The sequence below is a fragment of the Erpetoichthys calabaricus genome, chromosome 5 (assembly GCF_900747795.2).
Source record: "Erpetoichthys calabaricus chromosome 5, fErpCal1.3, whole genome shotgun sequence".
Taxonomy (NCBI): Eukaryota; Metazoa; Chordata; class Cladistia; order Polypteriformes; family Polypteridae; genus Erpetoichthys; species Erpetoichthys calabaricus.
The window spans coordinates 118,468,904-118,540,992 of NC_041398.2; positions in this window are offsets into that span (position 1 = coordinate 118,468,904).

Sequence of the window (72,089 nt, forward strand, 5' to 3'; positions counted from 1 at the left end):
CCTTATCAGAAGAATCAAGAAAATTATAGCTGCAAATATGTGGGGACACTCTCAATATTAATGCCCATGGTTTTGGAATGCAATGTCTAAACACATAGGTTGGAAGGCCATATAGTTGTGATTGGCAAGGATCCACACACTATAATGTATTATTTAGTTTATTTGTTTTTTTCAGTCCTGCTATTTCTCTTTATTTCTTTCATTTTACTTTTCATTTTGTTCTATTTTTTTTTGTTTTCTCCCCCTTATTTGTATTGTTTTTATTTTGTTCTTTCATAATTTCAGTTAATAAGATATTTACTTTAGCTTTTTGTTTGTATGTTTGTGAATTGTGCTCTTGACCTTTTCTGGAAAAATCACTACATAAATAAAATGATGCTGGATTAGGATAGGTTGCTTGATGGACTAAACTGACTCATCTAGTATACTCAGATATACCATGAGTTTTTCTTGTCACTCTGCTCCTACACATAGGATGAACAGAAAAGCCAGTCTCTCATCAGTCTAATAAGGCCAAAAGGAGCGATGCATTCTTATGGGACCTAGAATGTATATGCTGGATATTTTGGCTGCACCCTGATATCCTATCCTAAAAAAAAGAATACACTATCTTTGATCATTATATGAAACAAATATACATATATATATTATATATTTACTGTATATTTGCCAAAAACAATTCTGAAAAAATGATACTTAAAGTAATATATTAAGAATTCAGAAGAAAAACACACAATTTATCTTTTATCACAGCAACTACATAATTCTTATTTACGTATTACTGGTGAATCAAAAACTTAAGTTATAATTATAATAAATACAGTATTAATAATTATTATGTAATGCTATACTTTTAAGAAAAATCAGGTCTTAATAAACAGCTTTCTTGTCAGGGATGATATCCTACCACTTCAATATACAGTATATTTAAAATATTTGGCAGAATAACCACTAATATTACAGGAAATCGCTGGAGCTATATAAAATCTTCTAAGGTTAAAAAATTACTGACCCCAAATTTAATAAAATGCAAATTACATCAAAGTTATATGATATGACTAGAAAATGTGGTTAGCTTCTCTGTTAGTGTTAAAAAGAAGTATATTTGTGTTTGTATACTAATCTTTCAAACTTACTTTACTTTCAAAGCTTTTGACATCCATGGGGAAAGTATTGATATGTATTATTTCAAAGGACGATCCCAGGTTCATTAAGGGCAAAGTTTGCTTGTTTAGTCTTCAGTATCTATTTAAGCTAATATATCTCTGGAGGCTAAAAAGGCTTTTAATAGAATGAAATAGAATGTTATCCACTTCACTGCACATGTGTGGGCTGAGTCCTAATTTCATTGCTTGAGTTAGACAATTTAACTTATATCCTGAAGCCTTTGTTTGTACAATTATACACATTCAATAGGTTTTCGCTCTAAATATGATATATAAAAAGAATATCAATTTTTCTTCTTTTCTTTTTGACATCAATATTAACCACTCACCGTTTATTTGAAACATACAACAGATGTTTTAGGTACAGCAGCATGGTGGTGCCACTGTAATCCAACTGCTTTGCAATAAGGAGCTCCCTGAGTTGACTTTGCATATTCTCTCCGTGTCCGTATGGGTTTTGTCTGGGTGCTCCAGTTTCCTTCCACAGACAAAAGACATGTGGTTTAAGTGAAATGACATTGCTGACTTGGCCCTAGTAAGTGTGTGGGTGTGTGCATGTGTTCATCCTTTAACTGGATAGCACCCTATCCAGGAATTATTCCTGCTTTGCACCTGCTGCTTCCCAGGATAGGCTCTAGACTTCCCAGTGACCCAATCCTGAATAAGCAGATTGAAATGGATGTTTGGAGTATTTAGTGGGGAAAGTCAGAACTAGAGGTTTCCCTGTATTCAGATTATATAATAGCATAATGTTGAATGTGTGTATGCAAATATAGACTATTGAGCCTATCTGCAGATTATACACAGATTGACATTTTTACAGGGGAACACATTAGGATATGTTTTGTTCTGGACCACATGGTTCTACAACAGATTATCAGTGAATTTCAAAAGATGTCAGGTTCTATAATAAATATCATGTCATTTAACATGGCTAATCCGGGAAAGGGTTGTGAAGAAGCCTATCCCAGCCAGCATAGAATGCAAGGCAGAAACAAGCCCAGGACAGGGCGCCAGTCCATTGTAGGGTGAAAAGACACACACACACACTAAACAAATACTAGGGCAAATTTAGTGTCGCCAGTTCACTTAACCTGTATGTCTTGGGACAGTAGGAAGAAACCAGTGCACCCAGAGAAAACCCATGCAGACACAGAGAGAACATGTAAACTCCATGCAAGGAGGACCCAGGAGGCAGACCCTGGTCTTCTTACTGCAAGACAGCAGTGCTACCACTATGCCACTTTATAATAAATGTGAGTAAAGTGAATTCTTTCCTGTGAATGCTAATGTTTCTCTGTCAAAATATGAACAGGTTCCCTTTACTGTGCAACAAAAAAAATCACACATTCAAGAACTATCATTATCAGTCAGTCATCTTCTAACCCACTTAGTCCTGAACAGTCCTGAATGCCAGTCCATTGCAGGGCAAACACATATACGCACAAACCCCAACCATAGACTAGGGCCAATTTAGTACCACCAATCCCCCTAATCTGCTTTTTGGGCTGTGGGAGGAAACTGGAACACCTGGAGGAAACCCACGCAGACACGGTGAGAAAATACAAACTCCATGTAAGGAGGACCCTGGAGGTGTACCCTGGGTGCTACCACTACGCCATTGTGCTGCTTCTTGATAATAAACGTGAGTAAAGCAAGTTATTTCCTGTCAAAATATGAACAGTTTTCCTTTGCTCTGCAATAAAAAAATCACACATTCAAGAACAATAATTATATAAAGCTAAAAAGACATTTCCAAGTAAAATTTCATATTCCTTCTGTAGAGCATTAAGCAAGACCTTTCTGATTGGTTTTATATATATCTCACTTGTGTTGCCAAAATAATAGAGTTAAAATATTTTTTTTTCCCCCAAGAGCTTCAACTTTTTTCATTATATTCCATTGTATTTGACTGAGACATTTTTTAGGAATTTAGAATTAATTTTTTATTAAATGGTGTTAAAAATGTCTACTTCAGAGAAAAAAAGGTGGCGAAGTTTGGCATTTCTGTACTCTCAGCTATTTTACTGGCTAACTTATGTGCAAGCAATGTAATTTTGCAATAAACTGTAGACCTCTTAGTCTTAACTGATATCTATATGGTGTACTATGGAAAGGGAATGAATTTCTTTCAATTTTTAAGGCAAAGGTTCATGCAAATGTTTATAATTACAGGAGAAATACTAAGGATCAAAACAGGGAAGAGCATTTTATTAATAAGTTGGGGAATTTTGAAAATATATAAAATAAAATTTTACCTTATCAGAACAGTGAAAGTGAATTATTTCATCATTATCATCTACAGGAAAAAAACTATTTAAGCAGTGCATAATTTCTAATTCTTTTCATTTTTATTGAAAAAAAAGTCAAAATATAAGCAAACTCAGAAAACAGTGATCAAATAAAAAAGACTAAGTCAGTGGTAGTCAAAGTGTTTCAGATCAAAACCAATTTGCAGTTTATCAACGGCCAACAGTCTCAGTATTTAAATGCAAAAATTCTAATCCAGTGTTGCTGGATTTGCCTTTTCAGGAATGCAGAGCCATAACAACCCCTCAACCATGAAGATAGCAGAACAGCATGCAGACTGGCAGTGGTGATGCAGCAGAAGTGGAGCATATCACCAGCCTCCTGGAAATAAAGAACTAGATGTGGGCTTTTGGATCCGAAATCATTGTGAATTTAAAAGAGACTGATATTTGTTGAACCGATTGACTTGTGCTTGTGGACAGAGCACACTTTGAGAAACATTGACATAAGTTTCCATCCTGGTTTGCTAAGTTAATATTTTAGTTAACATCAGTTAGCCTGTTAGCTACCTAAATTAACCCAAGAGGGATGAGCTATTAATCACCACGTGCAGGATATGTGATACTTGGTCAATTGGTGCCGGAAGGTTACATGCAGTGCCATAAAAACATATTCAGTCACTTCACTTTTTTCACATTTTTTATGTTGATCAATCATCCTAAAATCATTTACATTAATTTTGTCCCCTCAACTTTCATTCTTTCCTGTTCTTGCTCCCTCACTGTGAACTTTAAATCACTCTGGTACAAAAGTGGATATGAACTGAATTGGCTTGTGGCTCACTGCTGTTTCTGATTGATTTTTAGCAATATGGCCTCACTGCAACTTGAGACAAAGGGAATAAAGTAAAAAAGAAATTTGCATGGTTGTCTGGGTTGAACTTTATTAAAGATAAGACTTATTTTTGCAGTGCACTAATCTCCCATCGCAGAAAATGCTGAGAAGTAAATAACAAGTAAGGAAAAGTTACACTTACAAATAATTCATCATTCCAATGCTAATCCACAGGAGAAAAGAATACACAGTCCCCAAATGCAAAGTTTACTTATTTAATATAAAAAAAAAACACAAAAGTAATACACAAAACCTGGGGAACCATAAGTAAGGGGAACCATTGTTCCAAAAGCAGTATGCTGAATCAGACTTGTGAAACAAAATGACATGCGCAATATGGTTTTCTTAAATCACTGAGCTCCTACACCCAACATTTTCTTTCTTTCTTTTCTTTTTTTCTCACTGATTTTGTTTTAAAGTACAATTTGAAGAGAACACTATCACAGATTCAAGCACTCCCAAAATCTGTGAAAGGACAGAAATGACTCCTTCAGCAACAGCTCCTGACACTCTTCTCTGATGAGGGATTTTGTGTACTCTAAAAAAAAATTTGTTGTGATTGGCTGCTGGGGCATAGCTGCTGTTATTTTCATTTTCTAAATGGTTTTCATTGTCAAATTGGCTAATTTTTTTTAAAATTTGCATTCCTAATGTGGCAATTTGTGATGTTTAAGGAATTATATCAGTTTTGGAACTGTGGGTAAACTGCAAAAAGGCTGCTGTTATGCCAGTCTTAAAAGAGCAAAGTCTTGATCAAGGCAATTTTTCTAATTATACAGCAATTTCCACACATCCATTTTTGGCTATATGAAGATTTGTAATACTTGATCTGTGATCTATTACCTCACAATTAATTTCTTATATGGAAAGACATCAGCTGTCTAAAGCATATCACTCTGGCTTTAAGGCTAAGCACAGTACTGATACTGCCTTGTTGAAGGTTGTGAATGATTTATAAACTCCTCGATCTTTCAGCAACATTTGACATTGTGCCATTCTGTACTAATTCAACATCTATACACTTAGTAGGGTCTCATAGATGTAGCATTGGAATGGTTTCAGTTTTATATACTGGCAGGCTGCAGTTTGTGTCTATTGGGAGGCACAAATCCTCTCCCCTCCATATGATGCAAGGTGTTCCTTAGGGCCCTAATTTCTGGTCCCATTTCTTTTTAATTATTTATCTTATCGTACTGATTTGAAATTGAGATATACTGCCATCATCCTTGCAAACAAAAGAGAAACGGCTGAGAGTTTTGTTGTTTTCTGTCGTGTGAGTATTATTTAAAAAAAATACATTTTGCTCCTAAAAACTTTGTGTTTTGGTTGCTACTAAGGAGCCATCCAGGAATTCCTAAAGCTCTTTTTCCACATTAGAAGGGTTTATTGATTTTTTTCACGCAAATAAGAGCAAAAGCGTTTGTGTTTGAGGGAGCATTTGGAAAAGTTTCTTGTACTTGTTCTTGTTATTTGCATTCAAACTAGTGTTAGTAAGAATGGCACTAAGCAGCAGTAGCTGACATTGGCATCTCTGTAAGTAAATAGCTGCCGTCATAGTGACAAATGGTTATAAGTAACAGAAACAACAATTCCTTACTGGGGAACAAAAGGAAGTGACTGACCTTAAGAAGTAAAGAGAAGGGCTCTGCATTACATAGACAGGCAGCTAGCAGTAAGGTGGAGATAAGACACAAGTGACTGTAGGACCAGACGAGATAGAAAGAAATAACAGCAAATATCCAGTAAGCTTTTTTTCTAGCTTTTCTAGATTGAACAGTTCTTAGTGGTCAGGAATGTGGAGCAGTTAAAATGGTGACAGCTTAAAGGTTCATTAATATGAAAGAATACAAACAATGTGAGTGAAGAGCTTTTAAGTAAGGAATGAGAGGAGCACAAAGTTTGGAGAACAAACAGAGAAAAGTAAAGTTAACCTCATAAAAGGTCAAAGAGCAGGCAGTCAAAGGGAAAATATTACAGGAGCTTAAGGGGTCAGAAGGTGTAATATAAGAATAGCAGTTCTTTAATTTTTTGGCATTTAAGTTAAATCATTCATTTTTAATAAAAAAAAAAGTTGAGAAGTTTTAGTAATCCAAAGTCAAAATGAGGCCAGTGCAATGTACAGTAAGTCCTGATGGATATTGTACTTTTTAAAGGATGGTTCAGAGGAGCCAGTCTTCTATGAAGACTGCATCTGCAAGAGATGCCAGCTGATCCAGCACCCTGAGCTCAGGGTCACTGAACTGGAGCAGTTGGCTGGACTGCGTTGAGTAGAGAATTGGCGGACCTGGCCCTGGTGTCATTTAGAGAGATACTGTGAACCCCTAAGGTGGCACAGGAGAAAATTCCAGACCAGAGAAGTCGAAAAAAGGTGAGTCATGGTCGCAAGGCACAAGGTAGTAAAGGGTGCACACTGTCTGGGGCCATCAACCCCAGCTTTAGAAGTGTCAAACTGTTTTCAGGTCGTTGCAGATCTGGATGATATCTCTGATTCTCAGGTGGTAGGCAGACATGCGGAGCCCCAATGAACCAACTCAAAACCAGTTCCCAGAAGACAGGTAGTGATTGTTGGGGACTCAATCACTATGGGGATTGAAGCTCTGGTTTGCTTCAGAGACAGAGGGTCTTTCACATTGTGTTGCCTTTTGGGTGCACAGGTGGGAGACTTCCCTAGAACGATTGATAGGGTCTTGGCCAGAACAGGGTTGGATCCAGTTGTCATTGTCCATGTTAGAACAAACGACATACATAAGGGTAGTCTGTCAGTTCTACAATTCCAAATTTAAAGGGTTATATGCTAGGCTGAGGTGTAGATCTGACAAGGTAGTCTGAAGTTCTGCCTGTGCCACACACCAGTTTAGGTAAGACTGAGGAGATTGGAAGGCTTAACACCTGGCTGAAATATTGGTATCGGGTAGAAAGGTGAAGGTTTATTTAGGGTAGAAGTGTAAAGATTAAAGGGACATTGTAACTTCTTTTGGAACACATGGGAAATGTTCCATTGCGACAAGTTACCAGAGTTTTGCCAGAATTTTTACACATGCTAAACCCTGGGAACATATAACCACTTCACTAATTTTCTGGCATTAGCTGCCTGATAAATATCAGATATCTTATAAGACTCTTCTGTTAGCACATATGGCTCATCATGGCAATGGTCCTGAACAGTAAATGCTAATTTATGTGTGATTGAGATTTTAGTTCTGCAGCACCCAGATTATGGAAATCCCTGCGTTTATATGTTAGACAGTCTTCCTCAATTGCTCCTTTTAAAACCAATCTAGAGTATCTACTGTAGCTTTTGTGTGCTCAGTGTATTTTGTGATGTCATTGTCTTATTTTTATTTTTATGTTTTTGTGTTATGTTATTATCTTGCCTTGAGTGTCATGAAAGGCACGTATTAATAATATTTATTATTATTATTAGAACAACAGTTTAAAAAGTGTAAAATAAGACCATGATCCTTTGGTTTTACAGCATTAAAGAATACAAAAAAACTAAACAGATAGTTTTAACAAATTTCTAGTGTCCAGATTTTGACTGAGTATATCAAAGCTGGTATTAAATATAATAGATTCAAATTAGGGCATTATTTGGTCTATGGGTTTGCTACAGCTGTTGCCAGTTCCTGATAGAACCTAAAATCACTTGTTCATTGATTTTGTAACAGATGTGCTTCAATCATTAGTACTTTTGTAGTGCTGGATGTTATAGATATTCTTTCTTAAAAATGCCTATTTTTGTACCTATAGATATTTCTTACTGTTTCTCATCTTAATGAAATCTTTATTTCTGAAGTTGTCTACTCCCATATCGGGTCATTTAAGTTTGTCTTGTCAACAGTAAAGTAGCTTTTCTTCTTCATGTTAATGATCACACACATTTAATGTGTTTTATTTAAAGGCTGTCTCTTCACTTGTTATGACTTTATGTCAATTTTGTATATTTATATTGATGGTTGCCTGGAATATGGGGTGAAGAAAATTTGGAGTCAAGAATTCAACCTTTGGTTTATTGCAATGGTAATGATCCTGAGAATATTTCTTGGATTTGTATGAAGGATTTATATTCTTCGGCTTCATTCCTTTGCTTTCATTTGAAATTTCTTACTGAGTCCGATGCACACAATTGAAAATCTATGTTCAATGGGAGAGTTAAGTTAGACACACTCTGTGTTTAATATTTTAAAATTATTTCTGATCCTTTTCTATGTTTTCCTATTGATGTTGCTCGGAAGATGTGAAATGTGTATTAACTGTTACACTGGTTGTCAAACATGGATCTGATTTCTGGGCATGCATGCACCTGTATGTGAAGTCAGCTGTATAAAAAACTGGGGAACTTTGTTATTTGTTTGAACTTTAACTAGTAAAAGCAAAAACACAATAACATCTTTTCAAATTTTAGGAACTTGACCTCTAATTTTCCCCTGAACTTTTTATATTTTTATTTTTTTGGAGATATCACACATGACAAAACTAAACTGAATTATTTATAGATACACCAGGAAAATGTTCCAGTCCAAACATCTAAACTGGAAAGAAAACAGAAAGTCATTAATTAAGAAACAAAAAATGCAAACTAGAATATCCGCACTACTTTTTCAAGTAGTAAACTGTTATTTTTAGTACTACAAACGATGTACTGGTTTTACTTTCTCTCACACTAGATTCTTCCTTTGTTAAATGCTAATTTTCATCTTTTCTTTGTAAACACTAGATTTTGTCTTATAACTTATAAATCTTCATTAGTCTTGATTGGCAAAATTTGCTAAAGTATTTTACACAACAAATATGCTGTATTTGCTGGTGACCTTGTTTGATGCATATTTCCCGGACATTTGCCCTGAAGCTGACTTAGGTAAACATTTGTTTCGCGCACTGCCACTTAATGCTTTGCAAAGCCAGTGTGACTTTATGGAGCTGTAGCAGCCATGCACAGATCTTTGTGCATGTGTACTGTAGGATCATTGTGGAGCTACTTCAGACATGTATTAGATCATCACCCAATCAGTAATCAGCCTTCCATCTTGCATGCATTAAAAAAAAATTTTCATTTTATGGATACACTAGCAAAATACCCGCGCTTCGCAGCGGAGAAGTAGTGTGTTAAAGAGGTTATGTAAACATATATACATATATATACATATCTACATATACACATATATCTACATATATATAAATATATATATATACACATATCAACATATATATACACATACATATACACACATACATACACACACACATACACATATACACATACATACATACACATACATATATATATATACACACATACATACATACACACATATATATATACATATCTACATATATATATATATATATATATATATATTTATATATATATATATATATATATAGATAGCCAAATCCGCGGTGAAGTACTGCTTTTAAATTTTTATTAAGAAGAAAAGAAAACCTTTTTAAATAGAGGGAAAATATACCAATAACAATTTGTTAAGGATCTGTTTTTTTGTGAAGCTGCCTTTACACAGACTCTCCGCTGTTTTTTAAACGAACGTCCTTTCTCCTTGCTTAGCAGTTCTGTATTGTTTTATTGTTCGTTTATTACGATTGTTATAGTTATTGTGTAGCTATTTGAGACTCACTTTTCTGTTCAGGTACCCATTTCCTTTATGTAATCCGCGGATTCTCAGCTATTTTTTGTTCGTTTATTACGATTATAGTTATTTATTGATTCCCTTCTTTAGCTGACTGCCTGCTCATATAAGGCGCTCTGCTGTTTTTGTGAAGCAGCCTTTACACAGGTTCTCCACTGTTTTATAAACGAACGCCATATAAGGTCATCCTTTTTCCTTGCTTCGCCAAGGAAGCAGCCTTTTTATTTAATCCACAGGTTCTCCGCTGTTTTATTGTTCGTTTATTACGATTGTTATAGTTCTCTTTGTATACCACGTTGTCAGTTCAGCACTCCGGTTGTAATATGACCAAGCTGTGCAAGCTTACTGTTGAGAATGCAACGTATAGTTGTACAGGAGAAAAGCAATCTTGCCTCAAATCAATGGCAACCTTTTGTAGGTCTATGAACTTAATTTAAATTTTAGGTGTACACGGTGCTTTGTTTCCGAAGTACCTGCACTCATGAAGATGTCTGTATGCGTCAGTCGCTTCATATTCTTTTCCTACATTATCAATTGTGTAATGTGTTTTTTGAACAGGTTTGATTCATCGAAGTGATCACTCGTGCTGCGTTCAGTCAGTTCACGTGAGCCGCTCTCTTGTGTGATGTTGCGATGTCCACGGCTTTATTTAATGTTAGCTAAGACCCGGCACTTAAAAGTTTCTCGCTACAGCAATTTTAACTCCGTTACAAAGTGATCCAAAGTCTCATTTATACCTCGTGTCTTCTCATTAAACTTGTATGTCGCGAATATGGTATTGCAAATGGCAGCGGGAGCGTTTCTATAAACTTAATTTAAACTTACGGTTTACACCGTGCTTTGTTTCCGCAGTAGCTGCACTTATGAATATGCTTGTATGCGTCACTCGCTCGCTTCTTATTGTTTTGCTGCCTTCTCAATTGTGTAATGAATGTTTTCTTCAGCGCTCTTTGGGGCTCTTCCTTGTTTTCTACGTACTGCGTTCACAGTCAGTTCACGTAATTACGTGGGAGGCGTGATGACGCGATACGCAACTCCGCCTCCCACGGCCATCGAGCTGCAGTCTATTACAGTATATGGACAAAAAAGAGGTTCCAGTTATGACCGTTACGCGTAGAATTTCGAAATGAAACCTGCCTAACTTTTGTAAGTAAGCTGTAAGGAATGAGCCTGCCAAATTTCAGCCTTCCACCTACACGGGAAGTTGGACAATGAGTGAGTGAGTGAGTGAGTGAGTGAGTGAGTGAGTGAGTGAGTGAGTGAGTGAGTGAGTGAGTGAGCCAGTGAGGGCTTTGCCTTTTATTAGTATAGATTAGCTGACCATAATGAGAATATTATGAGTACTGCCACTGGACATATAACACTGATCCCAGTGCATTGGCCACTCACTGCTACCTGGCTAACATGCATACATAATTAGCCATGTGCCCAGCTATGATCTCAACACAAGCCTTAAAGGAGCCCCTCCCCCTGCCCAAGAAAGATAACACACGCAACCCTATGAAATAATAATGAAAGATTTATTAGTGCATACTGGCATTTCTGTCTTCTTATTAGAAGATAAAAGTGCTAAGCATTTGCATAGAAATTGGAAACCAAAATGACATGGAAAGAGACCCAAATTATTGCATAGCCAATGTATTCCTCCAGATCGGAACACTGTGAGCACAATGATATATATATATATATACACAGTGGTACCTCGGTATACGTCTGCTTTGGAATAAGTCCAACTTGGTATACGTCCTGTTTGGATGCAAAAAATTTTGCTTGGTATACGACTTTTGTTTGTAATACGATTTGCATGCTAGAACACCGCGTGTGGTATAGTGGGTCAGCGGCTTCAAAAAACCCGTATAGCTGTGTCGTTCTCCATGGGTGATTGCACGACTGCGGGGGAGTTAATGATGTAGTTGGAGCGAGTCGCACCTGCACAGGTGGGCTGTGATCGGGAAGAGTGAGACTGCATTTTTAACCTTGGATTTTATCGGATTTATTTATTGTTGTTTTTACCCCCACAGAACACTTGTTTTTATAGATATTTATTAAATAATTATTTATTGAAACCAGATGCACTGCACTTTTTGTTTGGACACTGATTTTTGTTTTAAATAAAAGCACTTGGCATTCTTGCACTATCCCCTGGCTTCATTTGAGAATTGTCCTCATTTGTCAGCTCATCTCGGTGACACTACTGACGCTGTCGGGTTCAGGGCTCCCCGTAAGGACGTATGGGAGCATGGAGCGTACCTGCATTGTCACACCGCGTGCTACCCTACACTGCCCACGAGCGTCAGTACGCCAGTTGCTAGCATTCAGTGAACAACCCACGCTATAACTATGTGCATTTTCATGTGATTTTGTGTTTTTTCACGTAAATTTGAATTGATTGTTGAAAAGTATGAAGGTGGCACGCATATTTGGGACATAGCTGCTGCATACCGTATGCCAAGAACGATGGTATCTTCGATTGTGAAAAACAAAGACAATATTAAAAAGTAAAGTGAGGTTAAATTTTAATTTATTTCATCTAATTGCTTTTGTATTTATGTATTTTAGTATTAAGCAGTGTTTAAATTATTTTATACAACCCCATCAATGTATAATATGCAAATAACAATAGGATTTTTTTTCATGGGAATGGATTAATAATTTTTCCCTTTATTTCTTATGGAAAAAATTTGTTTGGTATACGTCCTGTTTGGTATAAGTCAAAGGATCTGGAACGGATTAAGGATGTATACCAAGGTACCACTGTACCATATATATTGTCACGCAAGAGCGCATGGGGAACAGTTTAAGGACCCAATGCGCACCGCGACAAGTCGTGCCAGGGGACAACGGCGGGGTACTAACCTCTCTCTCTTTATTTCCTCAGAAAAAAATGAAGCACCGCCGCTGTAACTTTACCCGGACGCCTAAGGAAATGAACTGGGTCCCTTTCTACCCTCTGATCCCTTCTTGATTACTCATTTCCCCATCCACCACCACAATTTTTCCCAGCATCTCATTGATTCACTTCTGGTCCCACCCTATAAATTGTCCATCTGCCAACCCTCATGTGTCTAATGTGTTTTGAAAAAAGCACTCTGACCTTTTTTGATTTACAGTATACGGGGCTAAAAACCCCAAACCTTTATGATTGTCTTTTGATTTATTACAATATATATATATATATATATATATATATATATATATATAAATATTGTCACACATGCATGTTTAGGGGACCACCAAAGGGCCTGAATAAATGCAGTTCCACGCCGGACCAGAGGGTGGAGAAGTGCGCTAATTCTCTCCCTTAATTCCTTCCCGACCATTCTCGGGAAATCCTACCCTGTTTGGGATAGCCAAAGATGTCACTTCTGGATCCGGTACTGATGACATCACTTTCCCTCCGTGAGGGTTTAAAAGCTGCCATCTTAAAGAAGATACTCAGTTCTGTTTTGGACACAGTTGTGTGAACATGTCTGTTCGTAATAAGCATTTTTGCAGCCAGGAAGTATTATACGGGTGGCTGCCCCAAACCTTCGCAATGTCTTTGTGTCGTTCTTGTGACAGTAGCGTAGCCGGCAGAATGAAGGAAACCCTGAAGAGAACAGGACCGGACCTGAATCGTGACCAGGAGGGAGAGTACCGGGGCTGAGTTTCCGGGTGGGGGGTTTGTCCCGGATTTCGGAAAGAACCAGTGCAGACTTTGCTCCCTTTGTCTAGTTCTGGGCCACCTAATACAAGTAGGGAGAGTGTCGATGGGACACACAGAAGTGGGCTGGTCTCTGTGGGGGAAGTGACAAGGACTTATTATGCTCTCTCGGAGGAGAGAGCTGTCCTCCCCGCAGGGGCCAAAGCCCCAGAACAAAATGGGGCTTCCCCAGGACAGCAGGTGAGGATCCTGCAGGTGTAGAAGCTGGATCCTGAGAGATCCACCCAAGAGCAGGCTGATGCACTGGGAAATAGTGGCGGGATGGTTAAGGCCCACCGAGTGCTCCACCTTCCAGTTAGTAAAAAAGGTAGCATGCTTCCTATTAATGAACAACCTTCCCGCCCACTTCAACAAGCCGGTCTGGGGAGAATTTACCTCTATGGACGAACTCATCAAGCTCATGGAAACAGCTAGGATGGCCTCGCAATTTGGGAGAGCAAAACGGTCCTTTAGCGGACGCTATGAAGATTACGTTCCTCTTAATCTGCCCCCTCGGCATAAACCGGAGTTTGCACCGGAGTCCCCAATTCCGCAGGCGTGGCCCTTACCTGGGAGCGAGGTGGCATGCAACTGGAGAGGGGGGCTGTATTGTGTGCACTTTCAAACCCCCTGTCTTTGGCTCATACGGGAGTGGTTCGGATTTAAGGTGGAAGCCCTCTTCGATTCCGGCAGCAACATCTCCATTGTTGATCGCTGGTATGTACTGCTGCGACAGTGGTTGAAAGTAAAGACCAGTTTAACCTGTGTACATGGAGACGTCCAGTTTTATAAATCTGCCCGATGTTTCATCAGCCAGGGAGGATTGGCTAAAAAACTCATGTTACGGTCCTCCCAAATTCACCTTTCACTGTGATTCTCGGGCAGGACTGATCTAACATTAAAAGTGGTGAAGTGGTACTACTCACTCCTGATGCTAAGTTAGGCCTAGTAACAGACGGGAACAATACATTGCAGGTTGTCTCCACACCGTGTACTCAGCCAGCGGAGAGCGGTGTGGGAAGCCAAGAAGTGGATGGGGAGCTCCCGGTCTGTTGCAACCCGTGATGTCAACAGAGTGCTCCTCGCCGGATCGGGCTGATTCCTTGCCCCTTGAGGTCAGACCAGACTCGCTCTCTGATCTAGGTTTTTAGTTTAGACAAACACCGGCCTCGTTTAAAAGGGAGCAATGGAATGATGACTCCCTGAAGTTTGCAAAGAATGCAGTGGTAATAGTCAACGGCCAATGCACCAATCAACCCATGCCACAGGGCCCCCACTTTGTCATTGAAAATGATTTATTATTTCGGGTTAGTGAACATGAGGGGGAGGCACAGAAGTTTTTGTTGATTCCATGAACCTTCTGGCGGCAGGTTTGTGAGTTAGCATACGCCCACTTCCAGTGGCGTAGCTAGGGGGGGCAAGGGGGGACATCTGTCCCCAGGCGCAGCATCCAGGGGGGTGCCAAATTTCCCTTCCCCATTGCATTTTGGCAAACAGGAGGAGGTGCGAAATCTTCATTTGTCCCCGGGCGTTGAAAACCCTAGCTACGCCTCTGCCCACCTCCTAGGAGGCCACCTGGGCACCAAAAAAACATTGGAGTGAATTAAGCTCTCGCCTCTGTCGGTTATTCAAATTAGACCTGAAGTTAAGTGTGTTACTTTGAGCAAAGCAGGAGCGGGGCTGGCCGGAGGAGGGATCAGGATCCCTTTCCTTCAATGGTTTCAGCATATTCACATGATATACCCGCTTGCTCGGCCAACGATTGGGCTGTTTCACCAAATAATCGATGAGCCCTTTCCTCTCTTTAACTTCGTATGGCCCTTGCCGGTGGGCAAGTAGTTTAGAGTGGGAGGTGGGAACCAACACCATGACCCGATCCCCCGGTTGGAACTCCCGAAGCATCATGCCACAGTTGTAATAGCGGGCCTTTGCTGCTTGTGCCTCCTCCGTGTGACTTTTTAGGATAGGTCGAATCTTTCCGAATCTATTGTGTAACTGTGTAATATATTCTAAAATATTAGTTGAGGGAAGAGCCTTTCCTTCCCAGCCTTCTCTCAAAATGTCTAATATGCCCCAGGGTTGTCGTCCGTACAATAATTAAAATGGAGAGAACCCCATCAAGGTTTGAGGGACTTCCCGACAGGCAAAGATCACAAGGGGGAGGAGGAGATCCCAGTTCTTCCCGTCCCCGCTGACCACCTTGCGGAGCATCTGTTTGAGAGTCTGATTGAATCTCTCAACTAGACCGTCGGTTTGAGAATGATACACCACAGTCTTTAAGCACTTTATTTTAAGTAACTTGGCCGTCTCCTTGAACATGTCTGAGGTAAACGGCGTCCATTGGTTCCCATTGTAGCGGTCAGGGGCCGCTAAGATTCAAACTGTCAACAATGACGGTGATTTATTTATTTTAATAGAAGAGATCCCAGGAACGTCCCCAGCCTTGGATTGACCCACACACACTCACAACTGAGACAATAAAGTACACTGGGAAAGGCAAACAATTACAAATATAATGACCCAAAATAATTAATGAAAACAGTAATACCACCCCTGACCCCTTCGGCGATATTACATATAAACACAAACACCACACAGCAAAGTCCATATAGACCAAACCGGATGAAGATGAAAAGTGACCAAGTTAAGTCCAGTGATCTGTATGTTGAAAGGGAGAAGGAAAAATACAGTCCTACCGGTAGTTACTGATGATGAGGATGAAATCAGATGATTGATTCAGGAGCACTCCACTCTTCCGGAAAACCAAAGAATCCAACACAGTTCTCAGTGCACAGGTAGACAGACGATCCAGACCCCAACAAACGAATACAGTCCAGGACACAAAGATTAGAGTTCCAATAACAACAGGCAGAAACGACAGATAACCGCAACACACACCGCACCAAACAAAACAAACTTTTTCCTCCCTTCCTTTTGCCCTCTGCCCTCCTTTTAACTACCTGGGGCCACCTTTGACCCCAGCAGCCCCAGCAAGGACTGCTGGGAGATGCAGTCCTTATAAAGTAGCACTGCTACACCGTGCGATGGTTTTGGAATTAGCTGAGCGGAGTGGAACAGCTTCTGGATATTGGGTTGCATAATCCACAAGGACTAATATATATTTATGTCCTCGGGCTGAGGGCTTCAAGGATCCTACGATATCGACCCCTATTCTCTCAAACGGGACATCAATTAAGGGAAGGGGAACGAGAGGAGCATGGTCTCTCCTAGGAATTTACTGCAGCTGACATTCCAGGCGTGAAATACAGAAGTGGCGAACCTCCTCGTTAATTCCCGGCCAATAGAAACGGAGCTTAATACGCTCTAATGTTTTTTTGGTGTCCAAGTGGCCTCCTAGGAGATGGGCGTGTGCTAACTCACAAACTTGCCGCCGGAAAGTTCGTGGGATCAGCAACAACTTCCGCACCCCCCCTCGTGCTCACTGACCGATAAAATAAATCATTTTCTATTACAAAGTGGGGTCCTTGTGGCATGGTGCGTTGGCCGTTGACGAGGACTACTACTACATTCTTAGCAAACTTAAAGGAATCGTCATTCCATTGTTCCCTTTTAAATGATGCCGGTGTTTGTCTGAATTGGAAGCTCAGATCTGAGAGAGGGTCTGGACTGACCTCAAGGGGCGGAGTTGTTCTCGGGTAGACCGTTCTGGGTCAAACCTCCAGTTTTGCACTTTCCTCACCTGCTGGTCTGGGGAATGTCCACTTTCCTCTGTGACCTTAGCCCCAGTGGGAAGGACAGCTCTCTCCTCCGAGAGAGCATAATAAGTCCCCATCGTTTCCCCCATAGAGACCAGCCCACGTCTGTGTGTCCCATCGACACACTCCCTATTTAATTTAGGTGACCCGGAGATAAACAAAGGGAGCGGAGTCTGCACCGGTTCTTTCTGAAATCTGAGACGCACTCCCCACCCAAAAGCTTGGCCCAGGTACTCTCCCACCTGGACATGATTCAGGTCCAGTCCCGTTCTCTTCAGGGTTTTCTCCATCCTGCTGACCTACGCCACTGTCAGAAAAACGACCATAAGACATCGAGAAGGTTTGGGGCAGCCACCCACATAATTGTTCTCGGCTGCAAAACTGATTAAATAATAGAGACATGCTCATTCAACAGAGTCCAAAACAGAACTGACTTCCATGAAGCAAGATGGCAGCTTTAAAGGCCAGTAGTGGAAGTGATGTCATCAATACCGGAACCAGAAGTGACGTCAGTGGCTGCCTCAGAGCCGGGCGGGATTTCCCTAGAATGGTCTGCAAAAGATCGAGAGGGAAAATTAGTGCACTTCGCCACCCCCTGGTCTGGCATGGAATCACATGTATTTAAGCCCTTTAGCTGTCTCCTAAACACATGTGTGTGACAATATATATATATATATTTATATACACGCTACCATGGCTGTTCGTTTGTCTGTCCAGGATTTTAAATCACCTGTAGCTCGCAAACCATTTCACCTATTGACTTGAAATTTGGTACACATATACTATGTGACGTCTACTATCCGCTTTCGGGGTGATTTTATTACTCTTTTTATTTTAATTTTATTTTATTGTAGAATCAACTCTCGGCAGCGCGCAACAGAGCATCCGTTCAGCACATGTGTACGAGCGTCATTCTCATTCCCTACCATCTTCGCTAATCATTCTTGATGCAGATTGAAGACTTAAGTGCCAGATTAAGTGAAAAATTAAAGAAAACGTACTAAGTAATTGCAATACAAAAACTAACTTAATCAGTTTTAAAGCGGAAAAATGCCGACGAAAGAAGAGAAGCAGCGGGCCGCTAGGGTGGAGTAAAGAAGAGCTGCTTAGGAAGCAGCATTCACATCAACCTCTGAGCAAACGAATGCTAAATGTACAGAGAAAGAGGATGAACACTATGAATGCTCAAATCAAGTGTATTCACTGCCCGTTATCGTGCAGTGCGCCGTTACTGGTATATATATAGTAAAAGAATCAGTCTCAACAAACGAAAAAAGGTTTGGAGCAGCCACCTGTATATTGTCCCTGGCTGCAAAAGAGTTTGAAAATAAGCACTGATGTGCATATTTTGGAGTTCCAGACTGAACTGACTGAGTGGTGAAAAGATGATGACTTTAAAATCCAAAACCGGAAGTGGTGTCATCTTATGACCGGAACCAGAAGTGACATTGTTTCTGGGTGCTGGGATCGTAAGTGACATCAGTCTTGGTGCCGGAACTGGAAGAGAAGTTGTTCTAGGTGCCAGAACAGGAAGTGATGTCAGTCTTGGTGCTGGACACTGAAGTGATGTTGTCGATGTTGAATCAGATAGGTTTTCCTGTATTTGGCCTGCAGAGACAACAGAAGTAGGTTTAGTTCACCCTGCCACCCCCTGGCCTGGTGGGTAATTACCTTCACTTGGTCCACTTGGCCCTCCCGGAAGTGCTCCAGGTGGTAATTGGCCTTATTAGGCTGCACTTCCGGGTGTGGCTGCACTCCAGCCCACAGAGGCTCATTAAGCCGTGCAGCTCCTCTGGGTGGTGGCTACGGAGCCGAACAAGTCTAAGTCCTGAAGTCCCACGCCTGTGGCCCCAATGTAACCCAGAAGGGCTACCACCGTACGTTCCAGGGGACATAGTGTGCATCCCATGGCTGCTCCCCTGGTCCCAGTGTCAAAGGGGAGTCCGGCCGTCCACCACAATATATTATATATACGAGTGGGGACCCAAAAATAACCGGAAATATTTTTAAAACGTGTTTAATTTAATTTTCTGTACAAACTACAATTAGTCTCCTTCAAAGTACTCTCCATTGGCGGAAATACACTTATCTAACCGTTTGTTCCATTGTTTGAAACATTTTTTAAAATCGTCTGAAGTAATGCCCATTAATGCTCTGGTCGTTTCTTGTTTTACCTCTTCGACGTCAGCAAAACGCCTTCCTTTCAAGTCTTTTTTCATCCGAGGGAACAAAAAGAAATCACACTGAGCTAAATCCGGTGAGTAGGGTGGGTGGTTCAGGGTTGTTATACCGTTTCTTGCCAAAAATTGGCAAATGCTGAGAGCAGTGTGAGATGGAGCGTTGTCATGATGAAAGAACCAATCGCCCGACTCCCACAAATCAGGGCGTTTACTTTTCACACTGTTGCGCAACCTACTTTTACAAAAAAATTCACTGAACACAAGCACAACCTTCCAGACTGATGGCACTTGGTAGACTGACTTGTGAGGAGTGTAACTAGATCACCCTAGCGGCCCAACCACGTACTACAAGTACCAACCTAACAACAACAAAATTCCGGTTATTTTTGGGTCCCCCCTCGTATATAGTTTTACTGCATTGCTAGTTTGTGGCTTTTTGTTGTATTTTGTTTGTGGTTATCATTCCATTTGCATTTTTTGTTGTTGGAGGCATTGTGGTGGAGTGGTTAGCACTGCTGTCTCACAGCTCAGATGACATTTTTGGCTACAATTATCAGTCCAGCATAGTTGGCATATGCTTCCCTAGCCCTCAGAGACACTTAAAACACCTTCTTCTTCTTCTTCTTCTATCGGTTGCTCCCATTAGGGGTCGCCACTGCGGAAAATCTTCTTCCATATCTTTCTGTCCTCTGCATCTTGTTCTGTTACACCCATCACCTGCATGTCCTTCCTCACCACATCCATAAACCTTCTCTTAGGCCTTCCTCTTTTCCTCTTCCCTGGCAGCTCTATCCTTAGCATCCTTCTCTCAATGTACCCAGCATCTCTCCTCTGCACATGTCCAAACCAACGCCAATCTCGCCTCTCTGACTTTGTCACCCAACCGTCCAACTTGAGCTGACCCTCCAATGTACTCATTTCTAATCCTGTCCATCCTTGTCACACCCAATGCAAATCTTAGCATCTTCGGGAACACTTAAAACACCAAAGAACCATAATAAGCCAATCAAAACTGGTTCAGTTTCTCCTTCCTCATTGACCTCAATGAATTTTGCACAGTTTAGTAAAGTTCGCTAATATTTCCTTGATTTTGCCAGACTAACACCGATGTGAACTCCGTTGGGTTTGCTCATCTCTAATCTTCTTATCTGCACACATGTGCAAAGTCTTACATTTTCTTTATTGATCATATTTCTGAAAGGCAAGTTCTACTCTGCATGCACATTATATACAAAGCATTCATAATTTAACAGGTCAGCATATAAAGTACAGTAACAGCACTTTCCATGGCACTTCTGGATGGTGTCACAAAGACACATGTCCAAAGAAATAGAGTAAAGAAAACTAAATAATATTAGAATTGGTTAATACAAAAATATTACAAACTGTACAGAAATGCTCTTAATTGACAATTGATTCGGACACAATGTTTATTTGATATTTTAAATTACAGCAAACTGCAGTACTCATTAAATTACAGGTAAGAAGTACCTGTTACAATTTAGGCATACTAGTCAGATTAATTAAAAAATAATGCCTGTCTATGTAACAGAAGCTGTGACAAAAAGCTTATAGGTGATGGATTTTTTAAGTTTCAAATCACAGAGATTATTTGTGTGATTTCAACAACAGACATACTGGTGCTTGAAAAATTTAGCTCATAAATTCAATATCTCCTGTAATTAGTAACAACACACTGTACCTACTGTATGTTAAAGAACAGAAATGGGCAGCCATCCGAAAAAGGGTTTGTCCATCTTGACCAATGCTGTGGTAACAGGCTTGGGCATTTGTTCTGTTGCAGTGGAACAAATATTAAGTATTGGAAGTTTAAGTAAAAACTTAATGTTTTTTTTAAATAATATTTCATATCTCACATAAACCTTTAAAATAAGTATTTAAAAAACAGATGCACAGACTAAAACTTATATTTTCCAAGGCAATAAAGCAAAAGAGTTTTGCTAAATTTAAAAATGTTTTAAAGTTTGTGCTGAATGTGCATATTGCTCTCACAGTTTATAATGTTTTGAATGCACACAGTGGAAACTTGAGCCTGTCAAAGCATAGCTAAAATTGGTGCAAAGCAGTAAATATATTTTGTAAAGTCAAGATTTTTTGTATTAAATAAATGTTTATTTCAATGGCCAAATAAAAGTGGTTTCTGTTTAATTTTGGGATTGAGGTGTTTTTATTTTATTTATTAATTTTGTATTCAAAGTTCAGTTTGAATTAAATTATTTATACAGTGCATTTTTCAAGCATATGAAGCAATTATTTCTATTCTGTCTCATTTATGTGGAACAGGGTTGTTTCAAGAACAATTTTATTATTATTAATGTACTGGTTTTTACACCTAATTTAATTAGTGTGGCTGACTTGCACTGCCCATCAGCTGCCTTTCTTCAGTTTACATGATCCCACATCTGAATTTCAATAATATGCAAATAGTCCTGTTTGTGATTTCAGGTGTATGATATTTAATGTCTAATTGTTTGCTGACAATTAACAGTGTCACGCTGTGTTCTCATCGGATTGAAAGGGGCAAGACTCAGGAACAGCAGTGATAAAAATTTGAAGATATATATTCTTGGAAATACCAAACACTAAAGGGGTCAGATTCTATCTAAACTCATTATGCTGCTTTGTATATTACCTCTTGTAACTGAAAAATAATTTTTAAAAATATTAAAGGACATTGGTTCATGAGTGAAAAAGCCACTTTTATGAGAACTTCCACTGAGCAGTCAATCAGATTGTGTGTTTATGTCATATGATGTAGGCAGTGGAGCTGTCATTGGAAACTCTAATCAGAATGGATTTAGGTTTTTACATTACTTGATTTGGAAGTATCTTATATGGGAGGAGAGGAAAAAAAGTTGAATTATACAGTTGTGTCATTTCAAAGTTGTGCAAACCTCAAGATTTAGCACACAACTTTCCTTCCAGAAACCTATTTTTCTAGGAGTAATTGTAATGCTAGGGCCCATAAATATTATTGTAAAGTTAGTTTATATAGTTAGAGTTTTGCACTTTAACATTATACGTTGTACCTTTAAACATCTATAAAATTATTTTTTCTTCTTTTAATGATATAATTAAAGCTTCAGCAACATTAATAAATCTCTGTAATACAATTTAATTTCTGCTTTATTAATTAATTATTTAATTATCCCTAATAACAGTTTTGATTTTATATGGACTTATTTTTTTTAAATGATTTAGTGCAATCTGGTAACTAAACAGTTATTTGGGTTTTTTTTTTGGTATTTGGTACACTGTATTAATTTCTGTGCATGAGTACTAGTAGCAGTTCTGTCAAATATCAATATGATCTTTATCCTTTGTTTTACTTAAGTATTTTATTTTCAGATGCATCATTCTGTCATCAAGATCAGACAAACACCAAAAGTGACCCAGTGCTCAAAATGCTGCATTCTTTACCACTGTTTATTACATCCAGTGGGCAAATACACTCCATAAAAGTTTTCATGAACACAACTGGCATTTTGAGGGGCACAAACAAGTAATTAGAACTTTTGTACATCAATTTAGAAAATATATATGTCAAAATATAAGAATAGTAATAAAAACGGGCGTACGCAACATTTTTGTGTCTATGCCCTTTTTATACATGAGGCCCCTGGTCCTGAAGGAGATAGAGCTCCTTAATAAAAAGCATGCTTTCTGCTCTCTAAGGGCTTACGACGACAGTCCACTTCCAACCTTTTTCAAATCTCTGAACATTAAACAGGGTTTCTTCCCAGACCCCAATTATTTATTTATTATTTAGAGTTAAACTTTCAAAGGTGAACTCCTCAGCTTTGAAAGAACTTAGTTGTGTCAGTGAAGATAAACTGGTCAATGAGTTGCTTAACCAAAAGGTGACTTAGAATCATTTTGAAAGTAGATTCACAGTATCTTTTATGTGTTGCTGGTTTTAATGACAATTTCTGTCTTTTAGAATTCTGTTGTTCACAAACTCTGGAAGGATTGCAATGTCAAACATAAGGGTATCTTATATGATATGGTTGGTTGACTCCAAAACGAGATATGAGAACACATGTATACAATAAAATATTTTTTAAAATCTGTGGTGCATCTGGTAAATGCTTTATTTTTATTAAATCATGTTTATATTTTGCAGTATATTCCCAGAATTGATGTATTTTTAGATGTATTTTCAGTTATCCTTTGTCCACAGAGTTGTTTATAGTTTAAAGTTCAGTCTATGCTTTCAGAGCTCGAGAAATTTTGCAGACATGCTCCTATCTGGGAAGCATTTAACTAATGTCACAGTTTGACTTTTAAAGAGGTCTTGCAACACATGCATATCTGACATGGCCAGAGGTGATTCCTTCTCAACCCCATGAAGTAAAAGTAGCTGCCCCGATCTTGAAAATATTCATGCTATAGCAACAGAAGGACTGCAGGTCTCCCATCCATGAGGGTAAAGAAATTAAAAAAGAAGTTTGTTCATCCAGTTATGGATTCAGAAGATCACTGTCTTCTCTACAATAATCTTCCTGAAATCAACATGAAAGACCATAGGGATTTATTCAGGAGAATGCAACTTATTCTTCAGCTTTGAGGCACTTGAACAGTTAGGTGGTAGATCAGCTATTTGCAAAAATAAGGTAAACAACTTTTCAATAATATGGCAGCCTTGACCCATGTGTTTGTGATGAGGAGTGTCATTCAAAAACATAATAACAGCAATAACAAAATTCACCTTGAACTGCAGCCAAAAAGGGGTCGCAAAATGTCAGAGTTGAAAAACATATCATACACAGTTTCAATAACATATCAGATATTATGAAGCTTTATAGTCATTTATTTCAGCTAGTTTCTGATTTGAAAAACCTCACAAAAATAGCTAAGTTTACAAATATTACTTCTGTTATAATTAATATTTATAAAAGTAGGCTTGAGAAATAAACATTGAGATAATTTATTGTAGATCAGTTGTACTAACTTTACATAGTTTATATTATATCAGTAAAATATAAGACAACCACTTGGAAAAAAAGAAAACAACATAGAGAGAACGTTTTTTTTTTAATTTTAATAATGGGTCATACTTCAAAATGGTGCAACTGATGCACAAATTTAGAAGGAATCATGTAAACAGCATGCTTAGTAGGCAGGCTGATGTGGCAGGTTGTAATAAACTAAATTTACAATAGTATGGAGTTATCACTGCTACCCTATGGATCCATGATTTCAAATCTTTCACCCGGTCGCTGTCTTTGTGGAGTGTGTACTTCCACCTATGGCTTTGCAAGTGTTTTCCAGGTTCTCTGGTTTTCCACCCACAAAAACACGTGGGACAGGCTAAATACCAATTATAAATTAGCAATGTGTGTGTAAGCGTGTGTGTGTGTGTGTGTGTGTGTGTGTGCATGAATAAATGTGCAATGTGGAATGGAAGGGTTATTCCAGGCATACTTCCTGCCTTGTGTCAGATGCTGCCAAGATAGACTCTGGTCCTCTATGACCTTGAACTGGATAAAGTGGGTCTGAGAATAGGAAAGTATAGAGTGTACTGTTTTATTTGTAGAATTTTTGAACATCAATGTCTTTTCACTAGATATTGTTAGACATGAGTTTAACACCTCATTTTAAGTGGTATTAAAGTTCCTAAAATAGCCTGGTATTTAAAGATTTCTGTAATGTCCAGAACAATTAATGAAAGATATGAACCCTGCTATCAAAAATGCAATGAATAATTTTAACCATTACTGTTTATGATTAGGGGTCAAAACATCTGGTACATATGGTGACCTGTGTTTACTCTTGAAAGATGTATATTTTACAGAACTACAGATATTTTCCAGATCTGTAAATTTGGGTTTTGTGCTGGTGTGGTTACTTGTATTTCTGACTAGATGAGCAGTAATTTCCCGAAGGTAAATAAGGAAAAACAGAAAGTATAGTTGTTGGCAAAAATGGAAATACTGAGTGTCTTAGAAATAATCTCCATCTACTGTGCCACCCAACTTCTATATCTTTTGGCATGCTCACAACTAAAACACCAGCAGTAACACCCAACTTCTCTTGCAGTTGGGTATGGATACCACTTCAGCTCTACCTTTAATGATCATCACCAAGATCAAGGAAAAAAACAAACTTTCCTATACAATGCCATTCCAGTCTTAATAAAGTCCCATCAGTTACCCAATTCTAAGACTGTAAGCATGGATAACCGACTGAGATGCAAAATCTCTACCCCATTCATGAAACTCACAACAGAAATAGACAGAACATTGCCATGTATAAACTAAAACTTCTAATCAAAACTAATGTCACAGAAATAAATTCAAACTTCCAACCAATGAAAGCTTGCTCTTGTGCTTACAAAACAGTACAGAATTGAAAATATGCTGGATGCACTTACACATGCATACAACCCTCCCCAAATGAAGAACACCCAGAAACAGAGCCTCTGCAAATACAGATCCACTGGTAAGCTTTTGATTTGCACTTATTCACACCCTATAAATACAACTACACATGCTAATGCTGTAGATGCCATTTTCTTCTATTTTTCCTGCACGGCCTATAATGTTATTACTCAGATGAGGCCCACGGCATCACACTTGGACATTGACCTAAACTTTAAATCGCACATTAACCTCATTACGAGGACTGTATTGTTTAATTTAAACAACCTCTTATAACAATGTAAAATGCTGAGAAATTAATTCACGCTTTTGTTTTTAGTAGAGTGGAATACTGTAGTACACTCCTAACATAACTGCTTAAAAAGACATTATACAGTTAAAGTTAAAGCTTAAACAGAGAAAGAAAATGTAAGCATATCTCACCAGTCTTAGCATTGTTACATTGGTTACCAGTGTCCTTTAGAGCTGATTTTAAAATACTATTAATGGTATATAAGGCTGTAAGTAAACTTGCCTCTTCCTATATGTTAGAGTGCCTGTCCCTTTAAAATTTCCAGCCGTAACCTTAAATTTCCCAATAGTGGTTTGCTTATTACTCCAGCACCTAAATAAAAAAAGAAATGGTGAGGTGGCCTTATGCTTTTATAATCCAAAAAATCTGGAATACTTTACCAATACATACACTATATGCCATGAAACAATTTAAAAAACTTTTTAAAAACCCACTTTTTTAGTTTGACATTTTTATAGCTGCATTTTAGTTCTAATTCTAATAGATTATATATGGAGTATCACATACATTCGTGAATTTGAAATCATTATTAACTTCAACTCTTCTCTTTTTCTTTTCTGATTTTTCTGCCACCACCTGATGAAAATATTGTGCAGTTGCCTGTGATATTGAAGCAAAAGTGATTACATTAACTGTCAATGAGGCCTACTGCATCAAATCTCTCTATTATAATAAAAAAGATCCTGGGATGAGACGTGACTTTTTCAGAGAGATACTTTCACGTCCCGCTAGACGAGACTTTGTGCCATGCCCAGAGCCGGAAATAAAAGATAAAGAGTAGATGACAAAGTAGAATGTCGTAAAGAATTCAAAAATGTTGTTGCGATACACATGCACAGCAGGTTAGAGATAATGAAGTACTGAAATTCGAAAGTCTTAAAAAAATGATAGTAAAGATCGCATTAGCGTAAAGTAATGGAAATTATTACTCAACAGCAAAAAAGAGATCGAATATATTGTTTGGATTTAAACTTTAAGTCAGAGACTTGTAGATCGTCTAATTCATGTTGCCTCAGGGAAAAGTAGTGTTTCTTCCAAATGAAGAGGCGTATCTGCGAGAGTTACAATATTTTTTTGTTTGGCGGCAGAGACGCAAAGTGGCAGGCGCTTAGAGCAGGCTGGGGGGTTGGCAAGCAAAGCGAGCAGGAGTTGGAACCCCCTAGTCTTCTAAGAAAAAAACTGAAAAAAACACTTCAAACTACTTAAGTATATTTATGTTAGGTTGAATGCCCAGGATGAGCCGGGTGATCTTTTGGCCTAGAAACTCCTGCAGATTTTGTTTTGTTCTCCAGCATCTTGTCCCAAGGATATTGCTTTTTTTGTTTCTGTTGTCCGATCCAACATTCTGATCATAGCATTGGACTTAATAGTATGGACTTAAAAACTAATCTATAAATAAGGATTCCACTGTATCTGTTATTAGTATGTCAGTGTTATGTAGGTACATATTGGTTTATTCTCATTTCCTATTTTGGTGTATCATTTATTCATTCATATTATCTATAACTTTGTCACTTTGCAAAGTACTCTGAGTTACATTCTTTGTACAAACTTGTGCTATGAAAATAAATTTTGACATTGTTGTTTTTGGTTTCACCTTTCACCTGACACATTCTGTCTGTTTTTTGCTATTTGTTCATTGAGTATCGTGCGTCATTAGTTACACGCATTTGCTGTGCTACAGTATGTTTGCTGTTGCTAGGCATGCCATTTATTCACAGGCAGTGACTACGCAGGCACACTTTTATAAAAAGTTAAATTATCACAACTTTAGAGCAAGCAAGACTTTGAATCTTCCTGCCTTTGTACTGAATTAAGAAATAGCCTCAAAATATAAACAAAAAGAAGATTAGGGAATTATTTCTAAAACTGATTACAGGTTTCTGAAAAAGCATTCATGGCTTTGGCTTCTTTTATCAGTTTAGAGTCTTTTCCCTCTACATTGTTTTTGATCTGCTTTTGCCTTTGACTTTTTTGTGTCAATAGACTGAAATATTTGATTCCTTGGTCAAAATTCTGGCCATTTTTAGTTCTCAGGGTTTTTGATTCCCACATTTTTAAGGGTAAGACTTACATTTTGATGCATTTTTTCCCTCAAGTTCAAGTCAGTAAATGTAATAAAAAATATTGTGTCTTCATTGTGTTTTTTATTTTTCAGTTTGAATTATGATAATTATATTTTAAAAACATTAAATTTTAACGATGATCCCCTATGATAAGTTATGAAATCTTTGTGATTTTTAAATAAATTATCAATATAATTAATGTGCTTTTTATTATTATTGATTGATACACCAGAAGATGACAGCAAGTGATTACATGTTCATGACTTTTTCCTTCAGTCATAACAAAATGTGGTATTTTATATTACCTCTGGAATTTTTATTTTTAAATATTAAAACTTTTTCTTTACTTTGTGTTAAGTATTACCTTGTCTTCAGTATGAAATGTATGTTCTGCTCTCTTCTGGTTTAATAACTCTCAAAAATGTTTCAATCAGTAATCCTTTAATAAATTAGTATTATCAGCTGTGTCGAGGGGACCAGTAGTTGCTGTCATTTTAAAATGTCTTTGATGTATGAGCGTACGGTAAACCTCTGTACACAGTGGTACTTAAACCCATTTAAATTATTTTAAATTTTTAAGCCAGTTTATTTAAGAGGAACTTATTTTAATGTTTTATTAATTGGCACCATGAATAATTGCATATATCTCTATGAGAATTTTATATGAGTTCACTGACAGCCATTGGAGTGTTGGAGTCCTACATACCAAGAGCCCTTAGGGTTTTAAATGGGATTGATATAGTAATTGTGAAAGTAATGGTCCACATTTCTTTATTTGTGTTACATACTTCTTAAAAAAAGTCTACAATCGGTTTAAAACAAAGATTTTTTTATGATACATTTAAAAATTGTATTGAATGCATGAAAAAAATTCACTATATTGTACTTTTTTATATTTGTATAGGTATATATCGATTTATCCAATGATATGTTGCTATCATCCAAAGGAGGAATGTTTTACTAAAGTTTATGATAACCATGCATTATGCTTGAAGTCTTTAAATGAGTCATATGGTAAATTGAAAGATAACATTACAAATTTAGTCTCAAAAGTCTAAAAAAGATAAGGTGCAGTTTGGGGAAAGGCCTATTAAAGATTTTCTGGAACACTGTAACACACTCACACATCAACAAGATTACCCAGTCACTAATAAAACTAATTCTGCCTCATGGATGTATAAAATGCATATAATCCTTTTGTGCTATAAGAAACAATGAAAAATGCTAAGTGATATAGTTGTTTTTGTATGCTGTAGCAATCCTAAGCAAAATAAATTAACTTTGCTTTGTGCAACACAATTTCTGTTCTCAACATAGGGCAAAAACGCCATATACACCATTAGCTAATGGCTAGAATGTGTCTAGTATTTCTTGTCTACAATCTATACCTGCATTTTATCTAACAAGACACAACTCCAAACTTAATTCATAATTTGTATGAATGTGCTGAAAAACAACATATTGTGTTTCATGCTCATTGCAGAAGGAAATTATATTTCCTCTACCTCTTTAGTCTCATCATATGTTTCGAAGTAAATTTTAGAACAAATTCCTAACTGTTTAAGCTCACAATGTGTAGTGTCAATTTTAAGATATATTCTCTAAGTCTTTCAATATGTCTATCTTACCCTTGTTAGGTTTTACACTATATCTGATTATTTGGTAAAGTGCTTATTATCCAAAATATAATGTCCTTTTTATCCACAAATTTTTAGATTGATTATCATCCATAATAATGAGTTATGACAATTTTTCTAATATTAGGTGATATCATTTTTATTATTGATTATCAGTCATGCTCAAAGAGAAGGTTATTTATGAACCTTGAATATTCCTTGTATCTTTGTGTACTACCCTCCCAACACACAAAGGATGTCATAGTCTAGATTTAGAAATTCTGAAGGGACTTAACATTGATGTGACACAGATCCTTGATATTAGAATTTCAGACAACCAGAATTCAGAACTATTTTTAATACAGCCAACAATATAAATAGTTGTAAAAACTGTAATGGGAGTGCCACAAAGGTGAGAACTATAATTAAATACAATCTAGCAGACTGATCGGAGAGATGGTCTTAATTCTCCAAAGTTAAACAATATAGAAAAATGCCAGACAGTTGTTTTAACTTACTGCCTATCTATTTAATTTTGTTCCACTTATGGAGTGAATAATGCGTTGGCAGATAAGTGTAAGGTGTTTGCAGCATTTCTTACAGGAGAGAAATATATTATGTAGCCCTCAAGATCAAAGTTAGTTGAATCTCCTTTAAGAGCATAAATGTGCTTGGACTTTGTAGAATAATTGGATGGATGGATAAACTGATCCACCTGCAGGTATCCTATAGGCCAGAGGTCCTCAGCACTAGTCCTGAAGTACACAGTAGCTGTAGGTTTTTGTTTCAACCAATTATTTACTAAGAACCCATTTAATTTACTACTAAAGCAACATTTTTTGTTTGTTACGATTCAGAACCCTTAATTTCCTATTTTAATTGTTGCAGGTTTACTTAACTGGCAGTCATTTAATAATGGAGATTCAAATGACAGAGGAACCACCAGCTTTCCAGGTAATGTGCTTCCATTTAAACCTGTGTATATGCATCATCAAGTATCTGTGTTTTGAAATAAATGAGAGAGAAGGGAAGGACCAAGAGGTACAGTTCAGTTCTGGCCCACAAAATACATAGATAATGTTCCCAGAAAATGAAAAGTGCACAATGTGATAAAGATTTATAGTGGAAGTATGAAAACACTAACAAGCCATATAATTAAATACCAAGTTTCATTGTTTGCTAGGCCTAGCTTCTAATTAGCAAAACTGGTTGAAATGGAAAGATGCACCCACTGTTGACCTCCAAAACCTCTTTTATAGACTTTTTTTAAAGAAATCTCAGACTACTTAATTGGCATAGAACTAAATATAGCAGGCACTTATTTGGCCGGATTTATACTTCACGCGACGCGACGCATGCTGCAGCGGACGCGCCTGCTACGCAAGCGTTGTAGTATTTATACTTGCTCGCATACTTTATGTAAATCTGGAGGAATCCGCCAGGTGGCAGTGCGAGATATTATCACGGTGAGAACATGTTCGGCTTCTCTGTGTTTTGAATTACCTAGAACACCCATTAAATTTCCGATGACACCTTACCGCAATATCTCTGAAAAGGATGTTTATTGATTAAATCCAGGGATGTGTCCATTCCAGCAAGCATTGGGCACGAGTGAGAAACAATCCCTGGATGAGGCCTCAGCTTATCACAAGGTGAATGCAAGCACACACATACACTAGCGTCATTTTAGCGGCACCAAATCTCCAAATCTGAATACCTTGGAATATCAGCAACGTGACTCCCTGCAAGACAGCAGCGCTAATGCTCCGCCACTTTTTCACCTCCATGTGTGTAATTATTAACAGTATTCATTATTTAAACGAAATTACTGATTTATTTGTAAAATATAATATACATACTTTAATGCTTTTCATCATAAAAGTGATATCAAGTATAGATCTAAGGATTCTAAATGTGCAGAGAGTTGGAATATCATACATTTAATGTGCTCAGTGTGGCAATCTATTGCTGGCGATCCGCTGCTGTCAGGACCAGAGGAAGCCCTAGAAAAAGACGGCACAGAAGACGGTATGTGAGACTTTTAAAATGTATTGTGTCATTACGATCGAAGCATTTATTAAACATCGAAGCGTGTACACCAATCTCATAGGATCTGCAAAGCGGCTTTTGTCACATGTAGATAGTAACCAGAGACTCTGACATCACATTCCAACTTTTAGCACACTGCACCCCCCCACCCGACTTTTTGCATGCGTCGCGTTAATTTCTGAGGACCTGCTCAGAGGACGCATCAAATGAACGCTGAGAACACGTGTCAGCCATGATGCGGGCACATACGTGTTCAGAGCGTGAAGTATAAACGAGCCCTTAGAGCCTGGTGTTTTCTCAGATTCTTGAAAAACAGCAATATTCATACCTCTACTTAAGAAAAAACTTTGTTCTGGATAATTTTAAAACTTTTTCCTACCTTTAAGCAAACTCACTGAAAACAGGTCTTTCAGAAGTTGTATGATTTCTTGAGGAAAACGTTTTATTTTTTTAAATGGGTAGTTTACATCTAACTGTAACACAAAAATTCCTTTGGTCAATGGTGTTAATGAATTGTGGCTGAATGCTCTGGTAAATAACATGTTAAGAAATTGTTTTGCATGGGGAGAAAGAAAGCTCAAAACTCTAGGTACAACAAAATTATTGTTCAATGCATTAATTAAAAAAAAACAAATAACGGAATTTAAAACAAGAAAAATGCAGAATTCCAAAGTGCAAATAAAAAGTAAAAATAAGAAGGGAAACAAAGAATTAAAATGTAAAAAACAAACATAAAGAACCTATAATCCAAAAACATGCAAAGATTATTTAAAAAAATTAAAAAATACAAAAAGAAAGCAGAGTACTAAGCTTCATCAATTAAACAAAGCCAAAGCCAGAATTAAAGAATATAGCAGTCATTACGGATTCAATGCTAAGTTTTAAATCTCTGGCCTTCAGGCTGTAGCATATTTTAGGAAATTCAGTCATTAACGTTGACGTTTACCATTATGGCCACTAAAGACTTCTTCCTTTTTACAACTATTACAGATTTTTTTTTTTTTTTTTTATTTTACTACTTGTAAAACACTTAGATTTACACTTAAGTATGATAATATGCAATATAAATACATGTTGTCCTACATTATTTTTATCATGCACTACTCAAATTGTTTTTTTGGACTCAGATTATTCTTTTTATTGGGGACTAGTAGAATTTTTCATGAAATATTAAACTTAACATTGGATATTACTCAAATTCCTTCACAAGTCTGAAACTTTTTCTTGCTCATGCATTTCCAGAACTACAAAGTATTTTTTATACAGCATTACTCATTCATATCATTGTCACTCCTCGCTTCTCATTCCAAACTGATTTTCTGTCATGTCTCAGAACAAAGCAAATCAAAGTTGGTTCTTGAGAAAAAAAATTATAATAGAGGCCTACTTGTTTACTTAAATATCCAACAAAGGAATGTCTTTAAGAGTGATCGATTTCTGTCTATTTTAGGTACAAGAGTTTTTACTAAACTTTTCACAGCTAATGTGAGTGATACCTTGTTTGACTCAGCCTTTAAAACCAGACGGAAACTTTAAGTTTGCACATTCAACAGTGTTTGCATGAGCTTCCTTTCACCCCTTAACAGGTTGAGTGGTGTTGCTAAATTGAGCAAGGAACCTTAAGTGAACATGTGTGTCTTATATACTTTCTATATTAATTGACATATACACTAGATCAGGGATTCCCAAACTCAGTCCTGGGGCCCCCTTGTGACTGCAGGTTTTATTTTCTAACCAGAATTATAATCAGTGACAACAACTGATAACACTGATCAAATTTAATTAGCTGTTATTTTTTTCCTCTTCTTTTACATTCAGAAAAGCATGATTTTTACATTTATAAGACATTTAGAAATATTTCTGTTTTTGCTATAGATTTAAATGCTTAACTGTCTTTTTTGATTTCCTAATATTTTGCCCTTTCTCTGTGCAGTTTGCTCCCTTCATTTTGTCTAAATAATGACAATTAAAAAGTAGCAGAGCAGACACCCAGGCAAACAACACTGAATCATGAAAGGCTGCAGCTACTTTAGTGTTAGCTCCACTAATTAGTAAATAATGAATCAATTAAACAATTAGAACACATGGACAAGTAGAATGAAAATCAAGATGAAAAGTGTTATGTTATGTTATGTTAACATTATGTTATGTTAACATTTTTCCGATATAATTGCTTAGTACATTTTAATTTTTTTTTTTTTTTTACCAAACTTAGTTTTTTATTTGTGTATTGTTCCCAAAACACAGAACCTGGGAAATAACAGTCCAATTAAAAACAGGAGCAAGTTGGAACAATACCTGTACTAGATTATTAACTTTTAGATGTTAACACACCCAATGTTATTTTTTGCCATTGCATTTAGTCATATGTGCAGCACCAAAAGCCACTGTTCTGTGAAAATACTAAGGTAAAAATTAATTATTATGATGGTTAATTTAAATACCTGGCACTGTGGTGCAGTAGTTAGCGATTCTGCCAAGCAACCCCCAGGAATTGGGATCAAAAAGCACTTTGGGCTTGAACATTTTTCATGGGTTTCCTTTGTGTATTTCATTTTTTTTCCTATATCAAAAACAAATGTCTAATTAGTTAGCAAATTAATTCGTGTGCACAGTGATATCTAAATTATTTGAAAAAAAAACTTATGGCAAATTTTAGTGGAAGTCTGGAATTTTGCTACTTTAAAATGAAACGTCAGTTGTCCATATCAACTCTTTAGTTTTCAAATAGGCAAATTTCTAAAGATGCTGTATATCCTGTACATTTGTTTGCCAGAGAGCAATGAGAAATAAGAATCTGAAGGTGATTTGTTTTTTTCCCCTCTGGAGAACAAAACTCTAACAGGAATAATTATATCAGAAAAAAATAGATGGCTCATAAAAAAGCTAAATATTTTTAGTACCTCTTTATTACCTTAGAGATCCATTTTATTTTTTGATTATAGGAATTGTTAATAAATCTTCTTGAATCTCCTACTAAAAATAAAGATTCTGGGCTCATTACCAGGTATAAATACAGTGGTGAAATTACTGCTGTGTTTTCTGCCACCTATAAATGTGTTTGTTAATATCATTTGAAGGCATTTTAGCTGAAACTAAGCCTTAATCTACATAACATTGAGAGGCTTGTGTAGGACGTTACTATTTTAAGAGTTTCAGCATATTATGGCTATGGACTCCCCTTATTTTTTCACAAAATTCGAAATATATGAATAGTTTTAAAAGCATGATAGCTTGCCAGTAATGTGGTTTGGTCTGTCTCACAGATCCAGTTCCTGTGTGTAAGTATTACACTCAGTCACTGGGTGTTTAGAGTGCACATTGTATCTGTGCTTTTTTCCTTTGGGCACTTTGTTTTTTTCCACAGGCCTAAAGACATGCAGGTTGGGTGAACTGCAGATTCTGAACTGGCCTGCTCTGAGTATGAGCAGGTTCTGCAGTGGACTGGTTCTCCATTCTGGACACTGCCCTACCTTAAGCATGAAGGATGATGCAGGAATAGGTTCTGATCCCCTTCAACATTAAATTAGATTGAAAAGAGTTGAGAATATTAAGTTTTATTATTAACAAGCATGGAATATTGCAGCATAGGTAGTATGTGAATAAAATTAAGGAGTGTTGCTAAAATGACCAAGATTCCAGATGAGCGACGGGAGTACCTGAAGTATATACTTGCTGCACTGAATGCATTTCAGTCAAGTGGAGAAATTAGTCCACTGCAGAACACACATACTCACATAGAGTATCTCCCATCATTTACAGGAGGACAGTATACTGTTGACAGTTAACCTAGCATGAATATCATTTGAATGTGAGAGGAAATGCTTATAAGGCAAGAATTTGCCAACTCCATATCCAGGCTCAAAAATGAATGTAGAACTCTGGAGCTATATGGCACAAGATGTTTCACGCTACCATGTCTACTACTACATTGTTACTGAAATGGAACTTACTCTCCTCTTTCTATGTAGTTTATATGCTTTTGTGTTATGTTAACTATTGTCTACTTAGCATTGCTAAGTAAATTGCTATATACTAAATTAAAAGGCTATAGCAGCTTAAGTGGTGATGATTAATTTAAATTGCTACATATTCATTTATCCCATTATTAAACTTGCCTAATCCAATTTAGGGTTGTGGGGAGTGGAATAACCTATTTTGGCAAAATCAGGCAAAAGATGGAGTGCTGAACCATTTGTGCAAACTCCCAAACTTACTCAAACAGCAGACACATCCATCTGTGCATGTTATAGTTCTACTGCCAGTACTACTACTAAAATAATGCGGAACAACTCCCTTTGAAGCGCTTTTCTCCATCATGTTAATTTTAGGCTATAATTGTAAGTTCACAGAGAATATATGTGTTTGTTTCTATCCATCCATCCATTATCCAACCCGCTACATCCTAACTACAGGGTCACGGGGGTCTGCTGGAGCCCATCCCAGGGCGCAAGGCAGGAAACAAACCCCAGGCAGGGTGCACACACACACATACACCAAGCGCACACTAGGGACAATTTAGAATCGACAATGCGCCTAACATGCATGTCTTTGGACTGTGGGAGGAAACCAGAGCACCCGGAGGAAACCCACGCAGACATGGGGAGAACATGCCAAACTCCATGCAGGGAGGACCTGGAAGCGAACCTAGGTCTCCTTACTGCGAGGCAGCAGCACTACCCACTGGACCACCGTGCTGCCCTGTTTGTTTCTAGTGCACTGAAAATATTAAAATCCAATCTTTCACAGTCTTCTCATATTAATTTAAAATGTATGATCCATATATAAAGATAAGAATACTGTATATACATGTATTAGAATAGATTTCACATTAAAACATTAGAGCTATTTTGACAAGAACATGCCATTCAGCCCAACAGAGCTCACCAATCCTATTCACCTAATATTTCCAAAATGACATTATGTTGAGTTTTAAAAGGTCACTAAGATACCACTCTTGACACACTACTTGGTCACTTATTTAATGTCTAAGGTTCTCTGTGTGAAGAAAAGCTTTATAACATTTGTGAAAAAACTATACCATAACACGGGGCTATTCAATTAGAAATTCAGTTGGGCCAGATTTTCAAACAAAGAATTTTAGCTGGGCCAGATGTTTTTAGCACCAAGTAAGCAGCAGGTAATGACAAATTTTAAACCAACATAAATTAATATATTCAAAAAGAAGTAATGTTTATTTGTTGTTTTCCTTACAAACGTGGTCAAATCTGACACAGGCACATCAAAAAAGTGCATAAAAAAACAATAAAAAAGCTATAAGTGAACAGAATCTGAGGTAGTAGCAATACTTTTTTCTACTTTTGAAATAAAAAAATAAACATTTTTGTCATATCTGACCTAGTCACATCTCAAAGTGCATAAAAATAAAATAGTGCACAGTATTTGCAATAACATTTGTTTCTCTTTTGAAATAAATACTTTGGTCATATAATGATAACTTCTTTATGTTTACATGGTGTTCTTCTTTCTACTTAAAACACTGCACCTCACGCAGGATGCAAACCAATGTTCTTTTTATTGCAAGGCATCAGCAACACAATTGCACCATTCCACTGCACTGTCACCCAGTTATATCACAAAGTGTGCTTAACAGAATAAAAAAGAACTATCGGTGCTATCAAAGCTATCAGTGCAAAGCCATAACAAGTGATAACAGAAACTAACACACATGAATACAATGTCTACTGCACACTGAGGGAACACAGGTTCATTTTATTGTGAGGTGTCTCACCACTGCATTCTTGGGGGAAACCACTTTGTGGGGGCCCAGGGCACCTCCCTAGAGAGAGCTGGGTGACAGGATCAGGGTGAGAGGGCAGCGAATGGTAAAAGAGCAGGAAGAGATTCCCTGGGAGAAGCAGCTCCTTCGACAGATTGTCACAGTATCATAGACTACTACTACCACTTGTAGACACACCACAGCATGCTGCATTGTTGGTTAAATGTTGCTAGGCTTCACGAAGTGTTGAATTCATGGTCTGTACAAATGTTGGGATTTCTGAAGGCTTTCTTGGTTTTGCTCTGCATTTCTGGCGGGACCATGGGCTGGGCCACTCGAAGGTTGCTTCTGGGCCCCATGTGGCCCAGAGGCCACCATTTGAATAGGCCAGCCATAACAAGTTGATATATGTATCCTTGTTTTCTTTTTGAGGAACTTAATTTAAATAATCCACAGGACTAATGCCTTTCATATTTTTAAAACTTCAGCCATGTCACCTCTTAATGCCATAAACTGTAAAGGTTCAGCTCCTTCAGTCTTACTTCATACCCCAACCTCACTCACAGTCCAGGAATCAACCTGATTGCTCTTCTCTGGAGTTTCTCTACATACTCAAAGACAAAGCAAATTTAGAAAGTTGACATAACACACAACTTTGGGGTGATTTGGGAAACCTGAAAGTACCAAAAGAAAACCTATGTAGACATGGGGAAAATGCAAAAGCTATACAGATGGCAAATGGGCACAATTTAATCCTAGGACTCTGCAAATGTAAGGCCACTCTGCTAATGGCTGTATGACTCTGTCTGTACTAATAATAAGTCTTAGTGGAGGAATCTTTTATCCTGTGTAAAATTTGTGTATATTTCCCTTAAGACAAGGATCCAATAATTACATTAGAGATGACAGGTGATAACTCTTCGATTCAGTTAATCAATAATGATGTTGGCAACACGTCTAAAGCAGATAAAGCATGTATAGTTCATTGATGAATCCATTTTCTTGAATGAATTAAAATTAACAGCAAAACATTCTAATAGATCTTCAGGTGATGAATATCCATTGATTGTCTGCTGTTGACTACCAGTAGCTGCATGCTTATAGGAGTAATTTGTATATCTGACCTTAACAATCTTAAACAGAAAAGTGAAAACTAAGTTAGGAAGCTGCCAAAGTTGAAAAAGATGAAAGAAAGAAGTGCACAAGTAAGCAGAGCATGTCAATTCTGTAGTTTAATGTCCTGTTTCGTGCAGCACCATGGCAAAGCAGATGATGTTACTGTCACCCAGCATTTAGAGCTTGGTTTATTTTTTTCTGGCTAGTGTGTTTTGTGTGTAATGTACATTAATTTTATCCAAATGTTTGCAGGTTTTGTTGGGATACTTCAATATCTTCACATTTAGACATGTATTTTTTACATACAGATAGTGTGGTTTGTGTGTGATGGGGCATACTCTGTGATAGATTGGCAATCCAGACAGAGTTGGCTCTTGTCTTGTGACAGTTGCTACATGGATAGGCTGTGACACATTACATCCTGGCTGTTTGAGATGGATGGAAATCTGATCAATCAATTTGTATATAGTGCCATTCACAGAATATGTCATTACAAGGCATTTTACACAAAAAACAGAGATGTATTAAAATGGTAGATACAACAGCTTTAAATCTGCATGAGCAGCTACATGCTCACATTAAAATATGTAAAGAGCAAGTGAATACTGTAGCTGAATAGAGTAACAGCCTGACAGATATGTATAATAATAGTGATTCTATCATGCTGTTTCAGGAGACTGGAAAAAGAATATAGTTGCTGTCAGGTTGATACTTGTTCAAGAGAAAGAAAAATTCAGTTTTTATGCAGGATTTAAATGAATTCACCAATGCAACTTCATGAAATGACCAAGGGGAAAGTTCTGTTATCTACAGATTATCGAATTCTTATCTCTGCAAAATGATGTAATACATAATTTATTAAATGTGCTTTAAACTTATAATATAACCCCTCTTATTAGATGTATTAGATTCATTTTCTGTTAAAACTTCTTGTTCTTGAGGTTTAGTTAAGCTTCTTACATTCTAAGAAGCCGCCAATCCTGAGTAGTTGTTGCTGGTAAAGTTATTGTAAATATGAAATGGCTAATTTGTTTATTCTTACTAGGATTGCTATGGTATAATCAGCCTCTTCAGAAACTGCAATGTCACAGTGAGAAACTAAAATAAAGAAAAAAAAGGATTAAAAAAGAAACAAACTGTAAAAATGTTTGTTTTAATGAAACAGTAAACAGCTTGTTAGAAATTATTTTACACATTTATGAGTTCAGATTTATTTAAAAGAAATTGAATATAATCTAATTATTTTGTTTGAGAAATGTTGATACTGTCTATTTGTTAGCGTAGACAGTCTCCTGTCTAGTTTAGAAAGTCATCTGGTTTTCCTTCCAAATCCCAAAGTCATGCATGTTGATTGGCAACTCTATGTGTATTAAGTGTGCCTGCTGACAGGTCAGTGGCATGTTCAGCTTTGGTTCCTGCTTTACACTCCACCCCAACTGTGACTTACATTAACAAAGTTCAGTAAATAGATGGATGGATTGATCATTTTTATAATATAATATGCTTAAGATGAGAAAAATACTCATTGATTGATTGTCTTGAGATTAATACTGTAGTCACATCAGTGGTATGTTTTAAAATACATGTTTAAATCAATAAAAATAATCAGTAGTGTGCATAGATTTTAGAAAAATGTGACTGTGACACAAATTAATTATTTTCTCTGAGGTCTTATATATTTTTTAAATATATCCCACAGAATAAATTAATAAATTATCATATATTTGCTTTATATAATTAGTAGGCTTCTCAGGTTGAGTGTTGACACTGTTTCATATTTTTGAAAGTGCCCATGAGCCAAACAAGTCTATGAACACATGAAATATTTAAAATTGCTTTTTCAGGGTCTTTTATATATGTAGTAGCAGGTCACAACAAAAACAAATACCAGATTTCATGTCAGAAGAAAGTTAATTTCTTTATGAAGGGATGGACTTTTTAGTTTATACACATAATAATCTTTTACAATTTATTACAAGTACAAATATAAATTATATATAAAATGATGGAAAAGCCCATACACCCTTCCTGTGAAACAGTATGAAGATCAGTAGAACAACCTGGAACCTGTGTTCGGAATAATTTGGGAATCAATAAGAGTCAGAAATTACTGGTGATGTTAGTTGATTGGAGAAGGTAATAAAGTTCTGCATCTTAAGAGTCAGATGACATGATGCATTAGATGAGGTGATGTAATCAGAAAATAGTATAAAAGCAGATGAATTTTTTGATTGCTCACTCCATGAACTGAGACATTTGTGCATAACTCTGTGCAAATAAAGAAATCTTCTGCATTCTCATCTAGGCCCTGCAACTTCCTTCTTTGAAGATGGATGAAATTTTTTTCCACGACATGGGCATTTGCTACTTTTTATTTAAAACAAACATTGTGCAATTTTCATGTATTTTGATGTCATTTGAGCAAAAATAAGGGTCTTTTTTGGGACCACTGACCACTTAATTTTTATTTAAATGACTAGTGATTATGTTTTTTGCATAAAATTCATAAGTAATGTGGGAGAAGCCAGTGCAAAAGAAGATCTTCCCATATAAAGTGGAGAAAAACAAAAGTGTTTAAAAAAGAGACACATAATTAATCTAACTCAAGCCTCTAAAGGATTCATTTAAATGCTCATGATTCCTTATGGTATTCTACTGATAATTCTCTTATTGAAGTGTTATCTGTTTTGTAATTGGTTTGTATATGTGCAGAACATAGCTTTTCTAATCTTCCCCTTTATCTTAACTTCAAAAAATCAAATGAATGATTTTTGGCAGCAGTAAACATGATCTTGGTTGTTTACTTTACATAACCAGCATGTGAGAGCACTGAAGTAGAATTTGTTCCCTCTTAAAAATAACTAGGACTATGGTTAGATCTTTTAAACCATGGCTAGATTTTGCTACCTATGCTATGCTATGCTTAGGATCATTCAACTTCTCTGTTTACATAGCATCATTAGCACAGGAATATTCAAAAAGCACATTACAGAGCAAAGAATGCTATACTGTTTTTTTTTTATACTGACTCACTCACAGGTAGAATTTATCCACCTCTACATTTATTGATTTTCTAATCCCATATCATCCATTATGATGGCACAGTAAGCTAGAACCCATTCAAGAGGTGCTAGGGTGTACTTATATGCACACACTCACCTTCGATGGGTCAATGATGGACATGTGAGAGTTTGTGTGAACACTTCCCGTAATGGCCAACAATTTTGAAGCTCTCCCTCAGATATCTTTGTAATTTTAGGCTATGAAAATCAATGAAGTTATTCCATACTTCATATATAGTCGTACCCAGGGCTGGTGCCATCATTAAGGCAAATTTAGGCATTTGCCTAGGGCACAGATCATAAGGGGGTGGAAATACCTGGCCACACAGGTTAGCTATGGAACAGTTGATTGGCGCACTAGTAAGCTTGGCCTAGGGCACAAAATAACCTTCACAACTTTGATATTCGCAGTTTCGGTTATTCACGAGGTGGCTGTGAACAATTAAATGGGAATATTTTTGGAGCTAGTCAAAAGATGGCAGAAACTTGCAGTTGACACATCAGTAAAAATATATAAACAATACTGAAAAATTATTTGTATCATATAAAATTATATAATATAGAAATATTAATATTTGTTAGTGTAAGTGCAAAAAAGAAAGTGGGATATACACCAACTACCTTCCGTTTTCACTGCTCCCTTAGGTATTCAGCCGATCCAGAGATCTCCTCCCAGATGGTTTGCACTCTGTGCTCTCGCCCTCTTGCACCCTCTCTCTCTTTTTCTCTCCTCTACCGTAATCCCATGTAGAGCTTTAGCCATCCTTAAAGACTGTCACCTTTCTCAAGCTTGCACTCACTTGATTTTCAATTTCCTTCCTCCTGATTTGTTTTCCTCCTTTTCACCTGCCCCTCTCTTTTTATCCTTTTTATGTTGGTGCCATGGACTTGCCATGAAGTTAAATAGAAATCCACTCCATGAAGTGAGTGCATGTGCGTGCCCGCATCAGTTAAGCAGTGGAGTAAGTTAAATAAATAAATAAAAATGATCCCTCAGTGATACGCCCTACCACAATTATGGGGGCCCAAGTTATATTCTCAAATGTTCACATATTCCAGCCCTAACCCTTGTAAATGTGAAAGAGTTACCTATAATGCTTTGTACTATTAAGTTAAACACAAGATAGGTCTGTACTGCTTGCTACAAAGGGCCATCATTTTATTCTTTATGCACTGCTGGGTGTACAGGAGAGTTGTCTTAGAAGCAACCCTCATATTTCTTTGTTGTGTGTATTGTCTTGTATTCACCTCTCAGGATGGTATACAACTTCTCTGAGAGTTTAAATAGTTGAATGGGCTCACAGGGCATAATTCTAAACCATGGGGTATATTCTTGTGTGTGTTTAAGTGGCTAACTTTCCCTTTGTCCATCTTCTTTACTACTAAGAAACATGGACATTTGAAATTAAGCAGATGATCAATTTTGGAGAAAACAAACAAACAAGTACATTTTCATATTATAAAATGTTTTGCCAGTTGAGCAGTGTGCTGGGAACATCTGGCAAGGAGCTAATATAGCTGAGCCAGAAGAGGTGTAATGTGATAACACTTCTCCATGATTTTCATTATAGAGATGTTATTTATGGCATATCCTCTAAATCCACCCTTTGTCATTTGGACATAGATTTTTATTTCCTAACTAGTGCTAGACAGAGCTCTGTGAATAATATGCTTTAGTTAAACGGCACATGTATGTCGGTGAAAGACAAATGTATTTCCCTCTTTAACTGGGAATATGCCAGGTTGTTTTTTTCACTCTTTTACAGTTTGCTTCTGGCAATTGTAATTAACATTAGCACTATAACATCTTTGTGATTAGATTTGTTATTTTCAGATGTTTTATGGGCTATTTATTATTTTTATGAGTTGTTTCTTATTTGCAATTTAATAATTAAATGAAAGATTTTTTGCCCGGTTACATTTATTGATTTCAGACAGTAGCTCAGTATTTTTCACTATTTAGTAATTACATTTGCACTCTTTCATTTACCCTTTCTGTAAAATAGTTTAAAAATGGAAAAATTATCTGAAAAGACTAGCTGAATACTGAATCATACTAGATATTTAAACATATTTCTCAAACCCTTATTTACTAGTCATTAAGGTTCTTCATCTTTCAAGAAATTACATCCCTCTCTACAGGGTCATGGGGGAACTGGAGCTTATCCCACCAGCTCTGGACAGGGCTCTTTCAAAATACACACTTAATCTCTTTCAAAGCGGTATTTGTTTGTTATTGCTCACCCACTAAGGCAGAAACACAGTCCACATGACAGTGAATGCATCTAAAGCTGTAAAGCAGAGACCACAGTCTATCTGTGAGGTGTGGACCATATATTATGATATTTGTAGCACCAAGGCGGAGTGGTGGCTCTGAGGCTAGAGATCTGCACTGGCAATCTGAAGGTTGCCGGTTCGAATCCCGTAAATGCCAATAGGGACTCTGCTCTGCTGGGCCCTTGAGCAAGGCCCTTAACCTGCAATTGCTTAGCGCTTTGAGTAGTGAGAAAAGCGCTATATAAATGCAAATAATTATTATTATTAATTATTGTACAGCATTTTCTTTAAACTTATGAATTAGGCCATTCTTTGTGCTAAACTAATACTGTATGTATGTTTTTAAAATAGTGCACCCAATTCATCCATCTTTCTGTTCTCCCTCTGCAATTCGAATGAACCATCTTACACTTTCCATTTCTCACATTAAAAAAAAGCTGAAAACGTTAGTTTGTTGAGCTGAAAGTCATCTAACACAGAGTGCCACATCTTATAAATAGCTTGCTGCCCCTAAATAGTGCAACATTCTCTCTCTTTAGGTACCCCTGATGACACTGAATGACTAGAAACATTTCTTTTTAAATTAAACTTTACACAATACTGGGTATAAGTGGTAGACCTGAGGGGGTACCACATAAAACATCACCACTGTTGATGTGCTAATGCGGTGCATTTCTGCTGTAACTGGGGCATACATGAGCGATTTGTTTGGTAATTTAATTTTTTTGGCTTAATTTTATAGTAATAAACTGGCTTTTTCATAATAATATCCTGGCTTTTTTTTTTTTTTTTGAAAAAGAGATATAACATTGAATGAATGTCAAAAGCTAGGAAAAAAATAAAGATAACTTATAGGAACAAGCAGTTATAATTACACTTCCCACATTTGAGATTATCTCAAAGCATTATAGGGAAACAAAAGACGATGCCTTTATTTTGCTTAGTATTTCTGAATTTGTTTACACACTGAAAAAACAATCTTATGTCCAGACCCTGTTTTCTTCACTCCATTTATCAGAGAAGTGAGAAAAACAATGTTTCAACAGCTGCATCATAAAGCCTTAATTAATTGTTCCAAATTGCTGAAATTAATACAGCAATGCCACCCTGAATGTCATCAGTTTTCCTCCTTGCCATATGCCACATAAATATTTAAAATAGCTTCGTTGAAATGTTGTATATCTAATACGAAATGTTTGTTTATTGTTCTTACAAATTTATAAACAGAGGAGATCGTAAGTGCTCCATTTTGGGATTGAAAAAGAATTCTTGAGATTGTATTAGTGAAAGTAGTTTTACAATACATTTCTAAATGTAGTCTTCAGGTTTTTTAATTTATAAAAACCTTCATTTACTCTCCTTTCCTATCTATAAATAACAGTAAAAGAATTGAACTGCTTTTAGATTTTTAGGATTTAACCCTTGTGAAAGAATGAGTCTCGACACACTGGAAAGGTTTGGGGCAGCCACCCGTATATTGTCCCTGGCTTGCAAAGGTTTAAAGAAAACAAGAGGATGCTCTTTGGTTGAGTTCCCTGATTGAACTGAACTGGTTTGGAAAGATGGAGGTTTTATATGCTGTGAACCGGAAGTGATGTAATTTGACCAGAACAGGAAAGGACGTCAGTCTGGGTGCCAGAACAGGAAGTGACGTCAGTCTGGGTGCCGGAACAGGAAGTGATGTCAGTCTGGGTGCTGGAACAGGAAGTGACATTAAATCAGGCAGGTTTTCCCGTATTTGGTCTGCAGAGATAACCGAAATAGGTTTAAAGCACCTCGCCACCTCCTGGCCTGGTGGGTAATTATCTCCACTTGGTCCACTCAGCTCACTCCTAGTCCCACGTGTGTGACACCCTGTGAAAACATCAATCAAAGGAAAGAAGGGACTGTGCTACAAAAAGTTTAATTTAAGTAAGCACAAAGTTTTTATACCAAGCAATCTTGTTTTTCTTATTATAAGATTTATTGACTTCTCAAGAAATTTCTATTTATAATTCTTTAGCTTATTTTAGGAAACCTTGTCAAGTAAATTTTGCTTACCTCATTGGCAGATTTCTTTGTTAACTAAAACCAAAACAATTCCTGTTTCAAGCTTTTTTTTCTAGTTTTTGCAGTGATATCTATAAATCTTGGCAGTCCAAGTCAAGGCACACTCCAGCAGCCATACCACATGCACTTCAGTACAGGTAATCTACCATTGTTCAATATACAAAAGCAGAAATTGACACATTGGTGGCAAAGAAGAAATCAGCCTTGCCAATTCGGCAGTTCTTTGACTTCAGCCCAAAATAACACTGTGAGCCAAAAGATTTTCCCATTAATTTGTCGGCTAAGCAGGAAAGCTTCTGTTGTAAAATATTCACAAGCAATGAACTTACATAGTCTTTTGTGCAAAATTGATTCAGTGGGCTATACAAGTTTAGCCAATGGTGCTAGAACAAGGCTTGTAATTATCAGCACTTTTGGATTTAGGAAAAACACAGAATATAAGGAGGGCACTGTGACATGGACACCACATTATATAGCCATTTTATTCACAATTTGAATAATTGCTAATAAATTATGTTTGCTTACACATTCTCTCCAAAGTATCGTTTTAAAGCATAACTTATTTTTGTTTTTCTAAGACATAACTGTCAGCATTCAACTCATCCCAAACAGGAACCGTATGATTTAGGTGATGATCAGTTATAGTCTGGAATAAAATTAAGTGATAACCCTTTCAGTTGTAATAATCTCTGTAAAGTTCATTTGCAGGCAGGGAAGGGGATGTGTTACCCATCAAATGTAACGCCATATTGAGGAAATTTCCTGTCTCTTTTCTATCCACAATTTCACAGATTCGATTGCCTAGTCCAAGACTTATGAACTGCTCCAGCAGGCCATATTGTAGAATACTGAATGCACCATCTTACTGATGGTTTGCTTATCCTAACAAGATTGGACAAGGTGTTAAAGTCGGCAACATTTGCAAGATACTGTGACACTACTGCTTTTTGCCTTATATACATTTTCAAAATCTCAGAAGCTGCTGTCATTTACAAATATAGAAAATTGTGATGTAATTGTGGTATAGTGGGTCCGTGGCTCAGAACGGATGTCCAGTTATTTTAAATAAATAAACGTCACACTCGTGGCTTAAGGAGGGGGCATGGTAGTGTGAATGGAGTTTGTTCCCGGGCATGATACTGGCATGGGCGTTTCCACACTAAAATGCTCAGGTGCGTGATCGCCCGTGTCTGAAATTGATGCCGGGAGCTGCTAACCGCCACACCTGTGCCACGTCCCCATTATAAATAGGAGAAGCACGAGTGCGGAGGAGGGAAAAGAAAGGAGAAAGAGAAGGATGGAGGTTAAGGGAGAAGAAGGCTGGAGAAGGTGAGCTACCTGACTGTTGGGAAACCCGAGTCTCATCCGGCAGGAGCTGTACAGAGCCAAGGGTCGGAAGGCTACCGGACCAGTGTAGAAGGCAGGTGTACCTGCAGGTAGGGCAACTCCCCTGTTGCAGGGCCTGTATGGGAGAAGCAGGGGAGCTGCCAGCTAAAGGAAGAAGGCTTTTAAAAAGGGATTGTTTCCAGCCTGCTGTTTTTAATGTCATTTTAAAAGATTTATTTATTTGGATTATTTTAACCTCCACTTTTATTCATCTTGTTTTTATGGATTATTTATTTATTGTGGACACTTTGGACACTGTTTTGATTTGTTTTTTGTTTTTATTAGCACTTAACTTTTTGCACCATTCCCTTGCTCTGTATGTTTTGTCCCCATCTGCCAGTTCATCTGGTTACATTACCGATGGTGTTGGGTCAGAGAGACTCCCAGAAGTAAGGTGGGAACATGTAGCAGGACCTGCTTCGTCAGAGCAATGCATGTAGAGACCGGACAACCCAAACGGGATCTTATCCCTACAGTCTTGACGTCATTCTTGCATCCACACTGCAGAAAACGCAACAAAAATTGAAATTGAAACCTTATAGAACATACTCTAACTCTATTGTCTTCTCTTAATATTATTCCACTGTCAGCTTCTTTTGTGGTCCTTCATTTACGGTAAAAGTGGATGCATTGTAGAAATCTCTAATGCAACCACCATCTTCAGCCCCATAACAGAGGAAGGTGTCAGATTGATCATTTTCATTTTGCATGGGAAAATGTAATTTGATTAGTATTTGACAGCTAAAGATGTATTTAAAGTTCCTATTGTAAATGCAATGAATGTTCACTGTGCATTCATCCTCTCCATATGTAATCAGGATAAAAGTGCCTAATGTAAACAAGCTATTTACACTGTGTTTAATGACATGGTACAAATCATTGGCAAAGTAACAGCCGTCATCAACCTAAGCAATCAGTCATGAATTACCAGTAAAGTTTCCATCAGAACTAGTCTATGTGATATCCAATTTCCTAATGCAAAGAGTTAGGTGACTTTAGGTGTAGACTTTAAATGTGCCCACAATAAGTGATAATAAACATGCCTAGAACTGAACAGGTGGAACATGGGGGGTTGGACAACTCTAACACTAACCCTTACCTTTGCACTGTTTGCCACCAGATTAGCCTCAGTTTACTGCTATGCTGTAATGGATAAAGTACATTCTGAAAATGGATGAATGAACAAATGGCTACCGTACACTTATTCATACTACTGACGTTTCATACCTTGTGCCATTAGATATATATTTTTTACTATAATTATGATTCATGTATGCATACTATTACATTATCTATTCAAAATGAAAAGTCAATAAAGGTAAAACTTCACAAAAGTCAAGTCATTTTTTTAATACAAGGGATGTATCCTTTGTCTGAATTTTAATTGTGTATCTGAAGCAGTTTTTGATTAAAGAATGTAAAATAAAAGAAGGATATTTGGTGTTAATAGGTATTTTATTTATTGATTGTTATTATAGATACAAAAACATAAATAGTTATCAGGTGTATAATGTCATAATAAACACTGTATACGCTAGTGCTCACAGTAAGAGTTTTAAATAACCCAACATTTTGAAAGGAAATAAAAAATGTTTGTCATTTGTCACATAGGGTGAAATGCAAAGCAGATCTTAATGTAAATGTCGCACAGGATTGTACAAAGGAGATACTAATAAATATGTAAGACACTATGAATGTCTGTTCTGAACAAAATGATATGTATTAGAAAGCAGGAAAAACATTTCAAATACTTCTTTTAAACTTGTACTCCCTGGCATAATCTTATAGTCTATCAAGAAAGATTAAAAGTGACCTTCCAGAGGGACTATTGTATTCCTTTTCTTGTTGTATTCCTTTAGAACAAATATTCTGCTTGCATATGGAAACTTTGACAGAGAGACCAAGCTACCATATTAACAACACTACAAGTTTTCCCCTTCAATAAATAAAGGTGACTTTGCCAAGAGTTTCCATATAGCACTGTAAATTACGTCTTGCTATATTGATTGCTGCAATTCTGTTCTGTCCCTTTGTTAAATTATTGTCGCAAGGAGTATTAAAATGGACATGTCATACTAGAAATAAGGAAGATGAATTATAACTTCTACTGATAAAAGACACACCTTATACCAGATGTCTGCTTTTTCCTGACATTCCAATAAAAAAGAATGAAAACCTTACTTAGACATGTTTTTATTCTTCCATCCTCTTCTTGCTCAGTCTGATTTTTCTACCTGGAGACCACAAATGTAGGCTGTCAAACTGATACTCCCTTCTCAGCCTTGTTTCTTGCTGCCTTACATTCCATCCAGTGACTGAAGCAATTTCATTGACTCAGCCTGGCAGGGGACTCTTTAACAGACATGCTGGACACTCAAACTATCTCTCTCTCTCTCCAGCTGGAGTTCTTTTTAGAGCTTAAAAACTGAAAATAACTATTAGAAATAGGATTTAATTGTATTCTAAATAGTGTTGGGTGCAAAAATATGTATTAAAGGATGTGTAAACTGCATAAATTTTTCCACACTGAGCATTAGCTGAATGATTGCATCTAACATGATCTATCATGACTTTGCACTTGAAACACATTTTTTAAAACACCTGTCTTGTTTTTAATTAATTTATCCTCATTTCCATACTTCATCATTTAATGTTTGACTCGAGTCACTGTTCTTGTGTTTAGGGCCGTACTAAACATTCAAAGTTATCATGAATTTAAAAAATGCACTATACTCAAAACTTGCCTAGTCTCTCCTGTGACACTTGGAATAGTGGATAAAGTCACTATTCACACATGCTTTGAGAGAATCAGGAACACGCAGCGCTCCAGACAATCAACCCACGTAGTACACAGACTCACAATTTTAATCACACAGAGCCATCTCAGCATTACTATCGGTCTATCATGTATGTTTTTGGATGGGAGAAACATCAGATAACCTGGACAAGGCATGTAAACTTCAAGCATGCCTACCCACCATCAACCAAGCTTATGTACGCTGGACAAATGGCTTGCTGAGTTCTTAAGAACATCACTGTAGTTGCTCTCAAGGTAGGCAGGTGCCCTTTACACACAATGACAGCAATGTTAGTTTGTATAGGGGAATAATTTCTTCTTTGTAGAAAGTTGAAATTGAAATAATCCACAAAATTTGAATATAATGTAGTTCATTTCAATTTATTATATAGCACACTTACACATGGAAGTACAAAGTATTACAAACATTTAATATATATATATATATATATATATATATATAACATGCAACAAAAGTCAAAAAACAGAACAGTTTGACCAAATACACACACACTATATCTATCTATATCTATATATATATCCATATCTATATCTACTGTATGTACAGTCATATATATTCAATCATTTTGCCTATGTACACCACCACAATGGATTTGAAATAATGCATTCCATACAATATTTTTGGTGAATCCCTTAAATTAAAGCTGAAAGTCTACACTTCAATCACATGATGATTGCTTTATTTCAAATCCATTGAAACAATTACGAACATTGTGCCACTGTCCAAATACTTATGGACCTGACTGTTTATACATACATACACACAAACACACACACACACAGATGTCGGCTGTTGCAATTTGAAGGTTTACAATTTGTGGATCTGCCTATTTGTGGGCTTGTCATTAATAATTGAATGGAAATTATTTTGCAAGCTTTCTAGCCTATTGTGGAAAGCTCTAGACACTGCTGTTGAAATGCTACTTAAATGGACTGTAAATCCCAGCAACCCCAGGAGTACTGCACTATTTGTCAGCTTTGGAAATTGCTGCAAAGCATGCTGGGTGAAACAAGAGGAAGCATAACCTTTAAAAGGAAGCCAAGTTATTTGGGTATCTTTTTGTTTTCAATGCTTCACTGCCCAATTGGATTGCAATTACACCCTTTAGATTACAGTTTTCTCTGGATTTATGTTCTTGTCCTGTGCCCGCTTGTTTGTGTGATTGCAGCAGGGTTGGAACACGTCTTCGTCTGGTGAGCCCTCTGAAGTTTACTATATATCTTCACTTACATTGGCTTCACAAAAGGACTAAACTTGACGTAACTTTCAAGGGGACTGTGTTTATCATATCCGTAATATTAATCATTTTTATCATGATAAATATACACACAAATTTATTACAAATTAAATGTTGCACAAAGTTACAATTCACTAAAAAACTACAGAATTATGCATTTTCTCTAGGGTGACACTAGGCACTTTGTCTGGGGGGCATCTTTGACTTGGCAGTCAGCCTCAAACATGTGATTTGCTTGCGCAGTGATCATCCTATCTAAAACCTAAAGTTTTAATATTGTAATCTTTTTAGTTAGACAATAAAAGGTGTCATTTAGCGTGACTTCTCAATACATCCATAATGTACCCTAGCACATCAGAACTTCTTGTAACAGCAAAGGTGAAATGAATTTTGTTATGTGCGGGATTTTGCTCTTTTCTGTCATTAAGTTCTGATGTAATTCAATCATTAGTAATATGCACAGTGGAGGCAGAACCTCTGTGTCTTTCCCAGTTGATTTTGGGATTTGTCAGGAGTGTGTTCTTGCTCGTACTTTATTCAGTGCTTGCATTGAGTGGGTGTTGGGAAAGGTTGTAGGGTCCAGCGGCTGTTGGCCATCTGTTGGTGAAGAAAGATTCACTGATCTTGACTTTGCTGATGATGCTGTGATCTTTGCGGAGTCAATGGAGGTTCTCAAGAGCCTCAGTGAGGAGAATGAGTGTCTGGGCTTGCAACTGTCCTGGATAAAAACCAAGATCCAACCCTTTAATGACCACTGTGTCTGTCTGCGGAAAGAATGTAGACCTTGTCGAGAGGTTTACTTACCTTATCAGTGACATTCATGTCTCTGTTGAGGACCCGAATGGCTGAACCAGGCCAAGGGGATGCCCACGTAACAACTGGCTGCAGCAGATAGAGTGTCATTTCTGGAGGGTGGGTCTGGACCACATGTCTGCCTAGGGGGTTGCCAACCAGGATCCTGAGCTGTTTTGTCATGTGCTGGGTGCGGCAATGCGCTGTAACAGTGCATGCTCCCCAACCTGACCTGACCTAATGATTGCATTTAAATTGTGCTCACTAAAGTATGCTGTTGAGTACTCCTTTACTAGATAAAGAAATCTTTTTTATAAACATAAACATAAATAGTAAGTCAAAGTCCAAAATAATATTGAAAAAATAATAAACCCTTGTAGCAGCAATGAGCTTAAATACATCAGTCACTCCCTTAACTACCACTGGAGAGACTTGATCACCACTCTGCAAATGTACTGTGATACCCAGGTTCCCTGCAGCTTGCATCACCTTGAACCTGGGTCATTGATACTAAGGATGGACTGGTTAATAAGGACATAAAAACAACAAGAATACAATTGCTGTACCAATTACAGTAGTGTCCAAAGAAAATGGGCAGTGCAGTTCTTCTTTAAATAAATTACCAATAAATAATCAATGATATAAAAACAAATACTTCTAGTGGGAGATAAAATCAATCAATACATAATCCCCAAGGGTAATAAAAAACATAATAAAACTGTGGTCTGTATCAGCACAAAGTTTCAGAGATCTTTTCATTCCTCATGCCACCTAGGCTATGTTACGTCCCAGCCATGGATACTCACCTCAATCAGCGATCTATCGTCCCCATGCTTACTTACTTCAGTGCTCTAGCGATCTAAAACTAACCAGACTCCTGACCACCTTTCCATGTGGCCATAAACACTACCCTTAACTAAAGATTCAGCATCCACATGCTTGCATCCACGGGTGGTCTAATGATCTTAAGCTCATTAAGCTCCTGGCTACAGTGCTTTCCTCCATTGGTATCTAGCACTCTTTCTCTCTCCCTCTCTCTTTCACTGCACCTTCTCATCAACTTATTAACTTATTAAATTCACCCAAAGGTCAATAAATATGATGCTCAGAGAAATCATTACAACAACAGAAGTTGTATGCAGGAATCTACAGGCGTTTTTTCAACATGGGAAATGTTACAGTGTAAGACTATTATTACAAACAGACTTTAATAATATGGTTGTCATGGAAGGGTAGTCAGGGGAAGCCATTTTGTCTCCAAAAAGAACATGGAAGCTTTGCAAATTTACATCTAAATTAATCATATGATTTTTGGAACAGTTTCCTACAGACACATCCGACCAACTATGTGATGATTTGTAGTTGTTATGCAATCAAAGGATCTGGCTATCTACCAGTCATTAAGCCCACATAAACTCCACTTTATACCAAAATATTGTAGAAGAAACTGGGTGGGCATCTTCCTGACAAATAAAACTCGGCTCATGCAATAAGACAATGGCCCTAAGTGTTCCAACAAATCCACAATTCAGCAAGTGAAAAAAGAAAAAATCAAAGGTTTTGGAACTCAAAGTTCAGGTAATCATATCATTGAGTTTCTGTAGCAGGACATTATGTAAGTAGGACATAAATAAATTAACTCCAGCATCAAAGAACTGAAACAGTGTGGTAAGAACAAAATTCTTTCAATATGATGGAAGAAACAGACAACCTTTTACAGAATATGATTACATTGAATTATTGCCTAGAAAGGTGGGTTCTACAAGCTGCATAATCATGATTGCATACTTTTTTATGCATGGTTTCTGCCTGTTAACTTATATTTTTATGAAGTAAAAACTATTTTATCATACATACATAAACAGTGTATTCTACAAGACAACTTGCTGACCAAAAAAAGCTGTCCAATGTCTGTATTCTTTTTGCCCATTTTAATCTTATCTTTTTGTCAATTTCAAATAATCCTTCCTCTTTGAAACTCTGCCTCTTAGACCAACAATCCAGAGTTGTGTTTTTCGCCGTTGAAGGTGACACTGGTATTTGATGTGTATTTAAGGAAGACGACAACCAAGAACCAGTAAGGTGTTTATTTCTCAAACTACAGATTCTAATGCACACACTTATCCTTTTTTTTACTATTCTGGTTAAATCCAGTTTGCCCTCTTGTCTCACAACAATAATAGATACATTTGAATGAAATCTTCAGTTTCTTGGCAATCTGTCAAATGGAATATCCTTCATTCTGCAAAACAAAATAAAAAATAGACTGATACATTTCTTGAGAAAGCTGTTTTTTTGGCCATTTTTGTACCCAGAACTAAACTTTAGGAATGCTAGTACCTTGGAGCCCAAGTGAACAGAATAACAGGTTTCAGCAATGTTAATGCAATTACGAAGGTTTATCTAATAACCAATTAGCATGTAAGCATGACTAATTAAGGACAAGCTAAGTTTACTATTAGGACACTGAAGGAATGGCTACTGAAAATGAGACTTTGCAGCCATGTGTGAATTATAAATTAAAAATCATTCATTACGAGCAGCAATTGCCATTAGCAAAACCAGTAATTTTTTGGCTGTATTTTTAAATCAGTTTAATGGTATCTAGATAAAAATGGTAGCAATTTAAATTAAAAACACGAAAATTTATGGGTGTGTCGAAACTTTTGTCTGATAGTGTGTGTGTGCGTGTATTTTATATATATGTGCATGTATTTTATATATATATACGATAATTAATCTCACTAGAGACAAAAATAAGAGTTGGGGAGTTGTCCCCATATAATGTCCAGCGATCTTCAATGCAGACAGTTGAAAAAATGATGATCAAATGCATAACAGTTGATGATACATAACAGTGAAAGGTGGTATTTATACAAAATGGCAACCGGAAGGAGGTATTGGTGGAACTGACGTCATAACTGTGGGACCGGAAGTGACATCATCAAAAGGAGATCGGAAATGTAGTCACTGGATGTGACATATGAGGAAGTGACATCATCAGATTGGACCAGAAGTGCTGTCATCATAGCGCACCTGGAAGTGACGTCGTCTGTGGGAGTTGGAAGTGGAGATGATATATCATAAGAGGAGCCATTTTGGGAATCCAGAATACTTGGTGAATGTGTTGCTTTATTATTTTTCTTCTTAAATTCTGACGAAAAAAGGCATTAATACTCGAAACAACCCCTTTGTTTTGTGAACTTTCACTCACCTCTGGGCTTGTTGGCTGCCTCCTAAGCGCATGTGTGAGACAATATATATATATATATATATATATATATATATATAGTCACAAAAATGAATCGTAGATATCAAAAGTTTGGGGCAGTCACCCGTATATTATGCCCTGGCTGGAAATGGGTAAATAGGTTGTGTTTTTCACAGGTCAGAGTCCAAAACAGAACTGATTCAGGTATGTCAAAATCATGGGACTGGTAGTGACGTCATCGTGGGTGCTGGAATCAGAAATGATGTCATTGTGGGCTCCGGAACCGGATGAGATTTCCCATGAGTGGTCCGCAGAGGATCGAGAGAGAAAGTCAGTGCACCTCGTCACGCCCTGGTCTGGCGTGGAACTATCATTACTCAGGCTCTTTAGCTGCCTCCCATGTCACTTGTATGACAATATACTGCACATATATATAATGTATATACTGTATATTTTAAAACAAGAAGCAGTCACAGAAGAAGGTTTGGGGCACGTTCATGATCCAATACAATGAAAATAAATCAAAAAGGAAATAATCTTTTCACAAAGCTAAAGTTGACATCTTTTCAAATTGTGAGTCTACTGAGAGTCCCATAATGAACTGCCTCAAAGACTGCTGTACCGCTGGTCATATGGGTTCCAGGCAGAACAGGGCAGGGTCCAGGAGGAAGTGACATTATGGGTTGAATGGCCGTCAACATTGCATTCTGCAGAGGCTGGAAGAGAGAAGGCATTAGCACACAGTGACAACTCCTGCTATGACAGATAACTACCATCACCAGAGACCTTAAACTGCTAACCAATCATGTGTGCATGACGATTTATATGTATCATTTTTTCGATCGATTTATATGACTCATATGAGTCAAATACATGATCTTGGTGAGCCCCTTAATTTAAGGGGTAATGGGGCAAGGATAAGATAAGATTGTAACACAGTCACTAACCTAGTTTCTGCTTCTCTGCTTCTGCTTCTCTTCCTAGAAAAGAAGAGGTCCACTCCAAAGAATACTCAACATCTTTTCCATACATAAACCAACACGATCCAAAGAGCATCTTTCTTATGCAGAACAAAAACCCAAAAAAGAATAATTGTTTTTCATTTTCATTTTTTCTCAATCTGTTAAACAGAAAATACTGGCAGAAATCCCCTTTATGATTTTTAACACTCTTTATTTATTATATAAACTAAACACTGTATAGTATAATTTCAGACCTTAATGTTTACTATATCTTGTTTGCATTTCTTTTTATTTGTGATCAAATTTTTATTAATATAAAAAAACGGTTACTCATCCCTCCCATATCATGTCACATATCACTAAGAACAAAGCATTTCCACATTCTTCAGGTGAATAAGAAGTGCAGCCACTACAGTTCTTGCCCAGGGCACCACCTAAGTGGTTGTACAGTGCAAAGCCTATCCAGGAATAAAAGTTTGGTAGTTAAAGAACAAATAGAACATCTTATTTAGGTTGTAAGTCAGGTTAGATTTTGTGCCCTAGATTAAGACTATTGGGAATTCAGTTTTGATGTCATATTTCATATTTTCACCACATCAGAGCATCCCAAAATTTGGATGGTAGACAATTTTAAAATGAAGGAACTTAAGAAGTTTAAGGAATGTTCTTTTGTTGTGTATTCTCTCTCATCAGCTTAAAAGCAATAAATCTGAATGTGCTTTAGCTTCCATAATTGATGACTTGATCCAGTAAGCAAGAAGCAAGGTGAAACTGACCTTTAAAATAGTTTTTTTCTTATTCTGTATTAGACTTCAGAAAATAATGCCATGTCAGTCCTCTAAATTCAATGCTTTTCTACCCACAGTATTTTTTTCTGTTACAATTCATTCAAGACAGAAATATTTCCTGCAATGCATATCCCTGTATTTGCCAAATCAAAATTTTATTGACAGTAATCATAGTTTCAGGTAGACTGTATTTAATGTAAAAATTGAAAGAAACTAATTTGCAGTGACTAACCCACAAGTAACTTCAGGTTGAAAATGTCAAAATCACTGGACAACACATTTACAACTACCTCAGGGACACTGGACAAGACATGGTAAATTCTGCAAAAAAACAAACAAATCTGATCCAAAACCAATGAGGTTGATTGCTAACCTGGTATCAGCCGCATGAAGGGATTATTATTATTATTATTATTATTATTATAGATGCAGTCAGGAGGGAGATGCTTCTCTGGCAGAGGAGCTGAACATCTTCTTTGCCCGCTTTGAGGCAACACCAACAGCAGCTCCATCACAGCAGCCTGTTCACAACAGCAACATACTCATAGTGGAAGAGTGTGAGGTGAGGCGGGTAATGAGGAAGATGAACCCGAAGAAGGCTGCAGGACCCGACAGTGTGGCTGAAAGACTATGCAGATCAACTGGCTTGAATCTTCACTAGGATTTTCAACCAGTCCCTGTCCCAGGCCACTGTCCCATCCTGCCTCAAGTCCTCGATCATTGTTCCGCTGCCGAAAAAAATCCATCATGATCAGTTTGAATGATTTCCGCCCAGTGGCACTCACATCTGTCATCATGAAGTGCTTTGAGAAACTGGAGCGGAGTCATATCATTGCCTGCCTGCCAGCAGACCTGGACCCATTTCAATTTGCTTACAAAGCAGAGATTCATGGAGGATGCTGTGGCCACAGCCCTTCATACTGCCCTGACCCACCTGGAGAAGCAGGGGAGTCACGCCAGACTGTTCTTTATTTACTTCAGCTCGGCGATTAACACCATCCTCCCACAACGACTGGTATCCAAACTGGCAGATCTGGGACTTCCATCACTTACCTGCAGGTGGATACTGGACTTTCAGTCTGGTCGCTCCCAGAGGGTCAGGCTGGGTCTCCACACATCCACTGCTCTCAGCCTCAACACCGGGACGCCGCTGGGTTGTGTGCTCAGCCCGCTCCTCTACACCCTCTACACATATGACTGTGTCCCCGCTCACCATAGCAACAAGATTATAAAGTTTGTGGATGACACGACGGTGGTTGGACTCATCTCGGGCAAGGGGGGTGAGCTGGCATACAGGGACGAGGTGGAGCGACTGTCAGAGTGGTGCACAGTCAATAACCTGATCTTCAACACCACAAAAATGAAGGAGCTTTAGAAAAAACATAACTGACATCCAGCCACTCATCATTGGCGGGGCCTGTGTGGAGGGGGTCCCGGTGTTCAGATTTCTGGGCATTGAACTGGAGGATGATCTGACCTGGACTGCCAACACCAAGGAGCTGCTGAAGAAGGCGCAGCAGAGACTGTATTTTCTGAGAATCCTCAGAAAGAACCATCTCCCCAAAAATCTGCTCGTCTTTTATCACCATTCCATCGAAAGTGTGCTCACATACGGACTGTGTGTGTGGTACGGCAGCTGCACTTCCTCAGAAAGGAAAGCGCTCCACAGGGTTGTCAGGACAGCGGAGAGAACAATTGGTTGTACCCTCCCCACTCTGGAACAAATCTACACCTCCCGATGCCGCAAAAAAGCAATAGACATTTCACAGGATTCATCACATCCTGGTCATTGCCTCTTCCAGCTTTTGCCATCGGGCAAGAGATTGTGGCAGGTGGCCGGGTGTGGCCCTCAATCAGCCGCCTATATAAGGAGCCGCCGCCCTACAATCAAGGCTGGAGTCGGGTGAGGAGGCGGATGAGGTCAGAGGAGGCGGCAGGAGAGGCCCTGAGTGTTGTGTTGGAAGAGAGAGAAGAAAGTGGCTGCTGGAAGCCTGGACTTTGGGAGTCGGTGGGGGTTTGTGTGGTGCACTTAAGACTTTGTATATAATAGTAGTACTGTGTAAATAAACGTGTGGTGATGTCTTGCAATGTGTCTGCCTGTCTGTGTCCGGGCTGTACCCTTCTACAGTGGCGTAGTCGGCAGGATGCTGCACCTGGCACAAGGTGCGGACCTGTATTCATAAAATTGTCTGTGGAAGGCCCGGCACAGCAGGTGAGCTCACCCACGTGCCGCAGGGGCGGCGTGCACCCAACCCCGCACGTACCGGGAGTGTCCCGCTGTTGGACTTTTTTGTGTTTCAGGGGCAGCTCGGGAGCGCGGCGGCAGCTAGGAGAGCTGCCGGGAAGGAGATGCTGCAGCCACAGCAGCCGCAGAGCTGCCCAGAACCTCGCCCTCGAGTGTGGAATGAGGGTGAGGAGGCCGCAGACCAAAGGTCCCTCCTCATAGCAGGCACGGGATTGGGCAGTGTGTCCTGTCCTCCCGCCAACGATTGGTCAGAGGCGGGAGCTGGGAATGTCCGTCTCGTGCCGAGAAAAAACCCGAGTGGGCTGCAGGGAAGAGCCCACGGAGAGCAGTCGGCGAGTGACGCCGCCCGGAAGGTAAGCACACCGCCGACTGTCTTTTCCTCTTTGGCAGCGATACTGCAGGAGCTGTAGCATGAGATCCAGCGCGTGCTATCGCTGCCGGCCGAGAGCTGTGCCCTCCGGGCAGAGACGCAGGTGTCAGGAGTGATGGCAGTGGCGTGCGAGCGAGAGCTGCAGAGGCAGGAGGATCGACGCACTGCAGGAGCTCCTGGATGGAGGGGCACAGCGGGGAAGGTAAGGGAGACCGACCCCGTTAAGCTCCGGACGCCAGCGAGGCTGGGTCTGCCCTCTTACAATGGGCAGATCCGAACCGCTGTGGCGTCCCAAATTAAGAGGAGGAAGCGGCTTGGGGAAGCCAGTTCCTCCGACAGGGGAGGACGCGCTGCTGGGTGCGCGCGTTCCTCAAAGGGCCGTCCTCTGCGGAGGCAGAGGAGAATCCCGCAGCTGGAGAGGTGGAAACAGAGCATGATCCCACTGGTGATTCTTTGGCGGGGAGCACGGACTGCTCGGGCTGGGAAGCCGAGAAAAGAAGCATCGGGGCGCCGATCGGGGCCGAGAGCATTGGCCCAGCTGAGGACGAGCCGAGGGGCTGCGTCAGGGCCATGCCTCCGCTCTTGTTTTTCTTTTGTTTTGACAGGATCAGGCCCTAGGCTACAGTGTGTCGGCTTGCCGCCGAGGGGTTCCCGTCCTCCCGGAATGGTTTGCTGGTCCCAGGAGGTCTCAGCTAGCGGGGGTGTACTGTGGCAGGTGGCCGGGTGCGGCCCTCAATCAGCCGCCTATATAAGGAGCCGCCGCCCTACAATCAAGGCTGGAGTTGGGTGAGGAGGCGGACGAGGTCAGAGGAGGCAGCAGGAGAGGCCCTGAGTGTTGTGTTGGAAGAGAGAGAAGAAAGTGGCTGCTGGAAGCCTGGACTTTGGGAGTCGGTGGGGGTTTGTGTGGTGCACTTAAGACTTTGTATATAATAGTAGTACTGTGTAAATAAATGTGTGGTGATGTCTTGCAATGTCTGTGTCCGGGCTGTACCCTTCTACAAGATACAGAGCAATGAAAACCAGGACAAACCGCCTTAACAACAGCTTTTATCCAAAAGCAATCATGGCCCTGAACTCAGAATAAAACTGCTCCATATCATTCTCCCGATGTGCAATATAGACCTTAAGTCAACAAGTGCAATTTGTATATTTTGTAAAGTACTTTTATTACTATTCGGTTTGTTATTATTTTCTCTCTTCTTGTCTGTTTAACTCTTATGCTTCACACTGAGTTGACTGCACCTTCAATTCCGTTGTTCCTTTGTAAAAGTGACAATGACAATAAAGATCTGTCTGTCTGTATGTATGTCTGTCTGTCTGTCCGTCCGTCCTTCCGTCCGTCCATCTATCTATCTAAATAAGCAGACATCCTCAGTGCATTGGCTCCTATGTAATGAATTTGATGCACCACTCTTCTTAAAATTAGCTGCATGACATCAACTGTGGTATTTGGCTTGTACTGCATACTTTATACAAATAGTAATAATTTTCTTTTTCAAACTATTAAACATACACATTTCTAACAACAGCCAAATGCATAATAGATAATAATTGCAAAAAGAACACAAGTAATCTTTTCACAGATCTTGATGGCGAGTCTATCAGTGCCAAATGCATAATTCAATCTGTTTTAGCCACAGTGATCCATCTAAATTTCTGTACACTTTAAGCCAGAAATATTACTGTCTTCACTTTAAGTCTGTATATCAAGTATTAATGAACAAATTGTGATCCCACCGCATTTGACTAATTACAGACTAATAAGTTTAACATGTATCATAGGTACTGTAAATTATTGGAAACAAAGAAAAAGACTGAGTGATATATGTCAAGTACAGGTGTCTTTTAGGAGGAAAAAATGGAAGAAATCTTGGGAAAGGCAATTTAGCAGTAGGTTGGGCATGCAATGGGTGTCAAAAATGGGGTAAATACGTCAAACAAAACAGAACACAAGTAATCTTTTAACAGATCTTGATGGCGAGTCTATCAGTGCCTCCTCGGGAATATAATAAAATAGCACAATAGTAATAGTAAAAACTACAAAAAAATGCAAGGTAGATTATATCACATATAAGGATTCAGATTTGGTCAGAGTCCCGGAGACCATGGCCAACAAGCTTGATTGGTCTCGCCATTCTAATGAAAGGACCCTCCTACCCCATGATTCCAGTGTTCCTTTATCAAAGATTACTTTTTTGTAGACAGGCAAAAACTTAGCACTAGAGCAGTGGCACCAAATGCCATATGTGAGTACCAAGAAAAAAATCAGTAGGCGGGTGTTAGTAACAAATTATAAATGTCATATTACGTATGTTTTAGAACTAATGACTAACAACAAAGATGCATTATGCACAGCTAATCAGCAGCTCTAATCTGGGTATGCTAAACTGAAGTAGTGAGTCTTCAGCCTGGATTTGAAAGCTGAGACTGAAAGGGCATCTCTTATAGTAGCAGGCAGGCCATTCCACAATATAGGGGCCCTGTAACAAAAAGCATGACCTCTTATTGTTATTTTATTAATCTTTGGAATCATAAGCACACTGGCATTTTGAGATCTTAATGCGTGCACTAATTTGCAAGTAATGATAAGTTCAGATAAGTCACCAGGACCTTGGTCATCTAAGGATTTAGAAAGAAAAGGGTTAAGGTGAAAAGAACGTTTTTGAAAATATTAAAAATGGTGTCTGTGCCAGGGTCAGTGTCTTTTTTAATTTACATCAATGGTTTTGATAAAAACATGTGTAATAAGCTGGTTAAGTTTGCAGATGAAATTAAATTTACTCAAGAGTCAGCAGAATCATTACAGATGGATGTGGATGGAATTCAGACATGGGCAGGCACACTGCAGATGGAATTTAATGTAAGTAAATATAAAATATTGTAAATCTATTAGATTTGAATAAAAACTGGAACATCTGAAGCTTGAAAATACACTCCTGAAGAGCCTAGGAGTTCACATCCAGACAGTATACAGAAGCAATTAAGAAAGTTCATAGGATGTTACATGACATAGTGTGATGTGTTGAGCACAAACCAAGAGAGATTATGCTTAACCTGTACAGTGTGGTAGTGAGGCCTCATCTAGAGTACTGTGTCCAGATTTGGTCTCCATATTACAAAAAAGACACAAAGGATGTCCTGTGATGAATAAATAGAATGACTCCAAGAATACACATTGTAAGCTACAGTATAAGTAAAGACTAAAGGAGCTGAATCTTTTAACATTAAGAAAATATAGTCTAGGAAGGGGTACATTGCTACTTTAAAATGTGTTTATTATCAAGGACACAGGAACACAGTTGAAAGCTGGGTAGGAGTACATTTTTCATAAGTGTCAAAAGGTTACCAATTTAGAATAATGCCACTATGTACAGTATGTTCCATATCTTCTTTCAAGTTGGGCTAAATGGTCTATTACAGTATGTTCAGAGGTATGATTTTAAGAATACTTTGTCCTGTAAAGAATTTACTTAAAAATTATGATTCATTTGAGTATATCAGAGTGGCATCACCTACAAACTCCAGATACTGTGATCAAAAGAGGGGAACTGAGGGGAAGGTCCTGGGTAATTGGGTATGGTTTTGTAAAAAGATGGAATCCCTTTTTTCATTAGCACTGAAAAGCAGGCCTTAATTTCACCTTCATTCTTCACAGGTTTATACACTCCTAGCCTTCCATGCCAGGATGGATTTTTGATGAGCTGAAGGAGGGGGAGTACTTTTGGAGCTAATGATATTATTACATTTTGAAATATTAGACAGCTAAAGTACTCTTTTAATGAAATGCATCTAAATAAGAGTACATTTACTGAAGACATCTCCACTTTTTAGCAAACACTGGATAGCAGAAACACTAACAAAATATCAGACATACAAACTTTCTTAGACGAGCTTATGTACCAATTTTCATGCAAGAGGCTGAAGTTCAGGAGGTGTTGGAAACCCATTGTAGTCCAGGGAGACTTTGGTGAAAGATATAGCTCTGAAAACAAATGAGTTATGCACACCATACAGCCCAAACAAATGTTTTGCAGAGTGATTTTAGTATCAGTCAATTACAGGTGCTTTCCCAGCTTCATGTCTTGTAAACAGTTTCAGCTCATCTCAAAATAAAAATCTTTCTTTCCTTCGTTTTTTAATGCAAAAATGATAGCTACATTTAAATAAAGAAACTCTGCTTTTTTGATGATTACATATTTGCTCCACTTATAGCCTGCCCAATGACACCATTAATATATGATGCCAAAATCAGTAAAACATAAAAAGGAAAAGAACCAAACACTCCTAGTATTGTGAGACCACCAGTATTGTATGCAATGAAACGTAGGTTTTGTAGTGTAGCATAACTTTGGTACAATAACAAGGATGAGAAGTTCAACTCTGAAGTGTAAAAGGTACAACATTATTTCAAAATACTGCTATGAAATAAAAAATGCATGTTAACATAATCTAACCAAGCTCTCAGTGAAGGGGAAGTTACAGTAGTTCATCAAGATCGACTGGAAGATAAAAAGAAACAGGCAAAAATTGTGTTCAAATAATAAGGGATCACTGAGGTGGGCTGGCTCCCTGCCCAGGGTTTGTTCCTACCTTGTGCCCTGTGTTGGCTGGGATTGGCACCAGCAGACCCCTGTGACCCTGTGTTAGGATATAGCGGGTTGGAAAATGACTGACTGACTAATAAGGGATCAAAATGAAAACCCAGAAACAAAAAGATTTAAAATCAAAACAGCCTAAACTAACTTTGATTAAACAAATTATTATTATTTTTTATTAATCACTCCTATCACTTTCTTTTATGTGGATTCATTCCACTGGAAACTTTTACTTTTACAACGTGGACATGGATTTTTACACGCTGAGACTCGTCTATTCAAGCAGTCAACTTCATGTGCTGAGAACAAATGCCAGTGTCGGTGTGGTTCCCTGTTTACCCGACGAGGTAAGAAGGTGGTATCGTGGCAGCAGAGCCGGCACTAAGCTAAAAATGAAGCGGCTTGCGAGAAAGTGGCGTTTTAAGCCTTTGGTGCCTTCTGTGATCATGGGAAATGTGAACTCAATATCAAATAAGATCGATGAACTGGCTGCGCTGGTGAAAAATGTTAGGACCTACAGAGAATGCAGTTTGTTGTGTTTTTGTGAAATGTGGCTAACTACCACCATCCCAGATGCTAACGTGGAGCTACCCGGGTTTAGCACAGTTAGAGCGGACAGAGACGCAAGTACCTGTGGGAAGCACAAAGGAGGAGGACTCACTCTCTATGTTAATACAAGATGGTGCAACTCTGGACATGTTAATGTCAAAATCTCCACTTGCTGCAGGGACATCGAACAGTTGGCCGTAAGTCTGCGTCCCTATTACTTGCCCAGAGAGTTTGGACACATCATTGTTGTTATTCTTTACATCCCTCCTCGGGCGGACGTTGAGATAGCGAGTGACATCATCCATTCTACTGTTGCTAAGTTACAAACGCAGCACCCTGAGGCACTTGTGCTAATCTCTGGAGACTTTAACCATGTGACGCTGGACAAAACATTACCTGCCTTCTCCCAGTATGTGGACTGTAACACACGGGGAAATAAGACTATTGATTTACTGTATGCAAACGTTAAATATGCATACAGCGCCACCCCGCTGCCTGCGCTTGGGAAAGCAGATCATAACCTGGATCTGCTTCAGCCTCACTACAAACCAAGAGTTTGGGAGCTACCTGTAACCACATGCTCATTCAGGAAGTGGTCCCCTGAAGCAGAGCAAGCCCTGAGGGACTGCTTTGGAACTACAGACTGGGATATCCTGCAGGGATCACATAGTGAGAACATTGAGGAATTTGTTGACTGCACTACTGACTACATCAACTTCTGTATGGACATTGTAGTTCCAGTAAGAACTGTACGCTGCTTTGCTAACAACAAGCCATGGATTACAAGTGACATCGAGGACCTTTTGAACCAGAAGAAAAGGGCCTTTAAAAGCGGTGATCAGCATGAGCTCAAGCGCGTGCAGAAGGAACTCCGAGTCCAGCTCAGGGCAGCAAAGGAGCAGTACAGGAGAAAGCTGGAGCAGAAGTTGCAGAATAACAACATGAAGGAAGTGTGGGATGGGATCAAGATCATCACTGGCTGCAGCTCGAAGCGGGGTGCCACCATCGAGAGAGACATGAAGAGAGCAAACTAAATGAACAACTTCTTTAACAGGTTTGACCACCCTAACCCACTCTCACCTCAGAGTACTGCACCCTCCACCCATCCTTCTGCTGATACCAGCATGGGAAAGACATCCCCACTCACAATTACAGCAGCCCAGGTGAGCAGAGAGCTGAGGAGACTTCGTGCCAGCAAAGCAGTGGGTCCAGATGGAGTATCGCCAGACTGCTAAAGGCCTGTGCGCTGGAGCTGGGGAGTCCTCTACAGTGCATCTTCAAACTGAGCCTGGAACAGGGGAGAGTCCCGAGGCTTTGGAAAACATCTTGTATCACCCCAGTCCCAAAGGTATCACATCCTAGTGAGCTGAAAGACTTCCGGCCTGTCTCTCTGACGTCACGTGATGAAAACCATGGAGCGGCTGCTGCTTTACCACCTGAGGCCACAGGTATGCCACGCCCTCGACCCTCTGCAGTTCACATACCAGGAGAAGGTGGGAGCGGAGGATGCCATCATCTATATGCTACACTGATCCCTCTCCCACTTGGACAGAGGCAGTGGTGCTGTAAGAATTATGTTTCTGGACTTCTCTAGCGCCTTCAACACCATCCAACCTCTGCTCCTTAGGGACAAGCTGACAGAGATGGGAGTAGATTCATACCTGGTGGCATGGATCGTGGACTATCTTACAAACAGACCTCAGTATGTGCGTCTCGGGAACTGCAGGTCTGACATTGTGGTCAGCAACACAGGAGCGCCGCAGGGGACTGTACTTTCTCCGGTCCTGTTCAGCCTATATACATTGGACTTCCAACACAACTCGGAGTCCTGCTACGTGCAAAAGGTCACTGACGACACTGCTATCGTGGGCTGCATCAGGAGTGGGCAGGAGGAGGAGTATAGGAACCTCATCAAGGACTTTGTTAAATGGTGCGACTCAAACCACCTACACTTGAACACCAGCAAAACCAAGGAGCTGGTGGTGGATTTTAGGAGGCCTAGACCCCTCCTGGACCCCATGATCATCAGAGGTGACTGTGTGCAGATGGTGCAGACCTATAAATACCTGGGAGTGCAGCTGGATGATAAATTGGACTGGACTGCCAATACTGATGCTTTGTGCAAGAGAGGACAGAGCCAGCTATACTTCCTTAGAAGACTGGCGTCCTTCAACATCTGCAATAAGATGCTGCAGATGTTCTATCAGACGGTTGTGGTGAGTGCTGTCTTCTATGCTGTGGTGTGCTGGGGAGGCAGCATTAAGAAGAAGGATGCCTTACACCTGGACAAACTGGTGAGGAAAGCAGGCTCTATTGTAGGCACAGAGCTGGACAGTTTGACATCTGTGGCAGAGCGACGGGCGCTGAGCAGACTCCTGTCAATAATGGAGAATCCACTGCATCCACTGCATCCACTAAGCAGTATCATCTCCAGACAGAGGAGCAGCTTCAGCGACAGACTGCTGTCACTGTCCTGCTCCACTGACAGACTGAGGAGATCGTTCCTCCCCCAAACTATGCAACTCTTCAATTCCACCTGGGGGGGTAAACGTTAACATTATTCAAAGTTATTGTTTGTTTTTACCTGCATTTTTATTACTCTTTAATTTAATTTTTTTTTTTTTTTGTATCAGTATGCTGCTGACGGAGTATGTGAATTTCCCCTTGGGATTAATAAAGTATCTATCTATCTATCTATCTATCTATCTATCTATCTATCTATCTATCTATCTATCTATCTATCTATCTATCTATCTAAACTGTCTGTATAGAGGATTATTTAACCTTTTCAGTTGACAGATGTCAGGCGATAGGCTTTAGCCTGTGTTTGGTCAGGCTGAATAGCCAACAGTGCATGTTGGAAGGTAGAGCAGCATTCATAGTACTTTGCAAAGTTAGATTGTGCTGCTTTTGATTCCTATGGGAAACTAACCTTGAGGTTGTGATAATGATTCTGTAACAGTTTCTTTATTTTGAGAAAACATGAACATGTTATGGTGCTCTGTAAATAGAGATGAAAACCACTAAGCTGGGTGTTTTGTGTAAGTGCTCATTTTAGGAAGATGATGCTGTTTTTTATTATAAAACAAGACACTTTTCACTTCTCTTTTAGCTGATGGACACTTACAAAGAGCCTCTCTCTCTCTCTCTCTACATCTCCCTTTAAAAGCTGAAAATGGGCACTTTCACGGCGCTCTCACTCAGTTACTGCCTGCAAAAGGAGTTCTGTCTCTGCTGATGTACATTTTTTCAAGAGCTTTCTCTCCAGCAAGAAATCTTTTTCTTTTTCAATTGTTGTTGCTAATGGGACTGATTTAACCAACACCAAGGTGTATGCTTTTATGTATCATTTTATATTTGTGGGTATTGGTTTTGATGCAAATACATATAATTTTTAAGTAAAACCTTAAAAGTCACTGTATCTGACTGTTACTGGTGTTGCCGAGAATGTAAGATTGTTCATTTCTTCTCTAACCATGGTAAGAGCTTAAGAGGACAATCTTTTGAAGCCCTCTATTGGTGGTAAACTGGACTGAAGTAAAGGAGAGAAAGTACAGCCACTGCGTTTCCTGCCATAGGGATCCCTAAGGGTTAAATACACAGGGTACAGCATAGCCAGTGAAACAGGTACTGTAAGAGGTAACAATTGCATAGCTGGTTTTGACATTTCTTCCTATTCCTCCATCTGGAAAAGAGGTTAGTTAATACCTTTAAAGTTAGGTGCATGTTATAGGTGATTTGATAACACAATAAAACATTTCTCCACAAGCTATAACACTTGATTGTATCCATCTTAAATAAAGTTTATGTGAGGATGTTATTTGTCATGATGCTGGCAAACAATGCTAAACAACAGGTGTTCTAGTCACCAACAATATGGTGGTGTGCAGTAAAAATGGTGATACTCAAAACAAAAAATTCTGTATCTCATGGGGTGAAATCACAAACACAGAGAGAAAAGCAAATAACTACAAAAATTCCTACATGAAAGGGACCTAGTCTAAATAGATACATAATTAGTTGAATACAATATCATAATGTAAATCTCTAAAAATGAGTCCGGTGATAAGGTCAAATGGCATGGTAGACAGAAAAATAAACAGAATAAAAAAAAAAAAAAACTTCATTTAAGCTGGAGAAAAAAATAAACAAAATCCGCAGGGGTTCCAAGGCCAAAAGACGGCTCAGCCCCCACTGAGCATTATACTTAACATAAATGTTCTTAATTCATTCCTGTTTGTTTCCAGGCTTCATATGAAAGGATTTGATGAAGTTGGTCTTGTGGTCTTCATTACCGCGTAATGGATGGCTCTTTGTTTCAGTGTTTAGTGTGCATGTGTGTGCTAGTATTACTACTTGTTTTACCTACATCTTGTCGAGCTGACATAATCTACAGCCGACAGGAACTTCTCAAGATCGGTGTGTGCAGTGAGAGGAGTGTTTCACCAGAGTTTCTCCGCTCCCACGACATTCTGGCAGACACAACGAGGAGTCCCGGCTCTCCGTTATCATCCCCGCGGGCAGGTGACGGAGGCAACGTAGAGAGAGAAAACAAAAGCGAGGCTGCAGGGCCTGCACGTTAGTGAGGTTACGTAGGCAGCCTGCTAAACCACTGCTCCCCAGTGTTTTCCTCATCAATGCCAGATCTCTCGTCAGCAAAATCGATGAACTGAGGCAACAGGTGGCAACAAATAACATCGTAAAGAACAGTTGCGTTCTGTTGATCACGGAATCCTGGCTTCACTCATCAATCCTGGACTCTGCTATCCAGCTAACAGGCTACACTGCACAGCACCATGATAGGACCAGTGACTCCAGCAAGAGCAGAGGAGGGGGGCTGTGTGTTTACGCAAATAACAACTGGTGTACAAATACAGTAATTGTAGACAGTCACTGCTCCCCGAACCTGGTGTATGTGACTGTTAGATGCAGACCCATATATCTCCCTAGAGAGTTTACTGTGGTCATAATTACCGCTGTTTACATAGCACCGGACACTAATACAAACTTGGCTATCGAACTTTTACACTGCAGTATTAGCAGTCAGCTGACCAAGCACCCTGATGCTGTGAATATCGTTGCTGGGGACTTTAACCATGTGGATTTAAAACCTGTGATCCCTAAATTCCATCAGCACGTGAAGTGTGCCACCAGAGGAGCTAACACATTGGATAAAGTCTACACAAACATTAAACAGGGCTACAGCGCTACCACACCTGGGCCACTCTGACCACACGTCACTGTTTTTAATTCCAGCGTACATCCCACTCAGGAAAACTACCCCAACAGCACAACGACAGTTAAAACTTGACCAGATGGAGCCTCTCAGCAGCTTCAGGACTGTTTCAGTAGGACCAACTAGGACATCTTTGAACACCCAGACCTTGAAGTGTTTAGTGACAGTGTACTGTGTTATATTAAGAACTGCACAGACATTGTCACAGTGGATAAATGTATCCGGGTCTACCCCAATCAGAAGCCCTGGATGACCAGGGCAGTCTGGAGGCTGTTGAAAGAGAGGAACACTGCCTTCAGGTCTGATGACAAGGTCCTCTACAGCACAGTTGTGACGATGCTGGTCCCTTACAGACTCCCTCTTCCAACATGGGAGTTTGTGGAACAAACACCATCGATAGTTATGACCGAGATGAGCTGACAAATGAGGACAATTCACTGATGATGCTAGAGGATGGTGGAAAAAATGCTCAAGTGCTTTTATTAAAAGAAAAGTTAAAACACAAGTAAAACCAACAAAAGAGTCAATTGTGCAGTGTTCAAAAACAAAGTACATATATAAATCCATAAAAATCCAATAAAAAGTGGGAATAAAAATCAATAAATAAATCAGTTAAAATCCGAGGTTAAAATGCAGTCTAACTCCTCCTGATCTCAGCCCACCTCTTCTCTTTCTCCCCGGCTCACCCATTGCTTGTGTAGCCGGCGGAGACTTAGCAGCCACAAGCTCCTTTCGGCCAACCTCCGTCTTGGGTGCCTCCAGGCATCATGGCCAGACCATGCAAGATCGGCTCTCCTCCCTTCTTCCTTCGCACTTACGTGGTCACACCTCAAAAGCCTAGGGAGGGCACCTGCCTTGCTCGCTACTCTCCACCCAAATGTTCAGTGGGGCGAACTAGCCCCTAGAGTGCCATAGCTAACGCTCCTTCACGGGGCCCCAGCTCGCGCTGTCTCCTCCTTCCAGGTGGTCAGATCCTCCTGCTAAGACTGCCTTTCATGTCTTTTAACCTCTTTCCTTCTTTTCTCCCTTTCTTTTATTCTCCCATCTTTGATTTCTCCTGTCTTTGATTTCTCCCATCTCCTTGTGCCCACCCGTATATATACATTCACGTCTCCATGGGCACAGCGCCTTAATCACATGCCGCAGGAAGTTAATGAAGCAATTGAGAATGATCACACTCGCCTGTGCAGGTGCGACTCGCCCAACTACCTCATTAACTCCCCGGGGTCGTGTCATATGATCGCATCCATGTAGAGTAATATGGCTTTATGGATTTAAAACTAGCCCTTTTTTTTTTTTTGAGGCCACGAACCTGCTATACTACAACAGCCCGTGCCAGCCTAAAGAGAGGCATCCGAGAGGCCATGTTAGATTATAAATGGAAGATCGAGGAACACCTGGACAGCAACAATGGCAGGCAAGTGTGGATTTGTGTCCAGCAAATGACCAACTAAAGGACCAGTCCCGGAGCTGTGGGAGGTGATTTATCGCTGGCTGAGGAACTCAACCACTACTTTGCCCAGTTTGAAATGGATCCACCAGAGACAGCCAGACCCCATCCAGAAACCAACAACAGCCTCATCTTCAAAGTTGGGGAGCACGAGGTGAGACACACGCTGCGGGCTGTCAACCCACGGAAGGCAGCTGGACCTGACGGCATCTCAGGACGCATGTTGAAACACTGTGCAGACCAACTGG